The 70,214-nt window shown below is 47.4% G+C and overlaps 2 protein-coding genes across 5 annotated transcripts; both read left to right on the top strand.

Annotated features, from left to right (window-relative positions):
* The first annotated feature begins 10,147 nt into the window (after nt 1-10,147).
* Nucleotides 10,148-39,046, top strand: KHDRBS1 (KH RNA binding domain containing, signal transduction associated 1). 2 transcript variants are annotated; one of them, XR_004643593.1, is made up of 11 exons: nt 10,148-10,800; nt 18,577-18,701; nt 19,306-19,422; nt 23,685-23,831; nt 25,744-25,877; nt 26,850-27,054; nt 28,126-28,193; nt 28,609-28,667; nt 31,404-31,593; nt 34,162-34,221; nt 38,544-39,046. XR_004643593.1 is itself a non-coding variant. In XM_034754062.1 (9 exons), the coding sequence occupies exons 1-9, from the start codon at nt 10,491-10,493 to the stop codon at nt 31,499-31,501; spliced, it is 1,263 nt and encodes a 420-aa protein (XP_034609953.1). In that variant the 5' UTR covers nt 10,148-10,490; the 3' UTR covers nt 31,502-32,693. The 2 variants fall into 2 exon arrangements, 1 of the variants encoding a protein (XP_034609953.1); XM_034754062.1 differs by lacking the exons at nt 34,162-34,221; nt 38,544-39,046 and having other exon boundaries at nt 31,404-32,693.
* Nucleotides 39,047-43,888: 4,842 nt separating this feature from the next.
* On the top strand, nt 43,889-57,992 carry TMEM39B (transmembrane protein 39B). Of its 3 annotated transcripts, none has more exons than XM_034754136.1 (9): nt 43,889-44,011; nt 45,874-46,077; nt 49,130-49,349; nt 50,427-50,510; nt 51,591-51,745; nt 53,531-53,867; nt 56,266-56,453; nt 56,970-57,090; nt 57,603-57,992. In XM_034754136.1, exons 2-9 carry the CDS (start codon nt 45,950-45,952, stop codon nt 57,837-57,839), a joined length of 1,470 nt encoding a protein of 489 aa, XP_034610027.1. In that variant the 5' UTR covers nt 43,889-44,011; nt 45,874-45,949; the 3' UTR covers nt 57,840-57,992. The 3 variants fall into 3 exon arrangements, with proteins under 3 accessions (XP_034610027.1, XP_034610028.1, XP_034610029.1); XM_034754137.1 differs by having other exon boundaries at nt 43,896-44,011; nt 45,957-46,077; XM_034754138.1 differs by lacking the exons at nt 43,889-44,011; nt 45,874-46,077; nt 49,130-49,349; nt 50,427-50,510 and adding an exon at nt 51,216-51,328.
* The last annotated feature ends 12,222 nt before the right edge of the window (nt 57,993-70,214 follow it).

The raw sequence follows: 70,214 nt of genomic DNA on the forward strand, positions 1-70,214 counted from the left end.
CCCCTGTAAAGCACCATACATGGCACTATGTAAAATAATAAAAGAGGCAGGATGGATGTAGCCAAGGTTGAAGGTTGCCACTGTCCACGGATACAGTTGTTAAGACATTCCCTGCAGGTGATGTTATCAGTATAAAAGGTGGGTCACTTGGGAAGAATTGCTCCACCTCAGATGCCACAAACCCTGAAATCTTTACCATCGAATGCAGGTAACTCGCCAGATGAGAACTGCTGCATTCCTACCCATGAGAACAAACTAACAGGCAGAAAATGGGGCTTCTCAGGTGAAGTGTAAACGCGGAGAATGACATGATTAAGCCTCGCCCATGCCAAGGAAGATACCGAGCAGGGTGAAGAGAATGTCATGACTCAGCAGCCACTGCTGAAACTCTGCCATTGGCACTGGCCACAGATGAGAGGGGAATGATTTCAGGTTCAGGTGCCAGAAGCGGGTCACCCTAACCCTCTGTCTATAATACCGTGTGCAGGGGTGACAGAGAGCTGGGAGTCAGCCCAAGGACTCTGTTCTGTTGGGAGAGGACAAGAAGCAAGACAAGAACGGGGCGTACAGGGAGCTAGTGTTTGACTAGAAGTGATTCTCAAACTTTTGTACTGGTGACCCCTTTCACATAGCAAGCCTCTGAGTGCGACCCCCCCCCCTTATAAATTTAAAACACTTTTTTATATATCTACTACCATTTATATATGCTGGAGGCAAGCGGGATTTGTGGTGGAGGCTGACAGTTCACGACCCCCCATGTAATAACCTTGCGACCCCCTGTGGGGTCCCGACCCCCAGTTTGAGAACCCCTGGACTAGAGCAATATGCAAGGAAGCAAGCCCTTTTGGAGGGGGTATTTTCAGGAAAGATAAAGCTCTTGTAACAAGCTGTATGGTTAGTTAGAGAGGAGAAAGGGCCTTTGTAGGAGGAGAGGGACTATCCTTCCCTGGGAAAAGCACTGAGTGAGGCCGGGAAATCCCCACCCTCGGCAACCTGAGTACAGTAGAGAGATTTCTGGCTCTCTAGCTCCCTTCTCCTCTATAATGAAATCACATTCATCACACACTAACTCATCCGACTGTGTGCCACCCCGTTTCTCCTTCATAGCTCAGAGACAGTTATGTCTCTCCATCAAGGTGGCATTTCATGGGTAGCCCTAGGGATGTATTTGGGCTATTATGAACAACAGGCAAAGGGCAAGCATTTTAGTACGTAAGTTTAGTGGTGCTGGAGTAAGGCATCAGGATGACTGTCCCCGGGAACAAAGTCCCCTGTTTATTATCTACACAACAGGAATAGCACGGGTAGCAGCAAGACAATTTAAGTGATTCCGCAGTTTTCTAATAACTCACTTACTTTCACTGTTGACTGTAGAGAGTTCAGGACCTCTGGTTCTGAAAACACAGGGTCCAAGTTCCTGGCCAAATTCCAATTTAAGTAATTACATTCTGCCTCTCTAAATCCTCCTTGCAGTTCCAATTGAAGATGCTGCTCTTCCTCACTTCCTGTCCTAAACTATTGGGTGATGTTACTGTGCAATTTTACCCAGCAGCCACGTTCTACCCAGGAAGTGGCCACATTTAAGAGTCATGCTTTGGCATATCATGAAAAGCAGCAGAGATCATGCACTTTCTTACAATACAAGTTGTGTATTTAATTCCATTCTGCTCAGTGCTTAGGGATCTTGGCAGATCTTACTAGATAAGAGGAAGTTATGTTCTTGATGGATGGTTTACATATTAAGTCAATTCTTAAAGGCCTAGTGCCAATACCTTAAAGACTGTTTAGAACACTACATCCTTCAGTATTGATTCAAGTTATCTCATTCCTGGCCCATCTCACAGCAGGTGTCCTACATAATGTTCTCTAAGATCCCATGTGCATTTCAGAGGAGATTTCATAGGGCAGGCAGGCTATGCATTCCCTACTCTGTTTTGAATCAAATATATATTGATCTTTACCCCCTGCTCTAAATTATTTCTAAGAGGCATCTGTACCTGTCAGAGTTGCATCTGACATGTAGGTCAGGTCAGGAAGAGACTGTCAGTTCCGTATCTTTTGATAAAAACATGAAACCACATGTTGGCCAACACAAAACAACTGCAAGACAGAAACCAAAGACAACATCGTGGTCACTGCTCTGAGGAACTTGTGCCAGGAAGAAGGAAAAACAAATGACCATAAACCTGGAGAAAAGCATAGTTGTGTTGTTCACCGAGCAGAGAAGTTTGATTTGTGACAGAAGTCAGCAGCTAGTTATTAGGGGAGGTGGAGAGCACTGGAAAGAGCAGGATACAAAGAGGGCAAATAGACTTGTCATGCACTTGTTTTGCTTCATGAAAAGAACTGCAGAGATACATTAGAGGGGATACATGATTTTGGGTGGCACAAGGGGTCCTAACACTGGCCCTCATGTATCCCAGAGCTGTGGCGTTTGCCATGGAAATCCACCTCTTATGCACAATTGTGCTCCTGAATCCATCTTCATTTTTCAAAAATGTGTCTAGTCCTTATGGTGGCAAAGGAAACCTTGAAGACGTGACAAATGTAACCAAGCATGAGTCTATAGGCAGCCTGAAATAATAACTCTGAGAAAGCCGAACAGTCTCGCTGCTTCCCTGGGCATTTACCAAAGCACTGATCCAGAGAGACAGCTTGGATGGCTGGAGTAAGGGGGTAAGATCGGGGGAGTGAGGCCTGATCCAAAGCCCACTGACGTCAATGACTCCAGCTGACGACACTGGGCTTTGGATAAGGCCCCAGATCCTGATCTCCGTTATTCGAGTGTCTCTCGTTGGACTTCCCCAGGGGGTTAATCCAGTGAGATGAGTGGCGCCAGACCTGGGGTGTTTACATACCTTACGGCCATTATTTAATATGATGTCAGTTCCCAATGTCAGACAAATACCCAACAGAAACAACGGATTATGTATTCTGGGAATGGAAATAGTTCTCAAGCTTCATCCTGACAAGCTGAGAGCAGGGAGGTAGAAGGGAATTGGGAGAAGGCCTGGGAGCATGGGTAGAGGTGAGCAACAGGCACACAAAAAGGAGAACAGATAGAGTAGACTGATTCATCTGGCCGGGCTCCAGGTAGCTCCAGGGAAGGTGAAGTGAAAGGTATGAATGACCCATTGATCTGCTTCCTTGTAGAAGGGGTGGAACACCGGATACAGCTGACTCAGAGCCTGGGCTCCGCAAGACCTTGCCCCTTCTATGACTCCACTTCTGGCTGGACTCCATCTAGAACAAGGAAGAGAAAGATGAGAGTTTCAGTCCTGGCCCCGTGGCTGTAACTGACCAACACCGCCCCCCCCCCCCCGTCACACACACACACACTCACACTCCTGTAAAACAGTGCTGCCTTATAGCATGCCACATGCTTTCCTTTTCTGGTGTCATGTGGGATTATTGTCCTGGGCACAACATCAAGCAGGCATACTGTCTGGGTGTGACATTTATATAATGGGAGGGTGTTACAGGGCTGCAATCGTGTTCGTAAAGCGCTCCAGAGGTCAGGCAGGAGGCCTATGCACCACTTAAGACCCATGTATGTCCTAATTTGGGGGATTCAGTGGTGTATAGACCTTGTGCCGAGCCCCTGCACAGGGGTATATTTCACTCTATGAAGGCCTTGGACGGAAGGCACTGTAGACACGGAAAGTTCTGAAGAAAGAAGAACGGGAGTACTTGTGGCACCTTAGAGACTAACAAATTTATTAGTTCTGAAGAGGGCTTATGCGCCGTATGAGCTGGTATTTTGATGTGCTTGGTTTGATTCTGAAACTTGGATTATTTTTCCTCTCCAAAGTTCCTATTGCCTCATCTTTGCCTATTCGGTTATGTTTACACTGCAATTAGGCACCACAGCTGTCCCGTGCCAGGTGACTCGGGCTCGGGTTAAGGGGATTTTTAATTGTGGCGTACATGTTCAGGCTTGGGCTGCACCTCCCATCTTGCAGGGTCCTAGAGCCCGGGCTCCAGCCAAGCCCGAACGTCTACACCACAATTAAACAGTCCCTTAACCCGAGGATCCCAAGTCAGCCGGCACAGGCAGGCACCAATTTTGAATTGCAGTGTAGACATACCCATTGTGTGCAGAGTGCACGCCATGTGTTGGTCTATTTCAAATACCCCACACTCACCACCAGAGGGCAGCAGAGCACAGCATTCAATAGATAAGGTGGGGTCTCTGAGACCAAAGGGGCTACAGACATAGAAGCTGATATTAACCTGTAATACTAATGAACGATGATGATCTCTTTGATCTGAGCCCGTGCACCAAAACTTCCTTTTTTTAGCATAAGAGATTAAGAGAGGGTTGCAAAGGAGAGAAAGACTCAGGACTCCCCTTCCAGGCCCCCTCTCAAGAGGAGCCCCCTAGAACCGCCGCTGCTGCTTAGCTAAACCGGGCAGCTGCAGGAGGAATGACACGGACAAACGCTGGAACAAGAGTTCCTCTATTCTCCAATCCAGCACGAAAACCCTCCCCGTCCCAAGCTGCCGATGGGCCTCTCTGTGGCACACGTCCATGTGCGAAGTACGCAATACCTAGTGCCTAAAAGCCTTCAAGGCTTCCTTCTCTCTGAAGCCAAACATAGGCAGCCTTGTAGAGAGCTGTCATCCCAATTTCAGGGGATAACTGTGATAGCATAGAAGCCAGCACATCCACCCAGGCAGTCCTCTGCTTCCTTATTACACCCCTGTAGAACGGGGCAGAGGGCAGGAAGTGCAGGGAGGACCACACACTCGGCACTGGAATCAATCGACTTCCCAATTCCATCCAGAGGAAAAGAATATCCACCCTGTAGCTTTGCCTCGGGGATGGACCGATGCTGCAGCCAGTTAAACAACCAACAAACAACTATTATTAATTTGTATTTCAGTAAACACAGAGGCCCCAACTAAGACTGGGACCCTATTGTGCTAGGCGCTGTACATAAGAGAGCATCTCATCCCCAAAGAGCAAACTCAAAAGACAAGACAAAGGGTGAGAGATGGGAAGTATTATCCCCATTTTACAGATGGAGAACTGAGGTGATTAAGTGACTTGCCCAGAGTGTGTGGCAGAGCCAGGAACTGAAGCCAGATCTCCTGAGTCCCAGCACAGAGCCTTAACCAGACAACCTTCCCTCCCCTGAAAATGACAGCAAACTTTAAACTAGCTACATGCATCTTTTCTCTGAAGTCCTTGAATTCATGGGTCAAATGCAAATGGCGAATGGCAACTATTGTGTGCTATCCACACGGCAGGTCTCAGCATTGTCCTAGCACAACGGCATCAGCTGTGATTTTATTGCCAAGACATGTATGAAACTACACCTCTACCTCGATATAACGCTGTCCTTGGGAGCCAAAAAATCTTACCGCGTTATCGGTGAAACCGTGTTATATCGAACTTGCTTTGATCCGCCGGAGTGCGCCACCTCCCCCCCCAGAGCGCACCTTTACAGCGTTATATCTGAATTTGTGTTATATCAGGTCGTGTTATATCGAGGTCGAGGTGTATATTGATACTCCCCATCGACATTTACATTAGCCCTACCCTTCTACAGCATGTGTAGCAGGGATTGGGGTTACACATGGAGCGACATTCTTTTCTTCTCTGTGGCTACTCAAGAAGCACGTAGAACGCTGATTTAACAGAAGAGATGGAGTGTTAAGATCAAGTTGGAGTTTGGCAGCCATTAGTGGGCAGTTGGGCAGAAAAAAAGAAAAATAACAAAAAAATTAAGTGAGACCAACAGGATCCCAATGAAGAGAGAGACAGAGGCAGGAAACAAGCAGGAAGGAAAGCTAATAGGAAACTAGGTAACATGTGAGATGTACAGGGTCAGGGATGTGATAGACATGCTCTTGGAGCCCCCGGCAGACACGCTGAACCAAAGGCATCCCTGGTGTCAGTGGATGCACACCAGCATGAGCTGTTCCCAAGTGAACTAAGTTGTACAGGAATTTTCTGGGAAATATTCTGCTAGACGTGTGCTGAGACCTTTATATTTCATTTCTGAAGTCGCTCTGAGGCGCTGCGGTGATGGGCAGCAGGATCAGACCTGGAGAGATGTGCACTTATACATAAGAGTTTTGGCAAAACTGATCTCTCATTTGTGGTGTTTTGTAAGGAAAAGATCTAAGGGGTGGGGGGAAATGCAGATTCTCAGCTGTGTTCAAGTCTACAAGTAGCGTGGACGAGGGAACCGCCCAGAAGTTGGTTGTGGTTCCCTAATCTTAAACAGCCCAGCCCCGGTGCAAACTAAAGCTAGCACCTCAAGGCCTTTAGCCAGTAGAGGTTTTAGGCATACGTGGAGCTCTGCTGTGCTATCTCCCTCCCTGACCTAGCCCTAGAAAACTCCTGATGCACTTATGCCAGGAGCAGGAACAGGTGAAGAATTCTCCCCTGGCCCTCTCTAGAAATTGTAGTGAACAGGAGAATCTAGCCTGGAAAGGGAAACGTAGAGAGACAGAGAAATGAATCAGGGCCCTTGTTTTGAAGACGGCCCCACATAGGCAGACCGGCTCAGGCTGTCTGAGGGTATTTCTATGCTACAGCAGCACCACTATGGCTGTGCCGCTGTAGCACTGTAGTGTAAAACTTTGCTGATTGCTCCTCCCACACCCACTATATTGACAGAAGAGGTTTTTCCATCAGGGAGGGTAATCTAGCCCTCCGAGAGGCGGTAGCTAGGTCGACAGACGAATCCTTGTAGCAGAAGGGCTGATTCTGGACAGCAGAGACAGTGTGCATGGGGAGAGCGTCTAATCTTGTGTGTTGCTATCGAAAGAGCTGGCGAAATGACTGGGGAAGTGGCGGCCCATTCGCAGGGGCAGGGATGGAATGTTTGGACCAGAAGGATCTGGGAAGGTGCCGTGGCAGTTGGGACGGCACGGGAACCATGTGGTCCGGGAAGGACGGGCAGGGAGAGAAGGTTAATAGGTTGCTGGGTGAAGCATGTGAGAACTGTGTCAGGGGTGTGGTACTGAGCTGGACAGACGGAAAGGGAGAGCAGAGAAGAGGGCAGAGAAAGAAGCCAGATGGTGAGACACTCTGAAAAGATAGCAGGCTCTCATTGCACTGAGAGCTGGTAAGGTCCTTTCACTAGGACCAGGGACTCGGCATTCATAGCTCCCCCTTGGAGTTCCTTTCCTAGGGAGCGCGCTAATCAGCTCCTCTGAGAAGTCTCTCTCCCTTCTAGGGCCTCCTGAGTGAACCCTCATGTGACGGACACCCACTATCAGGCACAGCAGGATTTTCTAGAGTAGCCACAGCTTTTATGAACTGTTGGTCTATTCCACTCTTGCACTGTGTTCCTGAACTATGAACCAACCAATCCATTAATCACAGGACAGTCACTGCTCACAATGGCTTGAAGGTCTGTAGCTTCCAGGAACGGGGTCCTGTCAACCAGTAAAGGAATGCTGCCTTCACTAGCAGAGATCCCTACAACCAGTGATCCTCAAAGTTTTCCTATTGAAAACTCCCTTGGTGCAACTGTGGTGCTGGCAGACCAGGTGCCAGCTCATGCCAAGGCCCTGAGGCCTCAACTGAAAACTGACAAATGCATAGCTGGAAACTGTCTGTTTCACCTGCATGTTAGTATTGTTAAAATAGGTATCAGATTTATAGAAATGTGTTTGGTCTTTATTAAATGCTTATGAGTTGCTGCGTGCATTAATCTCACTCTATATTCTGTGTTATAAATTAGTATTTAAGTGTTTGCTCTGAAACTGTAAACTCCCAGTCAGGAGAGAAGCATTACGAAGTGTGAAATACGAGTTTTCCAGAAGGGGTGTCATCTCCTGCCCAAGACAAGACACATATACACCAGATAAGCCACTGTGGAACCCCAGAGGACAAAAAACTTTGCTGATTGCTCCTCCCACACCCACGAAGAGATGTGCAGGTGAACTCATCCCATCAGCTTGAACTCTGGGAGGAAGAAGGAACTGTATCTAGCTATGCTCTTGGACTCTGAGGGGCAGAGATTTCTAAGCATAAGCAAGGGATCCCCAGCTGCTTAGCCTGGGTTAGCTATAAAGGACTTATAGAGGTTGCATATCACAGTAGCTTTGGAACCTAAGATTCATTTGTGTATGTTTACTTGCTTTAACCTTGTAAATAACTCTCTGATTTCTTTTTCTTAGTTAATCAATCTTTAGTTGGTTTATTATAGGATTGGCTAGCATTGTCTTTGGTGAAGGTCTAAAAGAGCTGGAGTAAGTGACTGGTCCTTTGAGACTGGGAGTAACCTGAATATTGTTGTGATGTTTGGTGTAAGGGACCATCTATCACAAAGGCAAGCGTACGAGGGTGGTGAGATAGATTGGAGTACCCCATGGGACTGTCTGTGACTCCATGTTAAGGCTACTGTAGTGCCTGTGGAGTTCACACTTGCTACTTAGTTGGTGAAATCTAAGTTTAGAACTCACAACCAATTTGAGATGTGTGCCCTGCTTCTTCCCCTGAGGTTGGTACTGACGCTCCTGAGGCACTCCAGACTCAAGCTGTCAAACTCAGCAACGTTACTGGATTTCATGAGGATTTGCAGGGAGAGAGTTCTTTCCGCGTTAGCTCAGCCTTGGGCCTCCCGTCACCACCACCTTATGTGTGGGATTTATAAACTCCCAACAGAGTCAGCTGCTTCCTGTAGTATCTCTTCTTCCTCCCTTGCATTCAAAATCAGCTCATCTCCAACAGCTCACTATGATGCTCTGCAAAGCCTTTGTAGCTGGACCCTATTGGAACTGGATCAACCTCTAACATCCCCTCTTCCAAGAATCTTAGATCTGCTTCCAAAACTACATTACTCCACCACCTGGAATCTACGAGAACACAAGGCACTGTAGTGCCTTCTGGCAAGAGTGCCAAGGGGTCATGTTTGTATCTACCATAGTGTCCCTAGAAGGCAACATCCGGCTCAATACGTGTTGCAAGTGCTTAGGCAGGACAGCACGAGTTCAGGACTAGACCACCAACCCTCCAGCTGTGGTTTTCTTTTCTTTGGTTGGTTTGCTGTAAATGTCATCGCCTGTGTGTGTGTTGTTTAGCCTTCCCACTCCTGTCCCATCCTATACTCTGCCCGCTGTGTCTCCAGAACACCTCCCACACCCACAACCCCAAAATCCACAGAACACCCTCCATAACTGCAACCCATGTCCCCATAACACCCCTCAGACCTGCCACCCCAGTATCCCCATAACACCCTGATACCCACCACCCCAATGTTCCCATAACACCCTCCATACCCGCAATCCCTGTGCCCCTACAACACCCCCATACCTGCCACCCCAATGTCCCCATAACACCTTTCATACCTGCCACCCCAGTATCCCCATAACATCCCCCATACCCACAATCCCTGTGCCCCAACACCCCCAACCCCAGTATCTCCACAACACCCCCATACCCGCAATCTGTGCCCCCATAACACCGCCATACCTGCCACCCCAGTATTCCCATAACACCCCCATACCTGCCACCCCAATGTCCCCATAACACCCCCCATACCCGCAATCCCTGTGCCCCTACAACACCCCCATACCTGCCACCCCAGTATCTCCATAACACTCCCCACCCCCGCCACCCCAGTATCCCCACAACCCCCCCATACCCACAACCCCAGTCCCCGGGGTCTAGGCCACTCCCCCCCCCTCTCCATCCCATGCCCCAGGGCTCCAGCAGTGTCTGCGGGGCTGTTTGTTTCCCATTGGCTCATCTCATGCCTTGTCCCCGCCCCGCACCCCAGTCCCCGCCCTGGCTCCCCTTCTCCCGACCACGTGCCGCCATCAGCCCCAGGACTCGGGACATGCGCACGGCAGCATGTTCGGAGATCGCGCGAGGACTCGCGAGCACACGCCACAGGGCCGGGGGGGGAAGGGGAAGGAAGGTGCACATGCGCAGTAAGGCCACTACGCTACGCCTTGAGTTTTCGGCCGGGGAGGCGGAAAGAGAATACAATACGCATGCGCCCTGAGGTGTGGCCGACGCTTTGTTCTCGACTCAAGGCGTTGGTTGCGCACGCGCAATGTCCCTCGCCTGATTGTGAGCGTGCTGCGCAGGCGCATTGAGTTCCCTTGGTACTTTGTTGTCGGCGGAGCTGTGACTTAATAAGGCGCCGCTACGCGCGACGCGTGCGCAACGAGGGTCTCGCGCGCTTGTCTTCGCGGGCTGAAGGTTGCGCGTGCGCACGGGCGACGGTTGGGCATGCGCATCAGTTCCCTTCGGCGCTTTGTTCTCGACGGAGGCGGCAGCGCATGCTTAGTGCTTGAGCCTTCTGTGACGGGGGTGGTGTGCGAACGTCCACGCCGCACGGGAGCGGGCGGCGGCGGGAGCGCAGGCGCAGTGGGCGAGGAGCTGTTGGCGGCGGCGGCGGTGGTGTTTCCGGCCCTTCACTTCCTGTCTTGGGAGTCCCGGCGGTCGGTGCGCGGCAACCCTGTTCGCCCTCTCGGTCCCCCCGCTCGTTCGGCCGCCCCCCCGCCCCCTCTTTCCGCGGATGCAGCGCCGCGAGGACCCCGCCGCCCGGCTGGGCCGGACCCCGGGCCCCGCCGCCAGACAAGGGGCGCCCGGGCCTCGCCGGACGCCCCGAGGCGGAGCCCGAGGGGCCGGGGCCCAGCCGCCGCCGCTTCTCCCGCCCGCCGCTACGGCCGCCGCCGCCTCCCAGACCCCCACCGCCGCGCCCACCCCGCTCCTGCCCGGGGCCACCGTCAAGATGGAGCCCGAGAACAAGTACCTGCCGGAGCTCATGGCCGAGAAGGACAGTCTGGACCCGTCCTTCACCCACGCCATGCAGCTGCTGACGGCAGGTAGCGCCGGGAGGGGAAATAGGCCCGGGAGGCGGGGGGAGCGATAGGGACCGGGGAGGGGGACCCGGCCCAGACGGGGGGGGGGAGCCTGGGAGGGGGGGGGGGACCAGCCACCCACCCACCCACGCTGCGCCAGGCCCGGCTGGGCAGCCCGGTCCTTCTCCCCCCGCTGGCATGGGGCAAAGGGGCTGGGAGCGGGCGCTCCCCGAGAGGCGCAGACCCGCCTTTCTCCCCCGAGGCCCCCGCAGGACAAGCCGCGGGAGGGGCTGTGGCGTCTCGGTCCCGGCCCCGGCCTTTGTTCGACGCTCAGAGCTGCTCCCCGATGGGGCTGAGCGCAGACGCCCCGCTCCTCGCACTGCGTCCCCGGGAGGTGACTGGCTTTCCTCGGTAGGTCGGAGCCTCGTGGAGCAGGGAAGCCCGGAGCCTGGCTGCCATGAGGCCGGCCTGCCAGGCGCTTCCCTCCCTTCGGGCCCTTCTCCTTCTCGCAATCGATTGGTCTTCGTGCGGGGAGGAGGGGCAGAGGCCCGGGTCTGGGGAAGTTGTGGAGAGAGGCTGAGCTGGGGGGGGCGGTCGCCTTTTGATTCTGGCCTTGGAACTGTTTGCCGTGTAAACGGCCTCGTCTGCAGGGTTTAAGCAGTGCAGGGGGAAGTTAAATCGCCAAGGCGGAAGGGGGCAGTTTTATAGTTCAGCTGGCTCCTGCTGTGATGTACTTTGGACGGACTGGTAGTTTTAAGATACACACCTCTATAATTGTTTAGACAGGCTCCAGTCCCAATGGTTAATTCGTGGATTGAGAGGGATTAAACACGAGCCTAGAACTTTCTTCTTTAAGAAAATGTGATTATCTTGGCCCTTTCCATCCTTGGGGGAGAGGAGACTAAAGAGAATGGTAGTAAACTGTTTTTTATGTAGTCTCTATTCGGATTCCTTTAAAACATGGGATTGTGGTTTTTTTAATTCACCACTGTGAAAATCTGTATTAGAGCTTGTGTCATGCCTCTGATGAAACTAAATGGAAATGGCATGGCAGTCTTTGTTCTGTGACTAGGCTAGCACTCTTTTCCCTGATCATCACTGTCCAATCGCCTGCTGGCTTGGATTTCTCCACATCACTACAGCGCAGCTGCACTGTAGTCACATTCAGTATCTGTATCAAGTAGACAGGGCTGTGTTGAAACACAGTTGGTTTAAAAATTAGAACAAGTTAAAACGCTAACAGCTTCCTGTGTGTAACAAGGTGGAGAGGCCGTGTAAACTAACATGTAAAGGATGTCATATTTATTTTAGACAAGAAGAGTAGAATTTACCCTCTTGTTAGGTCTATTGCGTTTAAAATTATATGTTTGATACTAATGCAATTCTTCATAAACTGCATTATTAGAAAGCAGTTATAATATGGTATTGCCAATATTAATGTAGTAGATATATTACATCACTCCTTTCATCTCTTCATGTAAAACTAGGAAACTGTTATTTAAAGCTAAAACAAGGAGGAGTCCTTGTGTCACCTTAGAGACTAAGGTGCCACAAGGACTGTTTTGGCTGATACACACTAACACAGCTACCACTCTGAAACCTGCTATTTAAAGCTGTAATCTTCCTTGTACAAGTGATTTAATGTGGCTCAGTTCTGAATTTGTATCTTGGTGCCACTGGTATACCTCTTGGTTTTGATAAATTAGATATGTATTATTCCCAAGATAATTAAGTGGTCTTTTTAAAAAAATCATGTTTTCCTGAAAACAATGTTTAAAGATGAGTCTTATAATATTTTAGCCTATAACAATACTTCCACTAATGTGCCCTTCAACCAACTGGTGTTCTTCAACAGCAAAGGAAATATCTTTGAGTTGTATTAGTGAAGTGAAACCTTCTGGGTGCAGTACAAATTTGCTAATTCTTGTACAGAGAATGGCGTTCTCACCACGCGTAACTTTTTAATTGCTGAGTGGTGTAATGAAATATTTAATATAAATCCTCAGTACATTTACAAAATATCTTTCAGTGTATTACAGCAAAGTGGCAGATCTGCTATGGATTGAGCTTTTCTTTCTGTTTAAAGCTTAATTACTCTAAGTGCTGTAAAATCCTCATGATTCACTCAGTTTGTCTGGACATTTGCTGTGCCTCATGAATGCAGGGTAGTGTTAGTGGTCCAAATTTGGGGTCATTTGAGCAAGGGGCTCTCCTGAGTTAAGGTTGCTCTGTGTAACTTGTGCCCTTCCAGAATGTGGAGAGTGGCTACATTTCTGAAATCGAGGAAGTGAAGAGTTAAAGTACACACTACGCCTGTGACACGCCCTTAACGCTGCCCTCTTTGAGTGGTGCCCCAGTTTGGCTTTGTTTAGGTGACTTTCTCAAAAATATTCACCATACAGCATTTGCAGTTCCTACTCTAAAATTCTGTTCAATTCGTCTATCTGCACAGTCATAAGTGAAATTTAGGTATCCTATCATTCATAGTTTGGTTTGGATTACATGAGCAGATTACTAGATTGGATAATGTATAAAGGGTCTGACATGCCAGTCAGTCAAAGCTCTGAGCATAGAAACTAAATTAAATCTCATCCTGAAGCGTGTCTCTTCTGATAGGGTCTGAAGTCACTGGGAAAATTTAAATACTGCAGCTGTGTTCTTGAAACCTAGTTAGTGAATAAACAAAGGTCTTCAGTTTCAGTGCTGTTTTGAAACTTTCACAAGATTACCCCAGCCCTAAATATATACAGTTGTCATGCTGTTGCCAAGAGACTTTGAAAAAATAGAGCTTGTGTTCAGAGCAGTTTTTATGTTGTGAAAGGATATTTATAGTCTAAGAGTTGTGCTTGTACAATTTCTTCAGCCAATGTAACATCTAAAGACTCATTCTCTTATAAAGTAATTTACTCTCAATGGTTTGTGATGGCAAAGGATCTGAATTCTTCATATGAATCAGGGAAAGCACATTTTACACTTCCAGAGGCTGTGGAAGATGGCTTTGACAGAGATCCTGCTTGGACTCCAGTGTCTTTTATCTTCCTTGGGTCCTAGGAATCCTACAAAGGATAAGACATCTTAGATTTGGGCCATTCAGATCAGTCATTTCCATTGAGGCAGATATTACTCCTTTTGGCAAAGTGCCTACGTAGTATTGGACTTTTGATCAGTCAAATATTGTCAAAAATGATCAAATTTTAAAGCACTAATTTTTAGAACAGTAACAAAAGAAGACGACTTTATGGTCTCCAATTACCTTAGCCTTAAATGCTTATGCGTTACTACGAAAAATGTTAAAATAACTCAGTTAAGTAACTCAGAAAAATGTGGAACAATGAACTGAAGTTCTGTGGCACCATGATGCAATCAAAAAGCTAGGCTGCCACCTACATCAGGGCATTCTTGCTAAAATATTTAACAATATTTGACTGTGGTCAAATAATACGCAGTCGACCGGTCAATTGAAGAGTTCAGAAGACTGAACATCAGGTGCAGATCCCAGATAACCCCCAAATATTCGGTTGGATCAGTTCCTCCATTTCTCCTGATCCTTCAGCACTGTGGGTGAGCGACTTGGTACCATAGGGTCCACAGTTCCTCAGAATCTATGTCCAGTGCCATTTTCTTCTCAGTTTCAAGATAAGTGGGTACTATTGCATTGTAACTTCACCTCAAGGAGCCTGGTTCAGACAGGGTTTGGAGTCTTTAATGTGCCCAACTCCACAGCTCTTATGTCTTACGCAGCATTTACTTGATATGGGTCCTGTGAACTTTGACAAGAGACCATAACTGCTGCTTCCTTTCCATCCTACATGTCTTCAAAGAAAAGCAGATTTTCTCTGGAGATACAGTCGCCTCCATCCAAGTAGCTGAGAATCAATAGTACTACCTGATGTGGAGTCAGTCTCTTTCTCAGGAGCTGGTAGCACAGTGCTTGGAAGTGCCCCTTTTATTTCTCATCTTCAGCTGATGCTGTGTTGATTATTTCATCCTCCCTCCAAGTGATACAAGGGCCTTTCACGACTTGATGGGCAGAATGGCCCATTCTAATGCACACCATATTGCATGCTGATTGGCCTGTGTAGACCCTGCTGGCACACAGTAGGCCAGTTAGTGCATGACGTGTTGGTGTGCCCCTAAGTAAACCCTTTGAGTTGCTATTTCTACCGACAGTGTCCATTTGAAAATAATTACGGTGTTTAACCATCGCCTGATTAAATGTTTCTTTAAAGGATACAAATTTGTATCCTCCCATTTGAAAACCTGCTGATCCTCTGGACTTTAATTTGGTGTTTCCAAAGCTTATGGAAAGACCCATTGAACAGTGAGTTCTGTTTTGTTAAGTTCTTGTACTGGGCCCATCACAGTGGTATGAGGGCCTTCCAGAATGAGTTGTTAATCTTTTGTTTAGTTTCCTATTGCATGTGATTCCCCCCTTCTTTGGGCACGCTCTCTCTCTCTGTGACACCTTTCACTGAAAGTGTCAGCTCTGTCCACAGTTAGGAGGATGTCAGGGTTTTAGACCTGGGGTTTCAAACATGCGGCCAGCCATAGCTCCCCTCACCCCACGCCCTTCCGGATGCGCCTCATCCCCGCTCCTTTGCCCATCTCCCAGCGCTTAGGACTTTGCAGAAGTGAGGGGGGAGTAGCGGGGATGTGGCATGCTCAGGGGATGGGGGGCAGGGCGGGGATTTGGGGAAGGGGTTGGAATAGGGGCAGGGAGGGGGCAGAGTTGGGACAGGGACTTTGGGGAAAGAGTGGGAAGAGGCAGGGGTGGGGCCTCATGGAAAGGGGGGCGGCTTTTGTATCTTTGTATGAAAAGGTGTCAGTGATGCGGCCCTCGGGCCAATGTACTAGTCCTCATGTGGCCCTCGTGTTTTGGGTTTGAGATCCCTGTTTTTGACCCTGATGATCGACTTACTTATACGGTATTTCACAAAGGTGCTTCGGCTTCTAGCCAAATTTCTGACCAAGACTGTACTGTGCTTTCATCTCATTCTGTTGCTCTATCTTTCTTTCCCCACCACACTATAATTGGCTAGCTATAAAAGCTACAAATTAAGACTAAAAGCTAGGGTCATGTGTTGAAAGCCAAAAAAGTTTTTCCGGTTGTGATGACTTGACATGATTGAAAAGCCCTGTTGACTCTTGAGGTGCAGGTTAACATGTTTGAAGATTGTTAGATGGCCATGTTGTAGCTCAGGCTTCCCTCCAGGGTACAACACAGTCAGTTAATGTGCCTCCAAACGTAATGGTCTGCATTTTAACAAGTGTTAAATTGGCTTTTCAGTCTCGTTAAGACAACTCGATTGAGCTAATACAATTGAAAGCCACATATTTAGGGCTTCTGAAAGTTGCACTGGTTTAATTAAAGATGTAATTGGAAACCAATTTAATTAAACCGGTACAAACTCCTTTGTGGACACATTAATTTTGGTTTATTTTAAATTTATTAAGGATTAGTTTAGGATAGACTGAAATAAGCAACTATTAAACCAAAATAAGTTTAGCTAAATTGGATTAAAATGGTGCAACTTTCATGTACAGACAAGGCCTTAAACAGACTTGACCTAATTCCCAGGGGGTTGCCTTCTTGAAATGGGAGCATTCTAAGAATTAGTAAGTTTTGGGACTGGTTCCTCTGGGGCAGTAGGAGGTTGCAGGTGGGTGCTTTGTTTGACTCAGATGAAGTTTGTATTATGGCAGAGCGGTAGCCCTGCTATGGTTAAGATTAAGATGAGGTTTCTGTTTAAATCTCTGCTCTTCGAAGGCAATGTCTAAACTTAAAACACTGCAACAGCCCAGAAACAGTTGCACCTCTGTAGCGCTTTAGTGTAGACACTCATTACAGAAACGGGGGTTTTCCCATTGCTGTGGTTAATCCACCTCCCCAAGAGGCAGTAGCTAGATGGATGGAAGAATTCTTCCATTGGCCTGGTGCTTTCTACACTGGGGGTTAGGTTGGCTTAACTGTATCGCTCAGGGGTGTCGATTTTTCACACTCCCGCACAGTGTAACTTGGTCGACCTAACTTTTCATTGTAGAACAGCCTTTAGTCTTCTAAAGTTTGATTGCTCAGATTGCCTTGAGATTTGGGGTGCTTCGTGAGGGTGCAGGAGTTCTGTTAGGGGTCCAAACGTAGGGCTATGTGACCAAAGGGTTCACAAGAACTTTTTTTGGAAAAGATTTTGCTTCTCTAGTTTAGCATGGTACAAGCCTCTTGGTCTAAACTGCTCTAGCCAGTCACTCGTGAATTATATTGCAGAGGGACACCAGCAAATTCCTGGGCTTGTCCCCACAAATGTGCATCTTGTACTGTCCATCACTTTCCTGGACACAATACAAGCTCATATACATAAAGTACATAATTTATTAATAGACAAGTATATGCACAATCTAAAAGGCATTACACTGAGCATGCATGTTACAGAGGAATTACAGGATTGTTAACCTTCTAAGTTTCACACCAGCTTGATAGCTCATGGGTATAAGCAGTTGTCCTTTGAATCTGACTCACCTAGCCAGTCAGTTCAGATCCCGCCAGAAAATTGGAAAAGGTTGGAAGGCATATTGATCATATGTCAGGTTTTTTTTTATTTTGAGAGAATATTATCACAATTTTTTTTTTTAAGGATGCAAATATTTACTGGTGGGGGAGAGGGGTATTTTAGGAGATGGGGTGGTCTGAGCTCCTCTGCCTACCCCACCTCATGTGAGTTGAGTTCAGGGGTTCCAGCCCCCCATCCCACTTCTTGCCTTCATGTGTATATGTTTGTATGTATCAGGTTGGGTGGGGGCTTGCCCATCTATGAGAGTCTGACTGCTTCCACATATCTGCACTTGTGCTTTGCTCAAACACTAAGCCTGCTCCCCGGACAGAATACTACACTTGTCAAGTTTAACAACCACTTCATTCCCTTTTACAGCCCCTTCATACCATTTAAACCTATATTTTCCCCCGCCCTTCATTTAAATCCACAAACTGCTTTCATATCCCACCTCACTACTGACAGTACCCATGGCAAGAAGACCCCACTTCTCTGCTACTGATATAACTTATGCGATTCTGTATTGAAATAATGCAGACTGGAACCTCAAGGTACATAGTCACCTCTTTCCTTTGATCACACACGGGGACTCAGACCCTAATTTCCTCATAGTAGTCAGAGCTCTTTTAAACTACTCTAGTTTAGTTCTACACCATTTAATACAGCTACATGTAACACAGTGAAAGCTGCTGGAATCCATGCAGATAATTCCCAGTGGCTATTGCCAGCTCCAGGGGGGCAGAGTTAAGGTTGTGTGTGCGTTAACCGTAACTCTGTATTTCCTGGTTTTCAGAGGTTTGTTTTTGTGAAACTCAGCATTCTGGAAGGGCACAAACTATCATCAGGCAACCTTAACACTTCACTGACTAAGTTCTTTACCATATTAATTCATGAGGTTTGGAAGAAAGGTAGGCAACAGCACAGATGACGTATTGTATTTTATGGGTTCATGTTCACTGTCAATTGAGGTGACTCGTGTTGTAGTCCACCATTCCATTTGCTTATTATGCACCAACAATGTCCTTGGTCTTTCTAGAGTCCTAGATTTTGTGTAGAGACACAGGCAGGCAAGACTAGATGGGCTGCCCTTTTTTTTAAAAAAAAAAAACACATCCAAATTTTGTTGCCACATAGTTATAAATGTACATATATTTACAGAGAATTTAGGGCGCTATGGCCTGTCATGATGCAACTGAATCTAAAGTGTCATTTCCATTTTGAGGAACGTAAATTATACTATTTTTATCTTGTCTAGAAATTGAAAAAATTCAGAAGGGTGAAACAAAGAAGGATGAGGAAGAGAACTACTTGGATTTGTTTTCCCACAAGAACATGAAACTGAAGGAACGTGTTCTGATACCTGTCAAACAGTATCCCAAGGTGAGGGCCAGAAAATAACTGACCAAATCTCTCTGATCTTCCTGTAAACATAAGATCTTACATGCTATGCTTACGGAGTAGTGTCTTTCTCTAAATGTCATTCTGAGTTATGCTAGAGTGGTGCTCTGTTGCAGTGGAATTTCTTCTATGCAAATTTGCAGTATCTTATTTCTGACGTTTTGGATTTCTAGAATGTCAGGATAAAAATGCAAGTGTCGATGAGTAATTCTGCTCTTTCATTACCAGGGTAGAGTTTCTTCTTTAGCTCTCTTTTCATGCTTAAAAATTAAGACTCCCTCTAACTCTTAAGAATTGGTGTCCATAAAATGGTTGGAATCTAGTAATTAGAATTAAATAGGCTAGGTGAGTTAATTTAGCATGAATTGCTGGCAAAATAAAACCTCTAAAAAGAGCATGCCAGACAGTTGCTAATTTTTTCTACAAATATTATTTAAAGTATATCTCCATGAGACTTTGTGAGGTGAGGCCGTGGATGACTTTGGTTAAACTTCCAGTGTTACCGGGTCTACCAGTGCAGTTTTAACAGCAATCGTTATTAACTTCATTCAGCTTCAGGACTAAATCTGTTTATTTCCCTTATCAGTTTAATTTTGTTGGGAAGATTTTGGGACCCCAAGGCAACACCATTAAAAGACTGCAGGAAGAAACTGGGGCCAAGATCTCTGTGCTTGGAAAAGGTTCAATGAGAGACAAAGCGAAGGTAAGAGCTTGAAAATCCATATATGCAGATGGCCTTTCACTTGAGGATCTCAAAGCATTTTACAAAGATGAAAATCACTAGAACTCGGGGGTGCTGACTTCTTTCTTGCTCTAACAATATCTACCTCCATGTATGTTACCTTGTGAAAAATTATTATGGTAGAGCTAAACTCTTTGCAGAAAATATGGCCTACGGTAATGCGTCCTCTTTTAAACGTTCTGTGCATTTGGATGCAAAGGCTAACTTTTTTTTTCCTTTTCTTTTGAAAGCTTAACTGCAAAATTAAAGAACTGAGTGCAATTCCAGCTTTCTTTACTCAGGCCCGGTCTACACTACATGGTTAGGTTGACATAAACTGCCTTGCGTTGATCTAGCTGTGGAAGCATCTTCACTTATATTTGGCTCCTGCTGACATAAGTGCTTCTCTACACTGATTTAGTAACACCGCCTCTCTGAGCAGCGCAGAGTCACAGCCAATGTAATTTGGACAACACAGTGTCAGTGTACACACTGCATTGCTTACTTCGACTGTTACTGGCTTTCTGGAGCCATCCCACAGTGCCCCACACTGACAATACAATCCAGACAAGCACTGCTGATGAGGATGCACACGCTGACACAAGGAGCCAAGTGTGTGCACACAAGTGATTTGCATAATTGGTGGCCGGATCCTGACGTAAGGTCGACATAATTTTGAAATGTGGGCATGGCCTTAGTGCCTTCCTTAACCAGGCTATGGGAGGCATTCAGATAAGGAATAAATTCTTTTTTTTTTTAAATAATCTTTCCCCTGCATTAAATCCTCTAGGCACTTACAGGTTCACTGGCAGTGTCAACCTAGAATGTACCAGTCTTTATCTTCAGCGAATAGCAAAGTGCCAGGAGGATTTCTGAATGGAGAAACTACAGAAATTGATTTCTGTACTGAATGCTCCCCTCCTCCTTGCCCCTAAAGCTTGGTTAAATGGTGGTAGTCAGTGCAGAGCTAGGATTTCACTCAGTTTTTACTTTAACTTTCCAAGTCACCTTTACATTTTTAGTTTTTTTCCAATTTAGTAAGAATCTGTTGAATTAATGTAGACACTTAACATTAAAGCTGAACTGGCACTGTCTAAGGTGCCACCACAATTTTTCATTGCAAAGCAGTGCCTGGAGGGAGAGTGTGCCCTTGAAAGGGAATGATGTTACTTGTATCTGCCAAAAATCTTCTGAAGAAGCAGTTACAACAGTGCATTAATACAAGCACCAACACCTCTTTCATGCTGATATAAAAAGGTGGAAGCTGTAGGGGAATAGACTAACTGCTCTTGGTAAATCATTGGATAAGAATGTTGCTGCTGACATGTGACTTGAGTCCAGCTGTGCATCTGAGAGCAGGAAGCAGTTACAAGGGAAGTGATAAAAAGCACTTGCATAGAAGAAATATGACTAGCTGTTAATGGCAAACCAGTTTAGTATCACTGACTTGTATACCAAGCATGACAAAGTATATACTACTGAAAGCTGCAGTAAAGTTCACCCAGGCCAAATCACAATGAAATCATTAATAGCCTCTTAAAACTTTATGGTCTGACTTTTCAGAGGTGTTGAGCACACTCACAATTTCCACTGAAGTTAATGGGAGCTGCAGGTGTTCAGCAATCAGTCCATTGCTGTCTTTGGAGACCACTTCTTTTATATGTCCATCTGTGACATTCCTCAAGGTACAATCTGGACTGCTGTTCCCTGAATGCTCTTTTTACATTACTTCGCTGTGAGCCATCATTCCTGATCTGATCTCATATAGCTTCCAGCATGCAAATTATTCCCAGTTGTGTTATGAATGCTCTAGCCCAGTGGTCTCCAATCTTTTTACGCACCAGATCACTTTTTGAATTTTAGTGCAACCCAGGATCTGCCCTGCCCCACTCACTCCATCCCTCCCCCTTCTCTCCATCACTTGCTCTCCTTCACCCTCACTCACTTTCACCAGGCTCAGGCAGGGGGTTAGGATTCGGGGGGCGGAGGGAGGTTGCAGGCTCTGGGGTGGGGGAGAGGAGTTTGGAGTGTGGAAGGGGGCTCCGGGCTGAGCCTGGGGCAGGGGGTTGGGGTGCAGAAGGGAGTGGGGGGTGCAAGCTCTGGGAGGGAGTTTGGGTGTAGGAGGAGGCTCCAGGCTGAGGCAGTATTGGGGTGCAGGAGGGGGTTATGAGGTGCTGGCTCCGGGAGGGGGTTGGGGTGCAGGAGAGATACGGGCTCCCATCGGGCAGCACTTACCTTGGGCAGCTCCCAGTCAGCATTGCAGCGGGGCTAAGGCAGGCTCCCTGTCTGCCCTGGCCCCACCCTGCTCCCAGAAGGGGCCAACATGTGTATGTGGGAGGGGGGTGCGGCACGTGGCTCCACATGCTGCCCTTCTTTGCAGGCATCGGTCCTGCAGCTACCTTTTGCCACAGTTCCCTGTTCCCAGCCAATGGGAGCTGCGGGGGTGGTGCTTGCAGGCAGGAGCAGCGTGTGGAGACCCCTTCCCACCGCGGGGGCGTGCTGGCTGCTTCCGGGAATGGCGTGGGGCCAGGGCAGGCAGGGAGCCTGCCTTATTGACAGCCCCGCTGCACCACCAGACTTTTAGCGGCCAGAGATCGCGATCAACTGCGAGAGTTTCCAGCATCGACCAGTCGATGGCGATCAACTGGTTGGTGACCACTGTTCTAGTCAGTCACTCCTGAATTATATTGCAGAGGGACACGAGCAAATTCCCAGTCCCGGACTTGTCCCCAGAAATGTGCATCTTTTACTGCCAATCACTTTCCTGGGCAATACAAGCTCATATAAATAAAGTACATCATTTCTTAATAGAAAAGCTTATGCACAATCCTGTTGTTCAAATACTTCAATCCAAACACACTGGTTTAGATAAAATAGTAAAACAAATTTATTAACTACAGAAAGATGGATTTTAAATTATTACAAGTAATGAGGCACAAAAGTCAGAATCAGTTACAAAGAAACAAAAGGTAAAATACAGCTAATATCTAATTTAACAAGCTAAGTGAATTCAAAGAAAGGGCTCACCATAAGTTCCATAATTTTTCCGCCTGAATCTTTCAATAAGGATCTCCCCCAGGGCCTGTCTACACTCACTGGAGGATCAATGCTGCGGCGATCGAAGCATCAGCGGTCAATTTGGCAGGTCTAGTGAAGACCTGCTAAATCGACTACTGAGTGCTCTCCCTCGGCTCCTGTACTCCAGCTGATCGAGAAGAGTAAGGGGAGTTGACGGGAGAGCATCTCCCATCAGCGTTGCGTAGTGTGGACCCCGCAGTAAGTAGATCTAAGCTACATTGATTTGAATTGCGCTATTCACGTAATTCAAATTGCGTAGTTTAAATCGACTTTTCCCTTTAGTGTAGACAAGGCCTCAGTCTAGTGCAGCTTGCTTTCTTCATCCAGTGTTGTTGACGTCACTGGTAGAGAGAAGAGAGCGATGATTTGTGCTGATTGCTTTCTCCTCTTAAAGCCCTCTCTTGTGCAAAAGTCATCTCAGCTGCTAAGGGAGGAAGGAACTCTCAGCTGTTTCTTTGTCAAGCTGTAGCTTTTTGCCAACACTCTCTTTCCTGCCAAAGAATGGCCACTTAACTAGTCGGTGGCCCATTTGACTTTGATGACACCTAGCTTTTTATCTGTGGGGAACTGGTTTGTCCTTGCCCCCCGAGACTTTGAACCTGTCTTAGCAATATCATACAATAGAACTGTACATCTTTACATACAATGTTGCCGCACATATTTCACCAGGACAATAATGATCAGCAAATTATGAGTTTACAAATTTTACTTCACAAGGCATACTTTGTACAAAACTTACCATAATTCTGAAAGCGATGACCATAGGAGTAGAAACTGTCACATCATCCTTACTAAATTACAGATATTTTCTGGTGGAAAATTGGCCTGTTCGTGTTCAAAGAAGTCTCTTGTTCTTACCTTACGGTACTGTCACCTGTTTCCTTTTTTCTTTCCATTTACTCTTGGTACTGCAGACTCTGCTTCTTTCCTGTGGCACAACTTAATTTTTCTATAGCCCCATTCACAAGACAAGCATTACTTATGCCAGAAACCTGTTTTGAAGTCTCGAGAGGGTTACTGTTTGACCTCCATGGTCAAACGTGGCTGAACATTTTAGGGTAGATAGCCTTGTCCTGCAAATCAATGCTTAGAAACATGATTAAGGAAGAAAATGATTTCTTTGCACCTTGTTTGGCTTTAGGAAGTTGAATCATGCTTTATTTCAGGAGGAAGAGCTGCGCAAAGGAGGAGATCCCAAATATGCTCATTTAAATATGGATCTGCATGTCTTCATTGAAGTCTTTGGACCACCTTGCGAGGCCTATGCTCTCATGGCTCATGCCATGGAAGAAGTCAAGAAGTTCCTTGTTCCGGTATGCAAATTTGTTTCTTGATGCTTTTTAGAATAGAGCCTTGGCTTTGGTACCCTTCGCTGGGGAATATACAGTAGTTTATTAGTTAACTTGTGCCCTGAAAGAAGAGATTTTAAACCACTAACTGCTCAAGCTTAGGAAGTGTTGGTCACAGGATATTAGAGAGACAAAGTGGGTGAAGTAATGCCTTTTATTGGATCCACATGCTTTCGAGCTTTCAGAGCTCTTTTTCAGGGCTGGGTACTTGGTGTCACAGTTAAATACAAGATGGAACAAACTGATTAGCATACATAGTTAACATATTAGTTAACTGGCTGCTTCACCTTGAATGGCCTCTGACAATGTGTTAGATACTTATACTAAACAATCTGTTCCATCTTGTATTTAGCTCTGATGCTGGAGCTCTGTATAAGCTTGAAAGCTTGTCTCTTTCATCAGCAGAAGTTGGTCCAATAACAAATGTTACCTCGCTCACCTTGTCAAGCTTAGGAAGAAGCTTCTTCTAGAGGCACATTACTTCATAATTGCCACTTTGGGGTTTCCTGTACCAACTAGGAAACATCTGTTACTGGCTGATCTGACAGGGTATTGGACTAGGCAGATGAAACTGGTCTGAGTTTGTATGGCAACTCTTCTGTCGGGAGCAATCTTAGCTATGCCCTGTGGGGTAATAGATTTCTTGAATGGGTTCCATTCATCACTTGAAATTGCCTTGTAGAGACCTAGCAGGAAAAAGTCCTGGTAGCTCACTTTTAATGGGTTTCGCTTGAAGCAGCCTATTTCAGCTGATAACCGGGCATGGTATATGAACACTTAATGCCTTTTTTTTAATTTGGAGATGGTTTTCATTGACTGAGCTTACAAGGCCCTTGCATGCAACTTTATGGCATTGCTTTGTTTGGATGTAAAACAGTTTTGAATGCCATGTCTGATCAATTCCAAAATTTCAGGGAATGTGTTGGGTGTCAGTAAGCAGAACCCTGTGGATTTTGGTGAAAACCAGAAAAATAAAAAAGGGAGAAATGGGAGACGTGCGGAGCCCATGGCTTTTGGTTAGCAGAACCACAGCTTCAGCCACCTCTGTAATTCTCTATAGATAAAAGAATTGATTGAGGGAGGAAAATAACACATTCCAGCATAACAATACCCCTTATTTGAGTTCTTCCTTTGTCCCAGTTGAGTTTAAAATGTTACCACCCCAAAGGAGAGAGAAGAAAAGAGAATAAGAGTGGTGTGGCTGGGGGTGGGGCAGAGTGGTGGGCACCCAGGGCTCCTGGCATTGGGGGTCTGGGGTTTGCAACATGTATCTGAAATAGAGGATGGAAGGGAGTGGCACTCGGGGAGCTTGGGGAGGAGAATGGAGGAATGCCAGGAGCCCCTGATGTGTGCAATAAGCTCAGTTTACAGAAGCAGTGTTGCTGTGGCAGCTCTGGAATCCCGACAGGCAGGCTGGTATTGGTAACCTGATCTGTGTGCGTGTCTGGGGAGGAAGTGGGTTGGAATGGCTTCTTCTGAGTTACCAGAATCTTCTGCTGATTCCCTAAGCTACATCCCCTGGGGAGATAAAGCGTGGAGCAGAGAGATGTGCTGTGTTCATGGGAATGTGAAAAGACGGCTTGGGTTTGCAAATGGGCATTTACTCTTCAGCAGGCTGCATCCAGCTCCTGCTTTTGTGTGGGTGCAGTGATCAGTTTCCAGTGTGCCTTTGGAGGAGAGCATGGCATTTTCTGTCAAAAGCATTTGGCTGGCAGTGAACCCACATGTTTCAAAAGGGGACTATAGATGCTTTGTGACAGCTGCTGTAGCTTGAGGGGTGACTCATGCAGTTTTCAGCAACTGATGCTCTAACACGTTAATCTCTGACACCTCAGAGCACGGGGTGGCTAGCTACTAGTGTCCCTTTTCTTCTCAGGATATGATGGATGACATCTGCCAGGAGCAGTTTTTGGAGCTGTCCTATCTGAATGGGGTACCAGAACCAGCACGTGGCCGAGGGGTCCCTGTGCGAGGAAGAGGAGCAGCTCCCCCTCCTCCACCTGTTCCTAGGTAACTTTCAAAAGTATTGAGCTGGAAATGGAAATTCTTGTTGTTTATGTAGCAAACTGGTTAAATTATTATTTTTGTGTGTGTGTGTCTGAACTCCAAATATTGGAACTTCCAATATTGCAGGGCTGCTTTTATTAAATTGGGAGTTATGGTCTTGTATGCTCTAGCAGTGAGTGTGCTAGAAAAGGGGTAATAAGACTTTTAATTGGGGGTTGGTGAATCTTTTGTAATCTGAATTGCATTAGCTTTAGAAAACCACCTTGCTGAAATCGCATCTGATTTCTAGAACTACTTAAAGTTGAAACCTATAACTCATTGGTTCATCATCCCCAGTCAATGGGTCCTCTGGGGCACTGAGAATCTGCAGCTTGTGCGTAACTCCCATGGAAGCTTGATGTTGCTACTATCCTGACACTGATGCTTTGCTCGATGCATTGGACTAAATCAGTGATGAACCTATGCTACACAGTGCCAGTATAGCTAGCATTTATCCCAAATGAAGGATAAAAAGAGAAGTCTCTTGCTGGTGTCTAAACGTGTTTAGTACTCAAGGGTGGTTAGTCATCTCCTCATTGGACTTTGTAAGACCCCAGGGTTCCCTTTCTCCTTAGCAAACCTACTCACCTGATCAGCTATGATAAATGTGAAGAAAAGGTCTGGACTACTTTTGTAGTAACCAGACAACCTCTGCAGAGACACACTTTTTTAAGATGTTTAGAAGTGGTGACTACTTGGGTATTCAGCTGTTGTCTCTGCATTTTCCTTTGGTAATGTTCCATATTGGTAGTTTTTATGCAGCATTAATCTCTTACCAGAGTTGCATTATAATCCTATTTATGCATCCAGTTATCCGTTTTATAGCACCCGTAACAAATAACTGTTGATCTGTCAGTAAATTCTTAGATATTTTGAACATCGTTGTGGCTTTTGCAGAGTACATATATGGCTATTTCTAATCCTTTTTCTTCCTAGGGGGCGTGGTGTGGTGGGCCCTCCTCGTGGGGCCCTGGTGCGAGGAGCACCAGTGAGAGGTGCCATAGCTAGAGGAGCTACTGTGGCCCGTGGTGTACCCCCTCCTCCAGCAGTAAGGGGCGCTCCCGTACCAAGAGCTCGTGCAGCAGGCATTCAGAGAATACCACTTCCTCCTCCACCCGCACCGGAAACTTACGAAGATTATGTAAGAAACTTTAATACATACTCTTTCCAAGTAGCTAGAAGCCAATTACTTACGGATCCTAAGGGCATATCTACACTGAAATTAAAAACCTGTGACTGGCCCATGCCAGCTGGCTCAGGCCAAGGGGCTGTTTAATTAGGTGCTCTGGCTGGAGCCCAAGCCCAAACATCTACACTGCAATTAAACATTCCTGCAAGCCCGGATCAGCTGGCACGGGCCAGCCATGGGTGTCTCATTGCAGCGTTGGCATACCCTAAATGTTGGGTATTAACAAAGCAATTGCACTAAGGGCCCTTGCTTAGTAGCAAACGCTAGCACTAGCCTGAATGGTTGAACTGAGAGGTGAGGTTATTGTTTTCTGTTAATAAGTTTCCGTGTGCGCCATAATGAAACACTTTTTTTGGAGGGGAATAATTACAATGCAAAAGTGTGGCCAAGATTATATTTTAAGTACTGGTGCCCAGCAAAAAAACAATCAAAACACTTCTGTGGAAAGCTGCTTGTAGAAGCAGGGAGCACTGGAGTCTTCAGACCATGTAACTACGGTAAGAACTTACTTTAACATGTGAATAAACTTGGTTAAAATGTTGTTGTCACTACAGACATACCCCTGAGTGTTTTCTTTGCTAAGCTAAGAATATTTGCTCTTGCCATTTTAAAGAGATAGAAACAGCACAATGACTTGGTTTAGATGGGCACCAGAGTAAATATTTGAGGACCCATCACAGTGAGATTTGTCTTCTCTCTCTCTCTCCTGTTTTCCATTGGCTCTGGTTAAAACTAGTGGGTTCTGTCTACCTGTAAATCCTATGTTGGAGAACCCAGTTATGAGACTTCTGACATAGCGTGGACATAATGCAGCCTTGGACACTTTAGAGGACTCTGGCATGCCTTGTGAACATGATTAACGTTCTCACCTTCACTGCAAGATAAAGGTTCCCCTGGGACATGCTAGGATTGCTAAGTTCATCTGAAAAGGACTGCAGAGTAAATTCAGTTTGGCTCTTTCCCTTAGTCAGAATGAATGACACCCTCCACATGTATCCATCCTTATGTCATTATCTGTTTCAGGGTTATGATGATACATATGCGGAGCAGAGTTATGAGGGATATGAAGGCTACTACAGCCAGGGCCAAGGGTAAGTTTGTCATTTTTCAGTCCCCTTTAATCCCATTCCTGAGAGAGAATTCTGCATGACTTTTTTTACAGAATTTTCAGGTAAAATTAAACATGTTTCCATTATTTTAATAACATTTTGAGACCAGTTGTGCCTTGTTCTGTTGGCTTCTATTGTGCTTGAAACAAGCAGCATGTGCGGAAAGGTACATTTCAGAAAGTTCCCACTAGCCTTTAGCTCTGCCTTTAAAAGGAGTGGTCATACTTACCCAAAGTGGTAGGGAGGTTTTAGGTGTCCTAATTCAAGCACTACAAAGCAAGTCTTGAATTATTCTTGACGGTCTTATGAATTTGAATGCTCCAGTTCTTGGGGTTTGTGAATAAATGTTTTCACCTCTACGCAACCAACTTAAACGCATCCTGTCTTCCTCTTTCAGGGACACAGAATATTATGATTATGGACATGGGGAGGCACAAGAATCCTATGAAGCTTATGGTATGTCTGGACACACTGCTTATGTGACAGGGAGAGAAGGGGGTATAAGTCAGTTGGGAATTGCTTGAAGTTTATCGGATCTCTTTTTGCTTTAAAATTTCTGTCTTAAAGTAAGAAAATGCTGATGGTATAGTTCCAAAAAGTGATGGAGGGGCCTTCATGGGGAAAAATGTTTACATTCCACAGATAACACAGGTCTATGTGACAGTCAAACTAAGGTCATACATCATGGCTTTGTTAGGCTCATATCTAGTTTGACTCTTGCAAAGGTGGCCTTACCTAAAGACCTGCAGTAGAATGCCATGTTGGAGTTCTTGCCACTGTGTGCCCCCCACTTTTTTTCTTCAGAAGTGGGGTGTTTCTAAGCATTGGTCAGTTTTGTGCATGGAATACTCCACAGCTGGAGGTCTGAATTCCCACCTACAGCATTGCTTTTACAGTAGTTTGGCTTGCAGAGATTATATTTTGTTGACTTGGATGAATGCACAACTCCAGCTGCTTCCTTATAATCCTCAAAACTCTTTCAGCTGAGACTGACTCTGCAATAAATACGTGCTTGAAAGATCGATTTTAATCTAGCATTAAATTTTCTCTTTAACTCGTAGAGCTCTGTAGCGACTGTATATATGGCCTATGTTTGGCTAATGAAAATACTCCATTTGTAATTTCCCAAAATCTGCGCTGGTCATATAGAACAAGAAGTCTGATCTAACTAATACTGTTGTTTAAATCATATATAGGAGACAACACTTTGAGAAGCCGTAGTAAAATATTGATTTATTACTGTTGCATTGCATCATGAAGAATTTAGGAGGATTGAGTAAACTGAGGCAGTTTGGCTTGCTAGTTATGAATTGCACTGCCATGTATCAAAGAGCGAGATTTCTGGTTGTCTTTTGAAAGTGTTGCAAAAGCACTTGATGTATTAGAATCAAGAATCAGCCACTTGATGTATTAGAAGCACATTTTCAGCAGCCTCTACAGTCAGTTCAGGTACAGAATTAGTTCTTGTGGGAATCCCATTAAGTACTCCTGCTGGGGCTTGGGACTCAAGTATTTTGAAGGGGAGAAAGGTGGCTAGCATTGGGTATATGAGATTTTCGGGGCTCAGAGAAGCAGAGGGAGGCCTCTAGCTGTCCCATGATTAAGCGCATGAAATGTTAAGATGGCATTATACTTCCTGCTTCGGGAGCAAGCAGAAAGTGAGGCTTAACTTTGTGGTGGCATACTGGTCCATACTTGCATTGTATGGAGTTTAAATTCAACTGCCTAACCAAAGATTTTCTCATCAGTCTGAGTTAAATATGAATAGACACTTGCTGTCAGTAATACTGGATATCTTCCTTGCTTCCATTTAGAATAGCTGTTAAATGCCTTGTTTTGTTTCTTGTGTTGGTTATGCAACACAAAGAAGCTTTTGTGTTTCTATTTGGTAAGAGAGCAGTGCTGTTGTCTGAGACTTGAAGGCCAAACTGCTCGTACACTCGGCATGAAGTTGCCACAGTTAATCTGTTTATTCGCAGTAATTTCCTTTGGCCTCTGCTTTTATGAAAACAAAATTAGAAAAATAAATTGTGCAGCCAGTGTGGAGGCCACTTTGAGGAAAATCAAAATGCATTTCACGGTGGTGGAATAGAATGTTACACTTGCCTCTCAGTGCCTGGTGTATATTTATTCCTCTGAAACCAGTGACGTGTGCAGAGAGTGGCAGATGTGCAAAATAAGAATATTGCAAGCGCAAGGCTTAATAAAAGCTGATCTTGGATATTTGGGACTTGAGCTAGCTCTAGGAGAATGGGATTTGAACTTTGCTTGTTTCAATAGTTATTTATATGGCAAAAGGATTTTGAGAGAATTCAGCTGTCCTACTGAAAGCTTTTTACCATAATCAGTTATACATGTTGGTGCAGGTACCATGATTAGCGAGTAGTGAAATCCTGATCTCAAGAGACAGGCATTGAATGTTGAGGTATCTTCTAGAATGTAATCCCTAAGTAGTCACTGTCTCACCCTTCTGCTACTAACTGGCAGAAAACACTGTTCTATCTCTGGGTTCAGTACGAGACTGCCATCCCAGAGCAGTGGTAGTGATTTAGTCATTTTGGCAGGTTTGTGCAAGGAGACTTCTTTGCTTTTATTTTTAAAAAGGAGAAAAACGCTTCTTGTAGCAGTATCCTGCACAGCTGAATCAGAGTTTATGGATTATAAAATGCTGCTTGCTTACAGACTGAAAGAGCTTTAATGGCTGTGACCTTAGCTGAGGCTGACTGCCAAAGCTGCTTCAGGAATTGGAGTCCGTTTCAGATCTACTAAAATTAATTGGTTGTTATTCATAGATGAAAGGTATCAGGTTTGTTCAAGTGTGAGCCTAGTGGGGGTATCATATCTGCAGACTTCCAAAGGGGTTCCCATACAAGTTAACTTTGTTAAATGCTTGCAAAGTTAAAGGTTCTTGGTAGAGATTTAATATTTGTGGAACTTGAAGCTATGTGACACTGGGATCTTGTAGATAAACAGTAGTCTTATAAAAGCTTAAAGGATGACCTATAAAGGCCTGTGAGCCAACAGAGTTGTAAGAATATTAATGTCACTGGTCTTCACAAAGTCGTGATATTGAAACTGGAGGCAGGTGTTCTGACTGCTACACTGTGCAGTTATGCTGCTGCCCTTGTATGCATGCATCTCATCATGTTAGTGTGCTGTGCACTTTGACGTTTATTGCTCTCTATTTTGCAGGCCAAGATGACTGGAATGGAACAAGGCCCTCCCTGAAGGCCCCACCAGCTAGGCCAGTGAAGGGGGCCTACAGAGAGCACCCTTACGGACGCTATTAAAAACATGAGGGAAAAATATCAGTTACTAGCAAACAGTTGTTACTGATTCTTGTATCTCCCAGGATTCCTGTTGCTTTACCCACATCAGACAAGTAATTGTCTAACTGTTTTTCTTCGTGGCCCCCTTTTCTCCCACTCCATCCTCACCTTGCATTCTGGCTTCTGTACGTAGTATTTTAAAATGAGTTAAATAGATTTAGAAGACCAACTTTAAATTTTTTTTTAAGTGTGTAGATTGCTTTTCTTTGTTGTTTAGATATAAACACAACTGTACTTTTTTTAATAAAAGTTGAGTTTAAAAAAAAATTAGTTTCAAAAGTGACATGCTTGCTTAACAGTTATGAAATTAAGGTTTTGTTAACCTTTAAGTTTGGTTTTTAAGATACCCGTAAAAGTTGTAGTTGCAGAATCCCAAAAGTAGGCTACATTTCAAAATTCAGGGCTGTTTTTAAGAATTAAAATCATAATGTAACGGTAGTGGCTGCCACCGTTTAAAAGTAAGCTCAGTTGTCAAACTTTCCTTAAAAGCAGATTGCTGGTGAATCTTAAGTTTAAATTTTAATACAAAGATCCTCCTAACAAATTAAATAGTTTTTTTTTTTTTTAAGTTAATTGATTTAAAAAAAAATTAGGTTTGTAAAATTGACTTTTATGTGGGTTTTGAAATCTAGCCCCGAACACGCGGTGTTGAGAGATGCTTGGGAAGCAGATTTTTCCAGTGTAAAGGGGTTCTTAGCTTGGTTCTGTGCGGAGAACTTTTAAGACGAGAACAAATTTAAATCACTGCACTGCTCTGTCTAATTGCCCAGGGTTTGAAATTCGAAACTATTAAATGGATAGTAGGTTTGCATTCTGTAAAACTACAGATTTCTCATTTTAGGATATTTGGGGCAGATAATACAGTGCGAGTTGAAAATTGGCAAAGGTGTCAATATTTAGCAATCCCAGTGACTTGTTCAAGTGTGTCTCAACACTAGCTTTATATAAAAAGGGACACTGCAGCTGAAAAAATGAGAAATTTCACTTTGTACATAGGTTAAAGTCCTAATTGGATTTGTACGCTGTCCTCCCACTTTGTTCTTGAAGATTAAATGCTACGTGTGTAAAGTCTGCCTAAATAGGTAGCTAAAACTTGTCAAAATGTCTGCAGCAGTTTGTCAATAAAGTTTAGTCCTTTTTTAATCAAAGTAAATGTGATGAATTGTCATTTTTTTTGTTGAACAATAAAATAGCTTTTCTCTTTCAAATAAACTTAAATTAATGCTAAAGTTAATGGTCTTTTTAAAATATGGAGACATATCTAAAAATGGTGTTTTTCTGTAACCTTTACAAAAAGCTATCAAGCTGGTGAGTAGCTTAATTTTAAAAAGGAGGAAAAAAAAACTTTTTTTTTTTTTTCACCCCCTGGAAGTTGTTGAAAGCAGTTTGAACCAGTACTAGAGTAGAAATCTGACTTCTGCAAAACGGCAAGTGGAAGGAGTGTTTATGGGCTGGACGGAATTAGTTTAATGATTCAGATTTCAGATAGCCTCAGCGTTCTGCAGACTCCAGATGGAGTCTGAAATGGCTGGTTTAAAAGTAGAATGACAAAATGAAGATTGACAAACCCAAGACCTAGCTACCAACAGGAGGAAAAAAGAAGCTTTATTTTGTTTTTGAACACAACTAACCCTTGTCTAAAGGTGATGCCTACCTGCTTTAAGGTAGTCTGCATTTGGGGAGCCCAGTTACAAACCCACAATTGTTTTGAGAAGGGGGCAGGTGATTGCTTTTAATATCCTTCTGGGAAAGCATAATAGGTTAAAGTAAAATGCTGCTTAGAGAAACTTGAGATGGTTTGTTGTATTACCCTTCTCTGCAAAATATAAATCTGACATCGTAGGGGGGAGAAATAAACTGCTCGGGGGTGAAAAATGCACTAGAACATTAGGAACCAAACTGCCTGTAGCAGTGCATGATTGAGGGGAATACTTTAAAACAAAAAGTTGTATTTGTAGATTGTTATTAAAATGTAAATAACAATTTTCAACAATGGTTTGGAGTCAGCTTTCAGGGCATAATGTCTTGCTTGATGAAAAGATCACCCTATACCCCCCTTTTAAAGGAAAATTATCGCAGGAGAATAAGGATGTGTAAAGCTAACATGCATCGCAAAAAACAAAAGGTAACCTAAATGTCTGCTTTTAATAGCACATTTCTCTTTTACATAAACTGTGACGGCAACTTGCATAAACTTTATTGAAACAATTCTTCAAATGTTAATGTAAAATTTGAAAAAAAAAATGTTTAAAAGTAGATGTTTTTAAAAAAAGACCACATGTTTTTGCATAAATTAGCAATAATTTCAATAATCGTGCACTTTGTAAATGCACTGTAATGTAACCTGGGCAAAAAAAAGGAATCTGAAAGCTTAAATTTCAAACATGTAAAATGACACCGAATATAGATAGTCCTGCTACTGCCAAAAAAATTCTGCTCAGTTATTTAAAATGTAAAATGATGACCCTTATAGACCCCAACATTGATATTCACTATGAAATGTTCAGAGCTCAGCTTAAGTTGCATGTTTTCCTTCCTGTATAATTTGCATGCAGGATCTTTTTTTCTTTAAATCTCTGTTTTTCCATTAAGGAAACTCACAATCTTTTCTCAATTTGCAGGAGTCAAGAACGTCGCTGCAAATCATCTGGGTGAAGATGTTTTTGCCAAACAAACACTGGGTAGGTTATTATTCAGTTTTGCATCACATGGCTAGTTGTTAACATCTTCTGTGTGGGAGGTGGAGGCGTTGCCATCTGATGTGCTAAACAGAAGCAGCTCTTCATATGCACACAGATAAATTAGATTGTTCTAAAGGCTAATTATGTGACTGGCTTTTGTAGTGGTCACTGAAGGAGGCGGGGGTTGTGTGGGTGAATGTGCATCTGTTAAGAGCTCTCCCACAGATCCTCCTGCAGAATGAGGCTGAGTGATGGATCTGGGGAGAGGTGGAAGTGTGGCAAAGCAAGAGCAAGACGATCTTTTGAGCTGACGCTTGGCTGTGATGCGGAGAGAGGATTCACTTCAAAGCCAACATAAGGCAGTGTTGGAGGCGCTACCCCCACCTTCCAGCAATGGAGCAGTTATATCTAGTAACATTCTTCACATGTCCTCTGTGTATTCCCACTCTTAAGGAGCACTGGCTGGTACAGCTTGTATGGAGGCACCTTCTAGTAACAGTGCCTCTTAGTGGTCGCATGCCTCTGCCCTCTCCATAGCTAGCATTTGAACACATTCTGAAGGAGGCATAGCACCGGCTGCAGCCTCAGTTCCTTCCAACCACAGCAGTGAAAGGATGCGTCAAGAAGCATGGATTTTAAAGGTGTCGCCCAACAGTCTTCCTGGCTTCCAGCCTTCGAGTTTGGTGCCTGAAATGCTTAGGAGAGAAGAATTCTCCTTCATGCTGTGCTATGTTTAGCACCCTTACTACTTGGGCCTGTAAAGAGTAGCCTTTTGTTACATCAGCACTTGTCAGCCAAGCCTGAGAGATTTGATGCAGCTAGAAGGTCCTAGTGAAAGGATAGGAGACCTGAATCAGCTCCGAGGACTTTTGGATCCAGGAAGGCTTCAATAGTGAAGGCTCAGGCTTTGGCAGAGAGCTCCAGGTCCAAGTTGACTCAGCTTGTGGTTGCCAGATCCTCTGATCCAACACCACAGATATTCCCTCCATCAGAACTGGTTCCAGATAAGGAACATAAAGCTCAAGAGAGACTACTGGAAACAAGCACTTTGATTATGAGGGAAAGGAAGGGCAAATTGAAGCATATCTTAAACAGTTCTGAGTTCAGTGTCTTCAAGATTTAAAGATAATGCCAGATCAATTGGGGGAGGGAGGGTGGATCCAAAAGAGACCAGTGGAACCCAGTATGTCGACTACTAAGGTTCCTACTTCTACAGTTACAGTGTAGATTCATGTGGTTCCACAAGAGAGGACAGGTTGACTGCATCTCTTTTTCCCAGAACCAGAAACCAAGCTGGGAGCTTGACTGGGATAGATCTCCAGAGACAGTTCCCTACCACCTAAGACTCCAGCTGGCTCTCTGAGAGAGACACCATTTTCTAGATCCCAGCTTCGTTATATATCCTATGGCTTCACTATCGGATATGCATTTGGGAGGAGCCAATTCTGATAATGGCATCCAAGGATCAACAGTTTTCCCTGAAATAGGTCTTTCTTCTGGAGTGGACACCCTGAGACATTCTATACAGGAAGCATATGATTTGATACCAGAATGGGGTAATTAGCAAGACTAGCATATGCCATCATGGATGCTTTGGCCCTATTGGCCAGCCCCTACTTATCCATGCTATCCAAGGAAGATCTGACTCTCTGGTTCCAGAGCAGTTTCCACCTAAATCTATGGTCCAAGATATTCTGATCAGAGATTCTCAGAACCAACCGCTAGAGAATGTCCTTCTGCCTTGGTACAAGATGTGCTTCCTGAGGAGGGAGAAGAAACATCCCCTCTAGTTGATTTTCAACAACAGAACATTACACCCGAAGGTGATACATTTCCATCTGAAGAGGAATCTTCAGCATCCTCTCCTTTGGAAGATGCAATTCAGTTCCACAGATGAGTGGCTATGGATGGTGTTGACTTTAAAATTGCCATCAGTACCTTTGGAAGAAGCTACCCACTCAGTGTTCAACATTTTGTGTTTGACTACAAAAATAACGCATCTTCGCCAATAGTGTAGGAACTTTGTCAACCAGCAAAAGCTAGAAGGACCAATCCTTCCTCTTAACCAATTTCAAAAAAGGCTGACAAGTTGTGCCAGATCCCATATGAGGGGTTCTCTTGTTTTCTTATTCGCTCTCTGACTAACTCACTCGACATGGCAACATATAAAGATCCTTTGTTATGTTGGTATTTAATAATAGTGTTGATCCATTTTTCACGTTCTATTCAAAACCCATTTTAGATTATTATACCTAAAAGGTTATGGGTTTGTCCATCTCCGTTAAAGTTCATTTAGCAGCAATAGCAGCTATCTACGTGCAGATTGATGGCAAATCTGTGTTTTCAAACACATTAGTTAAAAAAATTGTTTTAAAGGGTTTATTGAACTTTATAGCCACCATTATAAGACCCAGTTCCTCCAGGAATTTAAACATAGTTCTAACATAACTTATGTCTCCATTTTAACCTCTTGTGAGCTTATGCTATTTTCTATAAGGACAAATAGTTCTTGGGCTGCACCCCAAAGTACTTCCTACAGAAATTTCAGATTTCCATGTAAATCATTGTATTAATTTACCAGCATTCTTTCCAAAATTTCTTGTACGTGAGGGAGAATCTAGATTCTGTAGATGCAAAAAGAACACTTCCTTATGTGAATGGAGCTATGAGGTTTAGGTCCTCTCCTTAATCATTTCCTACTCTGGTCATTCTGAGGGTCAATCTATTTCTGCTCAGTTTGTATCTAGGTGAGTGAGGCCTTGTCTAAACTATCTGGGTAAGTCGACCTAAGTTACGCTACTCCAGCTACATAAATAACGTAGCTGGAGTGGACATAGCTTAGGTCAACCTTACTCTTCTTGTTCTGGTGGAGTACCAGAGTCAACTGGAGTGCACTCTGCAGTTGATTTAGCGGGTCTTCACTAGACCCACTAAATCGACCCCTGTTACATTGATAGCAGCAGCCTTGATTCCTGGTAAGGGAAGACATGACCTTAGACAATGTATAGAAGAGTTATAGAAATTCTTCTCTCCCCTCTTGTTCTTGTACCCCATTACACTAGGGTGGCTGCTGTGTCTGTAGTGTGCGCTAGACACGTCTCCGTTATTGAATTAGGTAGACCTGCCACATGGAGTTCAGTTCACACATTCATGAAACACTGTATTAGATTTTGGCAGCCAGATCTGACACTCAGTTTGGCAGGGCAGTTTTTCAATTGTTTCATTAGGGCTCCATTTCCCTCCCTCCCATCTTTAGTGTTCTGCTTGCCAAACTGTCCGAAGAGTGGGAATGTGCAGAAGACTAAGGAGAAACGAAGGTTGTTTGTATGTAAACAGACCACCAAACCTTGGTGGGTTTCTGAGGTTTAAGTAGCTACTGGCTGTTTTTTTTTTTGTTGTTGTTTTTTGTTTTGTTTCATTTTGTTAAAGATACAGGCACAGGCTTCTCACTCTTAAGTTTTCAAGCCTGACCACAGCTTGCTTAGCTAAGAGTTTTGAAGGGCTACACATCCCCCACATCAGCTGATGGAACAACTTGAGCCTGTTGGGTTAGAGAGAGAGTCTCATGATTCCTTTGGCTGTCATTTACTTTCACCACTGACAGCTGACGTGCTCCCTCTGGTGGATACTGTGATTATCATTCATTTGCTTATCCTGTGGAAGCATTTTATTGTCTCCACCCACCTGCCCTCCTTGCAAACCTAGCAATACATTGGACACCAGCCCAACCTTCACTCAAAAGGAATTGACTGTTGAAGGCATCAGTGGACTGAACTGCTTACAAGCTGGGGTCGGAAGAGTCCACTGAGGCCCAAAGGCAGCCCTCTAAAGCTTGTTGTTTTCAGGCTTCTGATCCATTTCTCACTGGATCTTTGAGACCCAGGAGTGAGAAACTTGAGACTTCCAAAAGAATAGAATTGCACAGTAACAGTCCCTTCTTAATTACATTGCCCATAAAGCACTACAGCTTTGCAAGACAAACAAAAGCCCTGATATGTAGGGACTACATAAGTACATAGAAGGAGATCTATCTTACATGGAACTGTAAGAACGCAAGCATCTGTAATCCTACTCCTCTGCAATAGGAAAGGAAGGTTGGGAATGACCGTGGTGTTGAAATGTTACATTACACGTCACTCTCTTCAGAAGTCTCTTTGCTATCTAAAAATATTAGTCCATTGGTGTAAATAGATTAGGGAAACAGTTTATATATGGGTGATTTCCATGGTCCATTTATTCAATACATTTTTTTTGCAATGTAATTAGCTATAGTATCCATTTCCATTGTTGTACCAATTCTTTTCCTATTTCTTTCCTACTAGGCACAACCTTTATATCCTGTGGAAAAGATGTGATAAAGATCATCCATTATGGTGCCGATTTTTATCCAGTAGAAGTGAATCTTGTGGCACTGCCATTTGGAATGTATACAGCTTGCCTCTGCATTACACTTCCTGCATATGTTGGGTGTTTATATAAAAGATGCTAGTGTTATGGAGGAATGTAAATCTTATTGTAAATAATTGTATTTGCCAAAACTGGTTTGAGAACATGCTGCTTGAAGCATTTTCCTCTATTCATCTTATAGTGTTGGAATAATCTGATTGTTTTTGATCTAGTGTATGTACTGATTATAGAATTAGAACATGAAAATCAGATTATGATGATTTTCTGAAAGATGCTCTAGTTTAGACAAATTATGGGTTTGACTTGGGACTGAGTCAAATTTTCTGGCTTGTGTTATGCCGAAGATCAGACTAAATAATCATAATGGTTTCTTCTGGTCTTTATCTTTTGAATCTATTAAAAGTAAATTTTCCCTTTATACCGTCACACTTTTCCATTGGGTGTGGTTCGGATCAAACAAATGCCTCTGTTTTACCTGTAAGTAATAATCCTTGAGGTCCAAAAGTCAACTGTACCAAAGGGAGCTTCTCTGAGGGGATTACAGTTTTGATATTACAATACCATCTAGCGGTCCCAGTCAAGATCAGGACCCCATTATGACATAATAAAAGTCAGCCCCCACTTCAAAGTTTGCTGTCGTTGTCAACGTGTAATAGATGTGGGAAACTGAGGTGGGAGGAGGAAGTGGTAACAGTAGTTAAGAGCATGTTTTTACAAAGACTAGCAGTCTGCCTCTCTTTTTCCTATCTGTTGGGATTACTAAAGTGAATATCTATCTTATTTTACAACTTCACTGTGATAGCTTTTCATATTTGTGAACGCATAAGAGGGGATCTAATCTTCAGTAGTGTATGTTCAGTAGGACAAAAGACTAAGTTACCTAGATAGCTAATTGTGACACAGTATTGCTTCCTGGATTCAGATATAACAGGGGACCATAATTCTAATATATGCATGCAAGATTTTGAGGCCAGCTTGGTTTTTAAGAGTAAAGTTGGTCTCTTATTTGACCACAAAAGCAAATGAAGTTTCTATTTAATACAGGATGTGTGCCATCTGTTTTACAGCAGAGCTGCCGACAGTCGATAATTATAAGGGCAACTCTTCCCTTCCTTACCCCTTCCCTTCTTGAAAAGTAATACACTAAGCCACACCCTTGCCTTCCAAAAGAACAAATGGGCATTTAGATGACTTGTAAGGTGTCCAAGCAGGAATCTGAGAGTGACGCTGGGACATCTTCCTCCCTGGGCCTCTGAACACTGAGTGCCTATTAAGGATTGAAATACCTTGGTTGGGGGATGCAAGCAAGAAGAGGAAGTACTAATAACGAAAGACGTCTGTAGGCTGGTTGGAGAAGGGAAACAGTCGTCGTTTAATACTCTACTCTGTCTTGAGGGGAGAACATTCAATTTCATTAATTAACCTAGCCTGTCTTTCAGAAGGGGTCTCTTTGTATGTAAAGAGGACACTGAAGTCTGCTTCTTCACTCACTTCAGAACCTGGAAGGGAAGTGGTAACTGTCAGCATTGAAATGGAAAGTATGCCTCTTTCCCAGTTAAGCCGCTATTTCCATTTCTGGCTTTACAAGCCAACCCAGTAGGAGGTTTGCTCTAATAATGCACAGGTTGCTACCTTAAAACTCAATGTTTGATGTGCAGTCAGGAATTGTGACCCACAATCTTTGCAATTACATATAGAACAGAACATTTTAATGAGTTAAGAAATGTGCTCTTGTGGATGTCTGAATTTTCATTTTCTGTGCATAGCCATCATAAAGGAACACTGTAGGCTGGAAAAGCAGATCCCTTTCACCATCTGGTATTGTCTTGTTTAAGGAGTTCACTAATTGTATAAACTGCGTTGCCTCCAGCCAGGACATAGCTGATCCTCTGTCGGATTGTGTAGTATTCCATCATCTGCACTCTAGAATTAGAAACACTCACAAATTAGGCGCTGAAATTTTTTTTAAATAAAAAGTGTGGGGGGGGTATTATTGGTGAAGACAGTCAACATGGATCAAGGCAAATCTTAGTTTTATTATTGCATAGGTAGGAGCTAGGTTACTTAGCAAGCCCGCTCGGGCTAATATTTAGCAATACATTAACCATATTATTAACGTAAGTTTATAGTTATTCCCTGTAGATAAAAGCCTTGACTGTGAATTTCCTTGCTTTCAAATGTGAGATTTTTAACATAGTTTATCCTCCTGCAATTACTACTCTTGCCTGAAGCCGTAATTCATGAAGTCTCTCTCCAGTCCAGTGCTAGATGTGATGGGGATCCTGGATGTAGAGAACAGAAGCTGTGGTACAGAGAAAAAACTACTGCATTTCCTTCCAGGTGCTATACCTGAACACTTGACACATGGTTGAAATGCCTATAATATAATTCCTGGTGCAATGAAATCTATCACAAGTTGAATGTCAGAAATAGTCACAGACTACAGAGGAATGCAACGTGACAGAGATTTTAAGAGATCAGAAAGCTGAGGGATGAGAGGCCAAAGGGGTGCCGTGGCAGTGAATGGGGTAAGAGCCCTTAAAAATATAGAGAGATTTTAAGTCACTGTATCTGGAAGAGCTTTGCAGAGATTCAGACTGAATGTGTTACGGAGGCAGTTGGTCTTGTTTTAATCTCCTCCTAATAAATTTTTAATTAGATGGGTCGAATGTTAGTCTGTTGGGCATTTCACACAGACAGTTCTGGAGAGGCTCCTCATTCTTCAGAAATCCATGTACCTTTTAAGGCGCAGTTTGGACAGGAGCTAGTCAAATCTACATTGTCCTTTCCTGTTCCATAAGAATAGAAACAGTCAAATCTTTACCGCATTTCTGTCCATTAGACAGACTTAATCAGCTGAGTAACTTTTTGTTTTTTTATGAGCATGCTTTTATTTTAATAATTAACTCCAGATTAGTGTTAGAGAGAAGTATACTGGGGCGTTTCAAGTTACTTGGATAGTCTAATACCACAGGGCAGAGCAGGCTTAGGTCTCCCCCACCATGTTTGTCACAGCATCAACATTTTCTGTTCTCCCTCTACAGTAAGTCTGAGTCCTGGATCACAGACAGCTCACTGGTAGTGTCATGAGTTACGCTCAACTATGGGGATTAATCTATGTCCCATAGATTTGAGCACAGGGAAGAGTGCATGCTTAGAAGAGCAGGAACTGAGACAGATCTCAGCTTTGGATCACAGATACTTGAAAGACCAAACTGCTATTATTGGGAGGCAGCTGACCCTGCAGTGGCACCATTGGAAGGATGAGCCGTTGAGGGACATCTAAGCGTAAGAGTGTTGGGGATTAGTAATGAGGAAAAAGTAAGGTAATGAGAGGGTTCTGTTGAGAATTTGTCCCAAAATTCTCTACTTTTCTGTTTATTTACACTTAAAGTGCAGTTTTGCCTGTTACAAATGGCACTAAATGTACCTTATCTCCCCAATCATATGGATGTTGCTTTAGTCTGGAGCTCCTTGGCCACCACTTACAGATGAAAGGTTGCAGCCAGCGTTCCATTATAAGTCCCATTTTCAGATTAGAGAAATAAGTTAATACTTTTTTCTAGGCAAACATTGGAATTCTTTCTAGCCCTAGTGGACTCTTGTTCCCAGCCTGGATTGAAATTGCAGTAATTTTAGAGTTAAAGGACCATTAAACTACACCTTTTTTGTCATTTTGACATGGGCTGTTGGGTTCCCCATTGCTTTGAAATGGCCTGTTTTTATTACTTGTAACTTTACAAAAAAAAGGCTACTGCCTAGCTTGCGCTCTCTCTCTCTCTCTCTCTCTCTCTCACACACACCCACACCCACACACACCTACAGTACTTATTAACCTTTTACAACCCCTATTCCATCAATTTAGTCATCTTACATATAGCTGATATAGCTTGTACACCACTTGGAAGAATGAAACAGTTTAATATAAATCCTCCCGCTTATGGAGTTCTTCAAGCCCGGTAGGGACTTATGCACCGAGTCGGACCACAACTGGTGAAGGCTCTATGACTGAGTTCCAGGGTGTAGTTTGTAATAAAGTTTTTAGGGGGTTGCAGGAGCCCAGTACATGCTAATGTATGTAGCTGATATCTAGCATGTACTTTACTATATATGCTTTGTAGAAGATAAACTAAGGTCTGTATAGTATGTATACCACTTCTCTGGGTTTTTCAGTGAAGATAAAAAAAAAAAAAGTCCTAGTTTAAAAAAAAATTGTAAATACATATATCAAGCTCTAAAGGGGGAAAATGCAGACTTACTGTTTATAAAACTCTATTCACAGTAAAATTATCCCAACATTCATCTTTCTTATGGGTTGGTTTTTTAAAGTGGTATCTGAGCACCTTACAGCAGGAGTTCTCAAACTGGGGGTCATAAGGTTATTTGGGGGGGGGTGAGCTGTCAGCCTCACCCCAAACCCTGCTTTGCATCCAGCATGTATAATAGTGTTAAATATATAAAAGTATTTTTAATTTATAAGGGGGGTTGCACTCAGAGGCTTGCTATGTAAAAGTGTCACCACTACAAAAGTCTGAGTACTACAGTACTGCCTTACGCCATTCCTGGCTGCTTTCCCCTCTTTCCCCTGAAATGAAAGATCCAATGAAGAAAGGGAAAGGGGTACCTTATACCCCATTTCCCCAGCCTCTGTGCTCACCTATGCTGTGGTTATTAATACGAATGACATAGTGCAGTAGAAGACATGCCTGCCAGATCAAAAATTCACAGCCTCAAGGGCAGATACCACCATGGTGTAGCTGGGGGCTGGCGATGCATCATCTGGGTGTCTGACACCTCACGAGTTATTTCAGATGCCACTGACTCGGGTCCACATACAAACTGGGTTAAAATGTACATGCCAATAAGTGTGTGGCCTAGTGGTTACAGCTGAAACGGCTGGTTCTGTTCACAAGCATAGGTAAGGGGGGGGTCTGGTGAGTGTAGCGGGGGGACAGGGAACCTAGGACTGCTGGGGGGGGAGTCGGCTCTAGTGGCTATAGCACGGGGAGTGGGGGACAGAGCCAGGACCGCCTGGGTTCTATCTTTTGCCACTGACGCGTTCTGTGCGCTGAGGAAGCCGCTGCCGTACTCTGCCTCAGTTTCCCCATCCGTGCGGGGAGGGGGGGAGAGGGGAGCGAGGCGATTTGAACACGTGGGGCGGCGCCGCGTTCTGCGTCCCCCGACTCCACCGCCGGGCGACGGCCCACGGGGCGGAGCCAGCGCCTCCGTCCTCCCCGGGGCGCTGCCGCTTTAAGGGGCGGGTCCCGCTCGCGCGCGTGCTGAGGAAGTTTGTCCGCTCCTCGCCACCGTCTCTCCCCTGGCGGCCCCGCCCGCCATATTGTCCCCGCCGCAGGCCGAACTACTGCAGCCGGAGCGGCGATGGGTGAGAGCGGCTCCGGCCGGGCTGCCCCGGGCTCGCGACACCCGCCCCTCGCTGTGATATGGGGGGTCGGGGGCGGTTCGCACCGGGGGCGGGCTGCAGATCCGGAGCCCCAGAGACCCGCCCCCCATGGACCCCCCCCCCCGGCCCCGCCCGAACCCCCCGTGCCCCCCCCCCCCCCCCCCTCTGCCCCCGGGCAGCCCCCCGGGCACGCGCCGCACCTCGGGCCCAGCCCCTCCGCGCCGCCCCATCGATCTCCCCGGTGCCCCCCCCCGCTGTGCCCGGCCCCCGTACAGCCCCCGGGGCCCGCCCCCCCCNGCTGTGCCCGGCCCCCGTACAGCCCCCGGGGCCCGCCCCCCCCCCAGCCCCGTGGGGTGCGCCCAACTGCAGCCGCCTCGGGCCGGGCTCTTTCCTGCTGCCGGGGGGTGGGGAAGGAAAGCGGGGGGGGGAAAAGCTCTTTTTAATTTGATTTTTCACACCTGGGAGGTGTTTACTGTGTGTCTTGTCGGCTCTGCAGCGTAGCCTTCCCCAGTCTGCCGGAGGGCCGCCTGGAGGGAGTTTATTGGGAGCCCTAACACAGTCATTCATGAACAGGCGGCAGGTGTAAAACAAACCAAAGGAAGCGTTTCTTCACCCAACCCACAGGCAACCTGTGGCCCTCAGAGGATGTTGTGAAGACCAAGACCAGGGTTAAAAAAAACCTGGATAAGCTCCTGGAGGATAGGTCCATCAATGGCTATTAGCCAGGACGGGCAGGGATGCAAAACAATGCTCCGAAGTGCCCCTAGACGTGTTGCCAGTAGCTGGGAATGGGCGACAGGGGATGGATCACTTGGTGATTCCCTGTTCTGTTCATTCCCTCCGGGGCACCTGGCATTAGTCACTGTTGGCAAGCAGGATACTGGCCTAGATGGGCCTTTGGTCTGACCCAGTCTGGCCGTTCTTATGTTCTAATTGAGGGGCATGGCTGTTAAGCCTTAACAAAGTTCTGTTAATTGGGAGGTTAAGGGACAAATAACCCAATAGAGTTTTAAGCAGTCAAGGCACACACACAAAAACCCTCCCCTTTTAATAGCTCAGTTTGTGCTCTTTTACCAAATGTGATGTTGCCATCTTACTACTTCTATAGGCGTTGAATAGTCTTCCAGCCAACACAGGATTTAAATGTCCAGCATAAAAGAACAAGCAGATTTTTGTTGCTGTAAAAAAGATCCAGATTATTATTGTGTATATTGTGGTAGTATGTAGGAGCCCCAGTCATGGACTGTACAGACAGTCCTGCCCCCAAAGAGTTTACAGTCTCTGTCCATGGGAAAGAAGCAAAAATGGCAGAAGCCCAACTTTTTTTCTTTTGCAAGGCCTCTTTAAGAGAGGAAGAATGGATTTGTGGTTAAGGCATAAAACTGTGATTAAGGAGACCTGGATTATATTCCCAGGTTTTGTAACCTTCAAGCAAGTCATTTAACGTCTCTGGCCAGATTCCAGAAGTATTTAGGCTCCTAACTTCCATTTATTTCAATGAAAGTTAGAATCCAAATGCCTTTTGAGGATCTGTTTTTTACAGAATTGTTGTAGTCACATTGGTCCCAAGATATGAGAGAGACAAGGTGGGTGCAGTAATTTCTTTTATTAGACCACCTACTTCTCTTGGTGAAAGAGACAAGCTTTCAAGCAACACGGAGTTCTTCTTCAGGGCTTTGAGGATCTGGGCCCCTGTACCTACATTGCCTCATCTGTAAAATAGGGATAACACCATAGGGGTGCTGTGAAGTTAGGCTTTGATGCTTTGAGGTGCTAGAGGTGTATGAAAGTTACCCACCTACTCTGCTCCAAATCCACGTGTGTTATAAATCTTTCCTTTTCAGTTTTAAGGATTGAAGAAATAGTCAAACAGTGAGCAGCAGCCAACCTCTCAGGGCAGTCTCCATACCCTTTGTTGTTATGGCAGGGGGAAGGCGGGGCCCTAACCGGACATCCTACTGCCGAAATCCTCTTTGTGAAACTGGGGCTACTGGGGGTTCTGGACATTCCACGAGTTCATCGGTCACTGGTGTGCGCTCACGTACCAGGTAAATGTGCATCCCCTTTATTCCCTTATGTGCCGTGACAGTTCCTCCTCTGTGAAACACGTAGTTTGACAATGAGGCTGGTTCATGTTTTTCCATCCCTTACCCTGGCCGTTTTGTCAGTGGTTCGGTGACTTTTTTTTGTTGGTAGGCTGATGTCGGGTTGCAACAGTCTTGCTTATCCATGACAGCTTCCCTGGAGTATGCTTTTGTCATTAAAGCAAAGAGTGGCGATTGGGAAGTGTGGGTTCCGATACACCCCAGGACTGCCAAGTGCTTGGCATGTGATGCTTAGCTACCTGACGGGAGTGTTCGAAAGGACTTGGAGATTGGGGTGCTATAGACAAAGTCTTATTTACAAAATGGCTCCAGAGTCCTGCTTGGTGGATCAGCCATATCCAGTGGTGTATGGCAGCTGATGCATTTCTGGGGCAGCGATTGGTTAGTGGAGATGGATGCAGTCTGCTTTTCTTTCACAAATCCTAAACTGGTTGAATGGTAGCAGCTCAGCTCAGCCTTTCACTTTCAATCTGACTTCTGTGGAGAAAGCACCGAAGCGTAGGGGAGGAGAGGGGAAGTGGTGCCGAGTAAGAAATTGAGGGAAATCAGCACTTGGATACCCACGTGATGAGCATTTCAAAAATACCTTGGATAGAACATCCTTGACACGGCAGGTGAATATCCCTTAACGTACTCCCTGACTGTGGCCCTAGGCTGAGATGTTTCTTTAATATTACTCATTTATATAGCAATTCATCCCAAGGGGTCCAGAGCACCTTATAATCCATATACATACAGCAGCCCTGATGTGCATAAGGCCTCCTTGGAGATGGAGGGCAAACCCCTGTCATGAGCGGGGGAAAGGCTTGGCATGGTGAGAATCTTACTCTATAAAAAGTGCCATTAGATCTCGAGCGTCCACACAGAGCCTGTGAGGCCTCATGTCTCTGTCTTCTGGACACCTGTATTATAAAAGTGTTGTTTCCAGCAGGAGTTCCAAAGGTCGAAGGGTTGAATCAATCCTGTGAGATTTGGGGCTTCTGGGATTTCAGAGCTAATGCTGTGAATGCTAAATTATGCTTTCAGTGACACACCTGAGCCTCTGCATATGTCTACACTGCAATCAGAGGTGTGATTGCAGCCTGTGTAGACATACCTGAGCTAGCTTTGATCTAGCTAGCTCCAGTAACAATAGCAGTAAGGCCACGGCAGAACCGGTTAGCCCTGAGTACCTACCCCAGGTCCTGGATGGCAGAGCACAGCCTGTGCTGCCGCCCATGTTGCTGCAATTGCTTTGCGGTTGTTGGAGCTGGTGAGATCTAAGTTAGTGTATGTAAGACACCGTCACGTAGTCACAGACTCGGTGCTCTGGCATGCTCTGAATGAAGTCAGTCAGGACTCTAGTGCAGTGTGTCTCCCCCCTCAGGGCACACTCTCATCAGGGCAAGTCTCCTTGGCTCCAGCGCCTCCTGGGTCTGACCTTGGAGCATTCAGCACCCCTGTTCACAACATGAGCTCCCCGCGGTGAGTCCACCTGGCTGGGACACCTGGGGAAACCTTACATGCCGCCCCAAAGGAGCCATGCACCCCACCTCTGTAGTCAGCAGTGACTCTCAGCCAGCAAAGTAAAACAGAAGGTTTATTAGTTGTAGGAAACACAGCGTAGAACATATCTTGTTAGCACAGTAAGCAGGAACATTCGGCAAAGTCCCTCGTAGTGGGGTCCAGAGCACATGGCCCCCAGTCCCAAACCAGGGGACTGACCAGCATGCAGCAGGCCAGTCTCAGTCACCCCCAGCTGTCCCGCCTCCATGCTTTGTCTCTTTTCTGAGCAAACAGATCACCTGGTCTTCACCTCTCTTTGTTCTCCAGCACCTTTGGCTGGCTCCTTGCAGAGGACAGGCTCTGGCCATCAGTTGCGGGTGTCAGCCATTCTTTGTGCCCAGGCAGCCAGTCGGCAGTTACACCTGCCCTTTAGTGTGTGTGGGGGGAATACACCTGCCCTATAGGGGTCTCTGCAACAACAACACACTTTTATCCCATCACCTAGATACTTGAGGAATACATAGGGGAAACTGAGGCGCGCACACAGTATTGAGAGAAAACATTAAGACCATTCCCACTTCGTCACAGTCACACCTCTGATTGCACTGTAGACAGACCTTCTGTTTAAGGCTTTCAGCCTTCACAGTCTCTTATTGTTAAAAAGCTTGGATTGAGCCTCTTGTTTCCATTCACTTGACTGAAAGCTTTTCTGCCATCACTCTAGCTGTGACTTCTATGGTTCTAAGCTGGGATTTTTAAGGGAAGTTTGGCATCTAATGCTCTGAAGCCCCTTTGGAAATCCAAGACCTAATTACTGAGTGTCATTGCTTAGGGACCAGTCACTGGATGCACCTTGCTTGACTTGCATTGATACCCTTCTCTTTGAGTAAATGGTTGGTAGCCGGAGTTGCACTTGTACACAGGAATACAAACCTGTGACTAAACCTCATGGTTCCTCTGTGGCTTTAAATAGGCTTTGGGAGAAGAGGAAATCTCATAATTCTTTATTCACTTGGATTTTATGGCATCAAATCTTTCGTGCGTACACTTTACCCAATGTAAATAGTACGAGGCAGAAACACTTGCAATGAGCTTAGAAGGTCGCTCAGTGTCCCTGTTGGGCTGCGTGTGTACAAGCACTGCTCTCAGACCTTGCTCAAAGTGGGGGACTCCGATGTCATGGTGCTGCAGACTGGCCTGATCCCAAATCTAGTTCTTGCTATACAAACCAAATGCCATGCCTATATCAGGCAAAAAGGTATCGGCACATCCTGAGCATGCAACGCTACTTCCGTACGTTGTCTCACATCTACGCGCAACAGGCGTCTTTTAAGCATTGGCTGTCCCAGTTCATTGCAGCCTCTGGGTGTAGTGTTTAGCTTGGGCTCCTCACTTAGCATAGACCCGTCCATCCTCTGCAGTCTGAGTGTATTGGCTGGGGGTGGGCATTGGGTTTTTTTCTCGGCATATCTCAGGGGAGTAACTGATGGGTTTTGGTTTATCTTGGTAGGAGCGGTTCAGGTACAGGCCTCTCCAGCCCTCCTCTGGCAACCCAGACAGTGGTTCCCCTCCGGCACTGTAAGATCCCAGAGCTGCCTGTGGAGAGGAGTGTCTTGTTTGAACTTCAGCTCTTCTTCTGTCATCTCATTGCTCTATTTGTCCACTACATCAATATCTACAAAACTGTGTGGTGGTACCCACCCTCCCACCCTCCATCACACACATCACTGGTAGGTACCTGGCTATGTGCTGCTGTAGTCCTATAGATCCCTGCCTCCAGTTTACCTCCAATCCCACTCCCATGTGCATGGCTGCTCTCTCCAGATTGCCGAGTACCCAAAACCCATTCCCTCCCCAACAGGTATCCCCGTTCCTCCTGCCCTTCGACAGCAACTGGGTAGATGCTCTGTTAGGACAGCACATCAGTCTAAGAGCCAGCACCCAATCTAGCCCAGCTCTTGTGACGGTGACATTTTTATAGTGCTGGGCAAAACAGCCCACCTTCCCAGCACCCTGTCACTGTAGGGAACATAGGGGTATGTGTTGATTCACTGAGCAGTGATATAACAAACATTATGGGGGGAAAAATCTTATTTAAATTGAATGTACAACCCCCCTGGCTCCTACCAGGGGGGTTGTACATTCAATTTAAATACCAGCTCTTATGTTGAATGTATCTGTAATGTTAAGAATCATGAGATTTGGGATTCCATCCCAGCGCTGGCTTTCCTTCTCGGAATAGAGTTGATCCTCTTAAACTGAATCCTTGGCAGAGTGGGACGAAAGCGAGTCACACACAGGAGAGGCGATGAGCAGAGGTGGGGATCCAACATTTTAAGAGAAGCCTCTTTCATGACTGGAACAAGCCGTGGCTCCATCCGGCTGATGTTATTGTTCTGGGCTGAGCTGTAGAGCTCTCCTGTGGCTTCAAATGCATCACACTGGGAATTCTGCACTGTGGCTGCCTTGGGCCAGAATACAAAAGCATGGCTTATTGCGACTCTAGGTCCCAGCAGGCACTGCTCCGTCTTTATTTGAGTAGCCTGGCCCCATTGCATCCTAGGACTGAGTCTCTATAGGCTTCACCTTTTTGTTAAAGACTAACTGGCTATTATCAGCTCCACTTCATGGAAACTAGATGCAGCTCTGAGGCCCCAGGTAAATTGTCAAGTGACTCTAATTTGGGCAAAGTTTGGCCATCCTGGCACAGTGCACACTTGGCGTTCTCCTGATAATCCAGGAGGAGAGAGGGAGAAGTGGCTCTGCTGCCTGGAGCAAAATAAAGTGTTTCCTTTTTGTCATTGCAGAACTTTCATCTCATTGACTTCAACGTGCTGACGGTGACGACAATCGTCTTAGCGCGCAGGCTGATCGGTGCCATTGTGAAGGAGGTAAAGCCGCAGGCCAAACCCAGAACTGTTCTCTCCTTTCCAGCCTTCTCTGACTAGCGTCTGTGTTTGCCTTTCTGTATTGTGGGTGCATTAGGTAAAAGAATGCAGCGAAGTGCATTTCAACTCAATAGAGAGCCTTATCAAGCCAGATCACCAGCCTCATTAATTGTGTGCACTAGCTGTTCTTGCTGAAGAGCCATCAGTAAAACAACAGTTTCTGTAGGACCTGCATAATAGTGACTACAGAGAGATCTGCAGGTACTCTAAGCGCTTAGAGTGCCGTATGTTTTCAAAGGGATGTGCTGACATGAACTGAGTATAGAAGAGTCTTAGAATGGAATGATAAATTTAAAAGCAAAAACTAGATGATAGATAGTACCTGGCAGCTTAAACATAGGGTGAAGTTTGGACGTACTGGAAGCTGAATGTAAAATCAAGTGTCCCTTTTAAACTTCAGCCTTTTTCCTGCCCTGTTCTGAAGGGTTTTGAATTGACTGGAACATAAAACCTCGATGTGATTTCCTACTGGAAAACGGATTTTACAGAGATGTCTCAATCCATTACTCATATGAGTTTTACCGTATTTATGTATATTTGATGGTTACTGAATTCCTAGCGTTTCAAACTATAGTGAGTTTGTTTTATCCTTTACTGAAGAATGATGTGTGGCTCCTTTCACCTTCCCTTCCTCTTTTTTCTTCCCAGTGTGTTCAGGAAAGCAATCTGCTCCTCGCTTGAGCAGCCTTCTAGGCTGCAGCCAGGTGACACACCAGGGCTAGACAAGACACCACAGGAGCTCTTCTCTCCCCAGCGAAATGGGAAGTGTATTTGAAATCTGTGCCCAAGGTTCAGCTTCCTGATCTTGGAGAGTCCAAATGCAGATTCTGATCTAAAGCAGGCCTCTCTCGTCTGGCTGCAGTCACATGGCACCTGGAGGTCACTCCACCGCCATTGCTTTGTGGTGCTGGTTTAGTGGGACCGAGTAGAGCTCATTCACTGGTCACGCTGCTAGTTTTTCCTGTTTGCTTTCCAGAAGGAAATAAGTTGTCTAAGTCCTGCCCTGCTCTATCTCCTCTGCAGGCTTCACAAAGCGGCAAAGTCTCCCTGCCACGCTCCATTTTCCTTGTGATTACTCGGTTTGCGGTCCTCACTGGGACAGGCTGGAGCCTGTGCCGCTCAATAATTCACCTCTTCAGAACCTACTCGTTCCTCAATCTCTTGTTCCTGTGTTACCCGTAAGTACCTCTCTTCTCCCATCTGTGTTTAGATGATGAATTTGGAAGCTGCCTGTCCAATCAAATGCTCTTATTCCAATGCCATATGGGGCAAGATGTGGCTTGAAAGTAAATGATCACTTGACTTCTTTGCAACAGAACTTAACCTTTCACTCTCTTGGTAGATCGTAAAGACTAGATTAGGTTAGATCTCTTGGGGGCTTGGTATGTGTCTTTTCCAGTCTACTTGAATGACCTGCCCGGTGACCAAAGGTTGCAAATTGCCCAGGGTTTCATAAAAGGACTGTCTACTTTGAGACTTCTCATGCTGTATAAATAATCCATTTCTCAAACTTGTCCTTGGCTGTTCAGTTCCCAGAGTTTCCCACTTCCTTGGGTTGGTCCATAAATATCTTATGCAAGATGGATAGAATCAGACACTTTTCCCCTGCACTTGTTGACCAAATCTGAGGAACAAGGTTCTCTTTCTAGGCAGACAGCAGAATTATGCCCCCCTTCTGGGAAAGGTTTCTCTGCCCAAGGGTGAACAGGTAAAGACTCAGGGTACGTCTTCACTACCCGCCGGATCGGTGGGTAGTAATCGATCTATTGGGGATTGATTTATCGCGTCTCGTCTAGAAGCGATAAATCGATCCCCGAACGCACTCCCCGTCGACTCCAGAACTCCACCAGAGCGAGAGGCGGTAGCGGAGTTGACGGGGGAGCCGCGGCTGTCGATCCCGCACCGTGAGGACCCGAGGTAAATCGATCTAAGATACGTCAACTTCAGCTACGCTATTCACATAGCTGAAGTTGCATATCTTAGATCAATCTCCCCCCTAGTGTAAACCAGCCCTCAGTGTTGTAGGCAAATGTTCAGATGTTAGAATCATTCTGTGCCAGTGAACTAAGAAGCATCTCATAAAGGTATGGAGACATGCTCCACCAGTCTTTAAGGTGACCAGGATAAATGAGAGGGGTACGTGGTCTCGGGTCAGCTAGCTGAGTTCCGTGACCCTATAGGTGGGCAGATGTGAGGGTCACCATTGGTGGCGCTCGCTAGTGTGGACAGTGCAGAGATGGTGCGATCTCACATGAATGACTCTGGTACAAGCGATGCTGAATGCTAATGAGGACTGGCCCCTTCCCAGCTGTGATTAACAGAAGGAATCCTTCAAGGAGGAGAACCTAACTGCTGGAACAGTATACAATAAAATCATGAGTAAGGCTATGATTATGTCACAGAGGTCATGGAATCTGTGACTTCCATTGACCTCCATGACATTTTCTGCCCTGGGGCTGGAGCTCCCAGCCAGCCCCATTCTCGCAGCTCCCAGCCCCCAACCTGGTGGGTGGGACCCTGCAGCTGCCCAATCGCGGTGGTGGGGCCGGCGGAACTGCAGCTGCCCAGCTACGGCGGACGGCCAGCAGGACCCCACGCAGCTGTCCATGAGCTTTACTAAAAATATCTGCGACAAAAACTTAGCCTTAATTGTGAGCAAGCCGTATTAATATTAACCGGCCACCTTTGGCAATGCACATCCAAAACCTACAGTGCACATTAGGTGGACCTAATTGTGTTGTCTCTCTAGCTTCCAGTAGATATGTGGGCAATGTCATGTGGCCGTATCCCTCTAGCTGTCCCATTCTAGAGTCTGTGAGGGAAGTGGCTCTCATGATCCTAAACACCATTCACAAGGGGATGTTGGGTGCTAACACTTCTTCACTGTCATGGGAATGGCAGTCAGACTGGGGCGGTACTGGGGACGTTGATGTTACAGCCTTCCTGCCCATGTGCTTTTCCAGGTTCGGCATGTACATTCCTTTTCTCCAGCTGAACTGTGACTTTCGGAAGACAGCCCTCTTCTCCCAAGTGGCTAACATTGGCCCCCGAGAGACAGGGGAAGTGAACTCCAGGGGTAAAGACTATCTAACAGTTTTAAAGGAGACCTGGAAGCAGCATACCAGGCAAATGTATGGCATGGAGGCCATGCCCACCCATGCGTGCTGCCTCTCTCCAGACCTGATCCGCAATGAGGTGGAGTATTTGAAGATGGACTTTAACTGGAGGATGAAAGAGGTGCTGGTGAGCTCCATGCTCAGTGCCTATTATGTGGCCTTTGTGCCTGTGTGGTTTGTGAAGGTGAGTGCCATGCACCCTTATGTGCTCACTGCTCTAGCACGTGTTTCATGTCACTCCTCCCTCTAATGGGTCAAGTGAGGCAGTTTTGTTTGAGTCACTAGCAAAATCGGACGCTTGGCTGGGTATGGCTGCAACATGGTTAGTTCTCATCCGATGTATGGAAAGTGGGTGCAGTAAGTCTGGTCTACACACACGTTACGCAGAGTCCCCTGTGTGGACAAACGTAAATCAATTTACACCTGGCTTGTATGGATTCGCTTAATTCCAAATTGTCCTGTGATGTGGTTAGTTTTGTGGAGTAGAAGGGGTCTGAATGTTGAGATGCTTGAGAGAAATAGAAAAGTTTGAATTTAACTTAGAATACAATACAAAATCCTACTGTGTGTTTCAGCCACTGAACTGTGATTACCGTGAGTTACGCAATACTCTGTATTCCTGTCATCCATGCCAAAGTGTCATGTGCTTGTTCCATCCATTGGGGTGAAACTGTTTTCCCCCATGGACTTACAGAATTTCTTCTTTGGTTATGGCCAAGTCAACTTTTTATGAATTGTAATGTCTTGTTGGGACAGATTCAAGACAAGAATAAAACTGATTTTCTTTTCTATCCTAACTCTCTTTAGGGAGGGGGGTAAACTGTAATAGAGGGGACTCTCCCCCATCTATTTTATTGGATTTTCACAGTAAGTTGTACTGTACAGCAAATGTATTTGGATGAGTATAAAACGAGACCGGAGACTTCAGGGATCTGTCGTAATCTGCCATGCCTCGGGCTTCATGGCTGTCACTTTTGCAAGCCATGGGACTAGAACTCAAAGCCACCTGCTCTAAAAGTGCAGGCCCCCTGCCATTTGAGCTAAAGGAGGATCATTGTTAGTTTCTATTCCTTGACTTTAGCAAAGCTTTTGATACGGTCTCCCACAGTATTCTTGCCAGCAAGTTAAAGTAGTATGGGCTGGATGAATGGACTATAAGGTGGATAGAAAGCTTGCTAGATCGTTGGGCTCAACGGGTAGTGATCAATGGCTCCATGTCTAGTTGGCAGCCGGTATCAAGTGGAGTGCCCCAAGGGTCGGTCCTGGGGCCGGTTTTGTTCAATAACTTCATTAATGATCTGGAGGATGGCGTGGACTGTACCCTCAGCAAGTTTGCAGATGACACTAAACTGGGAGGAGTGGTAGATACGCTGGAGGGTAGGGATAGGATACTGAGGAACCTAGACTAATTAGAGGATTGGGCCAAAAGAAATCTGATGAGGTTCAACAAGGACAAGTGCAGAGTCCTGCACTTAGGACGGAAGAATCCCATGCACTGCTACAGACTAGGGACCAAATGGCTAGGCAGCAGTTCTGGAGAAAAGGACCTAGGGGTTACAGTGGACGAGAAGCTGGATATGAGTCAGATGTGTGCCCTTGTTGCCAAGAAGGTTAACGGCATTTTGGGCTATATAAGTAGGGGCATTGCCAGCAGATCGAGGGACGTGATCATTCCCCTCTATTTGACATTGGTGAGGCCTCATCTGGAGTACTGTGTCCAGTTTTGGGTGCCACGCTACAAGAAGGATGTGGAAAAATTGGAAAGAGTCCAGCAGAGGGCAACAAAAATGATTAGGGGGCTGGAACACATGACTTATGAGGAGAGGCTGAGGGAATTGGGATTGTTTAGTCTGCAGAAGAGAAGAATGAGGGGGGATTTGATAGCTGCTTTCAACTACCTGAAAGGGGTTCCAAAGAGGATGGATCTAGACTGTTCTCAGTGGTACCAGATGATAGAACAAGGAGTAATGGCCTCAAGTTGCAGTGGGGGAGGTTTAGGTTGGATATTAGAAAAAACTTTTTCACTAGGAGGGTGGTGAAGCACTGGAATGGGTTCCCTAGGGAGATGGTGGAATCTCCTTCCTTAGAGGTTTTTAAGGCCCGGCTTGACAAAGCCCTGGCTGGGATGATTTAGTTGGGGATTGGTCCTGCTTTGAGCAGGGGGTTAGACTAGATGACCTCCTGAGTTCCCTTCCAACCCTGACATTCTGTGATTCTAGCAGTATGGGGTCTATGAGCAGTGGTGATTCTCCCAGTGGCATAGGGACAGAGTATTGAAGCACAAGTGTCAGTTGTGGAGTTCACGGTCAGTCACTGTTCCCCTTGTATGCAGAAGAGTGACGGTTGCCCGAATTGGACCCCTTCACCCAGCTGGTCGTAGATCTTGATTCTGAAGTGTTCAGAAGCTTAACCTTTTCTTGGCTGGCCATTACTGCTGAATGCCTCTGCCTCTTGATTTCTCCAGCAGGAATAATTGCTTCCATGAAAAGGCACCGGTTCGCCTGAGTGCCTCGTGTTCTGTCTCTGCTTTGTTGGGTCAGGGTGTCCGGATGCATTTTGACACTGTATTCCTGCCCCCCCAGAACACTCAGTACTACGACAAACGGTGGTCATGTGAGCTGTTCCTGCTGGTGTCCATCAGTACGTCTGTGATTCTGATGCAGCATCTCTTGCCTGCCCGCTACTGCGACCTCCTCCACAAAGCTGCGGCACACCTGGGCTGCTGGCAGAAGGTCGATCCTGCCCTATGCTCCAATGTGCTACAGCATCAGTAAGGACCTCTCCCACTGGCTAGCACTGGTTTGTTCTCTCTTGTCTGCTGGGGTGGGGAGCTAATCTGCCAGGCTGCTGTTCACGCTGGGGAAGAGATCTCTCACTCAGTTCAGCAACAGGAAACATGAAACCAGAGTTGCTCTGTGTGGCTGCTGATCAGCCTAACGCTGTATGGGCATGAGCTATCCCATCCCCTACCAACCGCAGCGAGCAAGCCTCTGGTTTGTGGTAAGCAGTGACAATGGCGATTAAACGCTTAGTTGTACAGCTGGACGAGCCAAATTCTGCCCTTGCAAATAACCGCAACTTGACGTCTTAGCAAATAGTTACAAGAGTCCTTAGTGACAGACTCAAGGATTAGGACTGTCGGTGGTGCATTGGTGCAGCGCCCCCAGCTTATGGGGGAATGCCATTGACTCCCCTGCAGAAGCTCTGTTCAGAGCTGTGGCCAGCTGCCATGTGACTGATCCTGTCATTCTGGAGGCAGGACTAAGGGAGTTGGTTTCTCTTGCAGGTGGACAGAAGAATGCATGTGGCCACAGGGGGTGCTGGTGAAACACAGCAAGAACGTGTACAAAGCCATGGGCCATTACAATGTGGCTGTGCCATCTGATGTCTCACACTTCCGCTTTCATGTAAGCCGGCGTTGTTCCTCCTTTATTATTAGAATTATTTATAGTAGTGCCAGACAGGATCAGGGCCCCATTGTCTGGGGCACTGCACAGACATACAGATAGTCCCTGCCCCAAAGAACTTAGTCTAAATAGACAAGAGAGAGACAAAGTTGGAAGGCCAGCAGGCACCGAGAGGTGAAGTGATTTCCTCACGATCACACAGCAGGGCAGTGACAGAGCCGGAAATACCCCAAGTCTGAGTCTTACTCCCGTGCTTTCTCTCTCGCTATCCCATGCCTCCTGCGCCCTAACAATGGGGGAACTTTCTGAAAAGGTCCTCGGTGCACTTGTTCTGGGGATGAGAGCACCAAAGTTCTTTTCGTTTGTGAGTGAGAAGGGAACGTGTTGCTAGGTCTCCGGAAGTGAAATCTTAGTGCGTTAGCTCATGGAGCATTCATTCCTCGTGTGTTCCGTATTTTCTGTGGAACGTCTGACTCCCATCCAGCACCTTACCCTGGGCTCTTTATCTCCAGTTCTTTTTCAGCAAACCGCTGAGGATCTTGAACATTTTAATTCTGCTGGAAGGAGCTGTCATCTTCTACCAGCTCTACTCACTGATCTCGTCAGAGAAGTGGCACCAGACCATCTCGCTGGCGCTCATCCTCTTCAGCAATTATTACGCCTTCTTCAAGCTGCTGCGTGACCGGCTGGTACTGGGAAAAGCTTACGCATACTCTGCCAGCAGAGACTCAGAGCAGAAGTTCAATTAAATCGCACTGCTGCTCAGCTTGTATTACGGGAAAAAAACCTTTAAAAAAAAAAAAAACACAAACAACCTCAGAGCTTTGTATTTTTGTTACCACTGCTTTTTTCTTTGATAACTGATGTAATTAAAAGGAAAAAACATATTTTTGTACTCCCAACAGCTGTTTGTGTGTTTGTTATTTAGCCGCATCAAACAATAAGCCTTCCCCATCCTCTCTTTACTTAGAGGGCATCTCCGCATTAACAAATGACTGAACCTCCGTTCTTGACAGGTGCAAATGTTGTTTATCTGTGGGGGAGGAGGCTGTTGGGAGGGCTCTGCCTGTGGAGTTGGGGAGGAATGAATAGATCAGTGTGATCATGTTTAAAAGCTGCTTGTTGGTTGGGAGCAGTTGAGTCAAAGGCCTTGTCTACAGGAGGAGGTTGTCTGACTCGGTGAAAGTGGCGTGGCCCTTTTGTGTGGACACGGAGTTTGAATGCCTTCCTGTGATTTAGCTTAAATCAAAATAAACGCCCAGAGAAGGGGGTCGTGCCACCTTAACTTCATCTATTCAGAACCAGACGATTCGGATCAGTGACATTTCTTCGCTCTTAGGCCTTGACTACTCCATCTGGTTTAAAAATCGTATTTTAAAAACCAACAAAACCTGCTTTCCCTCCCTCTAACTGGCACTCCCTGAGATGATTGGAGTAAGGCTGTGTTTACCCTATAGACGTCTTCTGGCGGAGCTGTGATGGTCAGGAGCGTGAAGAGAAGTGATCTCTGACTGACAGAACTGTGCTGGCAGGAGCCCCTAGTGTAGACACAGCTATACTGCCGAAATGGCTGTTACATATATGGCTTGTTTTGCTTGGGGGTATGTGGTTTTATTACCGCGGTACAAAGTGCAGTTTTGCTGATATTGCTGCCGTCACACTGGGAGTGCTTTGCTACTGTAGCATACCAGTAAAGCAATCCTGGCGTAGACATGGCCTTATGGGGAATTAACCCTCTACTTTTCCTGTCTCCCTTTGGGGCTGGGTTTACCCTGTAATTCAAATAGCCTGGCCCGATTTATTCTGTGGGGCTCACTCGGGGAGTTTCTGGGGCCACAGGCTTTGCAGGGGGAAGGTTGCAGAGACTGCATTCTAAACCCAAAACCCTGGTATTTTACCAAATGGAAATATTTGGGGTTGTCTTTTTTTTTTATCCTGTTTTATACTAAACGCCCTGACGTGGCCCTCTGAAAGGAGAGTTGCTGGGTGGGAGGAAAAGGTTCTGTAACGGTCCGAAGGCTTTGAACACACAGAACCAGTGGATTTAGCTCTAGTACCTGCTGGGCTACACGTGTATTTCTAACTGGCTCATTGCTGTGAGTTTATATTGTGCGATTCACACTTCTCAATTTCCTATGTTTGCCCTGGAGCAAGGACAGCTGGTGGGGACGTTGCTGTCAATTAATGCCTAACTATGTTTTTGCAGCAGGTTGTTATTGATTAAAGACATTTTGTAAGTACCCATGATCTGGGGTAATCGGTCATTCAAGCAACTCTCCTACGGTTTGGCAATTTCTAAAAAATAAATCTCAAACAGCTGCCTTTAAAGTATTCTTTGCAAGGCAAACCGTGTGGACGTTACAACTGGGGTAAACTAAGCTTTGAAACAGCTTCCCACCCAGCTCCAGTCATTTCATAGTGACCTGCGCTGGAAAAATAAATTGCACTTGCGTCCTTTCTTTGTTTTTGGTTTTAAACCAACTGTCCCCCTCTCCCTCCAGCTTCCTTCATTTATTTTATTCCTCTGCACTAGAAGTTCAGGCCTTTCCTAGGCTGGAGTCTTCTGTGGTGTTGGAGAACTAGTGCAACAAAGGACATTACAAAAGTACAATTGGAGTAAGGAGGCAGGGGACAGATGGTTGCTGGTAGCTGCTATTTGTTTAGCTGTAGTGGGCAGTACTTTAGTGAAGGGAAAACAACCCTGCCCTTTCAAGGAAGGGATTCACAAACCTTGGGAGCTAGACGCCTTCGTGAGAAGAGCAGCCTTGACCTTCCTGCTTTGAAAATGAAAAGCAAGCAGCTGTTTTTTTAAATCCAAGCCTGATCCAGCATCAAGAAGCAAAAAAGGGTACAAATCTCCGCTTTATCATACTCTTAGCCTCTTACCGTTAAAAAAACAGGCCTGAGGCCTGTCCCAAATGACCAGAACCAAATGCCTTTCCCCAGCTGGGTGCAGCCATGACAGGCAAAACTTGCCTAAGTGGCACAACCACCTCCACAGCAGCTGTCTCTGGATGGTGCAGGCAGGGGCCATCTGCAATACACCCCTTAGGGCTCATGAATCTTCAGTGGGCACACTATGCATGAGGAAGCGAAGCAGGCTGTCCATCCTGCAGAGTTCAGCCCCTTCTGATTCGGGGTGGGGGAGAAGCTGGAATTCTGGCGGTTTAGCTCTGCAGATGTGTGAAAGGGGCACTCTTCAACCCAAATCCCAGCTGGGGGGCGTGCCAGCTGTTGGCACTAGTGGGCAGCAGAGAGCTGCTCCGCCCTTAGTCTTTCATCACTGAGTGATGATGGCAGGCTGGGGTCATTCTGCCAAACCCAGCCTGCTCTTCGGCTCCAGGGTTCAGCTGGCTGCAGTCAGGAGCAGGGAAAAGTGATTGGGGCCATGCGAACGGCCTGGAACAAAGTGACCAGGGAGAACTGGTGTGGAAGGGGGAGGGGAGACCTCCAGAAAGTCAAACCCGCCAGTGGTGCAGTCTGGAGGAAGGATGGGACCGGGGCTGGAACAGCCCAAGACAAGGCAGGTCCAGTTCAGGCACTTTCCTGGAATGGCCGCAGCAGGAGCGGTTACCCTGACACGTAGGGAGGGCGCCACTGCTGACCCAAGTAACGGCAGCGATCGCTGCAACTGAAGGCCACGACATCTACCCAGTAATGAGGGCAGGCCCCCATCCCACATCCCCCGCCAACTGCACCTCAGCAACACTTAGTAATGAGAGTACCGAAAACAAAAGCGAAGAAGAAGGAAACATGTCTGCTGCCCAGCATGAAGGCGGATGCATCGGCTTGGCAGAGGGGAAGGAGGTGGCGCTGCAAGGTGGCATGTCAAATGCACGGTGACCCTGGGTTCCTCCCAGTGCTCCACCTGCCTGAGCAGCATTGGACGGACATGCATCCCGTCAGGCTGGGTGCATGGCAGCTGTCCCAGAACTTTTCCAGGCTAATGGCCTGGTGCCCTGCCTTGTCCCTCATCTGGGGAGGAAACTCCACCTCAGCAGGTGGGCCAGGCAGACTCACTGCTGAGACAACACCAGCCCAGCTCCAGGTGGGTGCCTGGATTGCAAAGGGGGGGAGCAGAGGCTGACATGTTCTCAGTTGGAAAGAAGAGGTAATATACTGGCTGAAAGCCCACACACACACACACCAACCACCTTGGAGCCCATCACTCACCTCTATCCAGCCAGGAGTTAGAGGACCAAGCGGTGCCACCGTGTCCAATGGGCAGGGAAGAGCAGCCAGCAACCAGGGACAGAAAATGAGCTAATCAGAAAACACAGGGCTCCACTGGCTGGAGGATGGCTGGATCGCTTCAGCATGTGCAAAGCCGCCATGTTATCTAAGAGATGCTCAAAATGAGCGAGCGCGCAACTGAAAGCCCCTTGGGGCCGGGTCTGGCTTTGGGGGCTATGTCTGTATAGATCCTAGCACAGCACAGGCCTTGTCCCTGGCCGGGGCCCTCCCTAGGTGCTACAGGCCTGCAAATAAACCATTACACGGCCTGTCCTCATCCCCAGGAACAAGCAGGGACGTGACACCCGTGAGCCCGCGCTCATGAGTGGGACATGCATGTCATTGTGTGCAGCTGCAAGTTCTGTCCCCTGCAGTCCCGCCAAGTGCCCAGCTGCTGGCATAACGGGGGGACTTATTCTAGTGGCACTTGTTTAGTCTACGCCGCTTGCTTTTTTACCTGTAGGCGCTGCTGGCACACCCGACCACCAGGTGGCCCTCCTGCCATGCACGGGTCTCAGTCGCTGCAACAGATGGCATTTTGTTTTTCCAGCCGCTAGCTGCAGGGGCGACAAGAACCCGAAGGCTGCCCACCCCCCCCCCCCCCCACCTCCAACCCCAGCCTGCATTTGCTTTACTTTGTCTGCACTGCCAAGCGCGTTCTGCAGCACCAGGGCCCCGCCTGGCCTAGGGCAGAGCGGTGTGTCAGCGCTTTGGGGGTGGGGGGGTGTACAACTTTAACTTGGGTCACACGTGCAGCGAGCCAGGCGGGCTCAGCCCTCATACCGAGCGCCGCGTTTCCTACACGGGGCTGTGCAGCGCAGCCTGGGCGCACGGTGCTGGGTGGCCACCCGCTTCCAGTTGCTCCACTGAGAAGACACTAACTACACCATCAGTGAAGTAGGTCCCTGCAGGCTTTTCTTCACAGCAGCAATGGCTGGTGCTGCCACGGGGAGACAGCGGTGTCCCTGTCCGTCCGTCCATCCCCCCAATGCCAATGTTTGTGGCTCCCTGCGACAGTGCATGTTTAGCCTCAGCACATGAGTTGGGAAGCCCCTCTAGGAGCAAGCAGCCTCTGCCGCCCGGGAGGGCCTGGCCCCTGGACCGCAGCTGCATGAGCTCCAGCACATCCAGTTCAAGGCCTCCAGGGGGGGAGCGGGGGTCAGTGTGCCCCTTTGTACCCGCAGAAGGCACCAGGCTCAGCACCAATGCATGGCTGAATGACTCCCTGAAGCACTGCGCCAGTGCCATCCTGCTAGTTAGTACCAGCCAAGCCCAGCGCATGCCCTGCTGGTGTCCCTGCGGGCTCTGATGCCAGAAAAAGGGCCGCGGTAGGGAGCCGCCTCGTGCAGATGTGGAAGGACCGCACCCCGGCCATGAGGCTTGAGCAGCTGCCAGCAATTTGCTCACCATTGCCCCAAGGGCATCTGCCCCAGGTGGGCGGGAAGGGCCTGGCTGCTTTACCACCGTTCCTCCCCTGCCCAGGGCCAGGTAAACCCTGTGGCCCCCCCGGACATGCCTGCTCCCCTTTGTGCTCCTAGAGGAGTTTGAGCAGTAAGCAAACACCCAAGGCAGGTGAGACCACAGAGCCCAGCTGGGCTCTGCAGCCACTGGCCTGGTGTGATTCCTGCCTGGCTGCTGGAACGCGACGGGGCGGGGAGGTGACACTTTGGGCAGCCAGTGACCCGGGGGGGGGGGGGGTTGCAGGCGCTCCAGCCACTGGCCCCAGCATGCTTCACTCTTGCTGCAGCTCCGAAGGCTCCCGCTGGCTATCTAGGCCACCCGAGCACCATCTGTGCCAGCAAGATTATTGCAAATGAAATAAGAAAGGTCTTAGCCCAGAGATTAAATATTTAATAGCCGTGTTTATTCCACGGAGAAGAACATTCCTCCGTGGCGGGAGCCAGCCGGGAAGGGCAGGGCAGGCACCTGCAGAACTGGCTTTTCACAGCTCCCCTCAGTTCCCTCTGCAAACCCAGGGAGGCTGACAGGGTGTATCTCCAGCCCTGACCCTTCGCCGTCACTGCACTCACACTCACGGGCGCGAGCAGGTCTCGCCCTAGACGGCTACCCCGGGCCTCATTGCGCTGGCCAGGCCTGTGCATGGAGCACTTTGCTAGTACTAGCCTGGCGAAGCAGTCCCAGCGTGGCCACAGCTTGTGCTGGCAAAACTGCCCCTCCCCACCAGCAAACCAAGCGCGAACATACCCGTGTAACTGCGTCTGCCCGTGGGGCTCCTGCCAGCACAGCTCTGTCCCACAGGGTCCCCCCGCGTCACACCCTAGACCAAGCCCCTGCCTCGCCCGAGGGTTATACAGAGGTTCCACCGCTTGTCCGGCCTGCCGAGGGCTAGCCCAGGGGCAGGCCCAGCCGGCGCTATGCAGAGGCGGCCATTCGGTCTCCATGGTCATCATGGAGCCTGGCCCCCCCCCCCCCCAAAACCCCACCCCATAGGGGAGCCTCCCCCCGCCCCATAGCTGCGCTCACATGCCCTCTGCTCGCCCAAGAGCTGCCTGTGGCGTCTGGGAGGTTAATGAAATAGAGCGGCTGAGGGATGCTGCAAAGCCAAGCCATTGGCTGTTTCCACAGCAACCGCTGAGCTCTGATTTATTTCCAGGGTAATTAAAAATGCCTAGAGCAAAGCAGCAGTGCCCCCCCCCCCCCCGCCACCCCCGCATTGGGCCAGCTCCCCCACAGACCCTTCAGCCCTCGGACGCACCACCCCAGGCCATGCAGGCTTGCCAGAGCAGGCCTTGGCAGACGGGGGCCCAAAGGGAGGGGAAATGAAGGGAGCGTGTCCCCCCACATCCCACCCTGAGAGGAGGGGGGGCTCTCTCCAGTCCTTCCCCCCCACTCAGCACCTTGTCGTCCCCTTGTCTCAAGAGCTGCCTGCCATTTGCATTGGGCTGCAGGTCAGGGAACATCCAGCTGGGGTGTGACCCCCACCTCCCTCCAACCCTCGTCCCACCAGAATGGCCCCCGGGGCCCAGGAGCTGCACTAAGCCAAGTGCTGCTGCAAAGGGTTCTGGTCCTGGCGTCGCCCCCTCCTGCAGACAGGCCTCGAATTCAACTCAGTGCCGCTTAGGAGCCAGCCCCCCTGCTGGCCCCCAACCTGTCTGTGTGACGGGCAGCTGCCAATCAGGGCCCAGTAGGGACAGTGTGGAATTAAGGCTGGTTTGAGGCTGCAGCCGCTGAGGGAGAGTGGAGGGCATGTGAGTGCGGCCATGGGGCTGGGGGGGAGACCCAGATGGAGGGCGAGAGACACAGGCAGGGGGCCAGCCGGGCTCCACTGGCGAAACAAATGGGCCAGTGGGCAGAGACACCCAGCAACTACCAGCACGCATGCTCCTCGGCAGCAGGGAGGTAAGATCACATCATCAACCCCCATGGCATGGAACATGCAGATGCTTACCAGTGTCCGGCAACCTCCCCCTCTCCCCACCCGCAGCTGCAAAGGGCCCCGCAGCCATTGGGGAAAGCAGAGGAAAGTGCGGGAGGCAGAGGGGCTCAGGCCAGGGCAGACCCCATTGTGTGTGTGAGAAGCGCTATGGGATCTGGCATGGCGACAAGTAGCCGGGCCCTCGGCTTTCCATCATCTCACAGGCCAGGCCAGATGGCTGCTCTGAGAGACGGAAATAAATGTCCCGTCCCCAGCCGCGTGGTCCCGTCACCAAGTACGGATGCAGCCAGATCGGCTCGACGACAGGAAGGGCTTTCGGATGCAGGCACCACGGTAACATCCATCGCAGCTGCTCCTGGAACGGGGCTAGTGTGACTCCCCCAGAGTCCCACTGGGGATCCTTGCGATGCTGCGTGCCCGGAGCTTTCAGGATGAGCTCCCAGGATCCCCTCACCCCGAAGGAGTTAGCTCCTGGCGATCCTTTTGGGGTGTGTGTGAGGAAAGGCTGCCCTGCAGATGTGTGAAAGGACTTGCTGCAACCCAAAACCCTGCCAGCTGGGAGTTCCAGCTGCTGGCACTAGTGGGCAGCAAAGAGCTGCTCCTCTCCCAGTGCCAGCTCAAGGATGGGGCTCCCTGGAGTCAGGAGCAGAGGACAGTGATTGGGGTGTAAGGGGGAGGGGAGAAAGGTGGGGGATGGGGCGGGGACAACAAACCTGCAGAAAGTCCAACCCGCCAGCGCTGCAGCCTGGAGGAAGGCTGGGACAGGGGCTGGCAGAGCCCAAGACAAGGCAGGTCCAAGTTAGACATTTCTCTGGACCCGCCTCGGGGGAGCGGTTACACAGGGAAAGGGTCACCGTGGACAGGCCAGGACACCTACGACCCAGAGACAATTATTAAGGAGCACCCAGAAAACAAAAGCAAAGGAGAAGGAAACTCTCGGTCTGTTTCCCAGAATGAAGGCGGACGTGCGTGTAGGGCTGCCAAGCTCTGAAGTCCTGCGATCCGTGTCCCCACCTGACCATGGCAGGATGTAAACAGACATTGTGCAAAGCAGCGTCTTCAAACAAGAGAGGGGAGAAGAGCAGGGCTGTGGCTTCTTCCTCACCCCTCTAGTGCATCCAGCAGTGACAGGCCTGTGTTATCCCCTTCTGCGCCCCAAATCCGGGACTGTCGGCTCTAGGCGGATGACCTAATTGTGTTGTTACCCACTGAGCATGGCGCCTCCTGCTGGAGATGAGCTGCAGCACACGGCCCCCAGGAGACAACATGGAAAAGAACAGCAACAAGTCAAGCCCCCAAACAAACAAAAAACAAAGGACCCTTCACAGGAGCAGAGCTAAGCCCCAAAGTGACTCTTCATCCCTCCCCCTCACAGCTTCAGAGTGGCTGTGAGAACAGTCCAAGAGCAAAGCACTGGTTTTTCTACACCATGACAGCAACAACCTGGGATTATACTTTGGTGGAGGTTTATAACATAATCTAACCCAAGATCAGACACTCAAGTCTCTTCAGCAGGCTATCCTGAACAGGACAAACCTGCAGTCTAGGCAGACTTCAGGATTCTGCAAACCACGGGAGAACTCGGTTGAGACCCCGGGATTAGCAATGTACAGTGCAAAAAAACTGGTGGTGCCAACTCCAGCCCAGTAGCACAAAGCACTAGAGGATCAAAAATTAATGCTAGACAAATGCACTCCCTGTTCATACTAAACTGTCCTCCTAGGCTTTCCTAGTGTCAACCTCCAGGCCAGCAGAGCAAACAGCCCCACCCAACAAGCGAACAAAGACAGAAGTCTAGAGAGACAAAACAGTCACCAGATAAAACAATCAGCCTGGAAAAAAAAATCTAATCATGAGATCCAGGTTCTGTTTACAGACCTGCAAACTACCTCGCTACAGTAAAGTATGCAAAATAGAGACAGGCCCTTGTCAAACATAGACTCCCTGATCGCCAACTGGGAAACAGGAGATGCAAAGCACAGTGGCGGAACTCAGACTTTAAGGCCAGATGGGACCATCAAACTCTCAGGAGGAAAGACCAATGTGACACAAGGCATCAGAACCAAAAGGAGTTTTTTTACTCCATCGTCCAAGAGCCCAAGGAGTGGGAGATGGTAGCTCTGAGACTAAGAGACTTTCCATTACAAAGTGAGGTGGAAAAAGAGCTGATGGCCCTAGGAGAATGGCACGAGACAGCCGGAACAGTGCCTCTCAGCCCATTGTCCTGCCCTCCATCCGGAAGGCTACAAAAAGATACAAAGACTGCAACGTTGTTTAGTCCAATAGGAAGCCCTGGCCTGGCTTGACATGAGCGGTGTCCAAGCAGACTGTCCTTGGCGGAGCCAAGAATATAGGGGGTTTTGATTTGATTTCTGGAAGAAGGAAGGGGGAGGAGAAAGGGGTTGGCAAGGGAGGGGAGGAGCAGAAAGTTGGATTGGAAGGAAGGAAGTCGGGGGGGGGGAGTGCTGTGCTTTGGCTGTATTTAGTGTCAGTCTGTAGCAGGAGAGCAGATTCCATTCAAGCAGATTCAAAGCCCGCCAGTCACCCCAGTTTTTATTCCTCGCTGCTCTTTCCAATCCCCGCAAGCTCCCTCCAGTGCTCCCGAGTGTGTGCTGGGCGTTCTCACTTTGCTCTTGTGAAGAACACCAGAAGGGACTGACTTGGACCTTTGTGACAATGCCCAAAAGGTACCTGGCCATGCTCTGGTCCCCGGGTGCTGTTCCCTTCTGCAGCTAAGAGCCTGGGTAAGAAATGCCACAGCATGAATGAGGAGAGGCCCCGCTGTTTAGGACAACCAGCAATGGACCCAGGAGTGGCAGAAGATCCCTAAAAGTGTGTGGGGGGCCCACTGATGCCCAAACCATGGCCCCACCCTCCCATGCCATCCCTTCCCCCAAGGCCCCGCTCCCGCACTGCCTCCTCCCCCCCAAGACCCCACCCCCCAATCGCTCACTCTTATGGCTGGTGGAAAGTGGGAGGGCATGGTCTCCTGCCCTCCCCGGTTCTGGTGCCCCAATGGGCCCCATAGACCTGTGGACTCTAGAAGTCCCACAGCTCTCGTTGGTAGCAGCCGTCCGACTGGAGTCGGCGGGAGAGCTCCTGAGTTCCTCTCAAGCCCAGGGGCATGGTTAATACCCCCTGGTTTAAATGGGGCTGGTCTTTGCACCCTAACACCAACGCTGTGACATGGGGAGATGATGCCGCACCATTGTGACCCGGTAGGTTTTGGACTGAGGACTCCAAACCACTCACAGTTCAGTGCGCCGTGGCTTTTGCCCAGGAAGAGCTCAGGATGGGGGAGAAGCAGGTTGAGAGCTGTATTGCAACAGAGACACTAGGAGGGGGGCCTCAGGGCTGGAATAGCCAGGGAAGCTGCAGATCAGGATTGAGGTGCAAAGCAATTGTGGTTCAATGCGTTCGAAGTCAGAGGAGCTTCTCCATCTGTGATAGTGGAACCATCTCTCAATAATGCTCTCTGCAGTGGTGCTGACAGCAGGTTCTTCTGACCTTCACCAGACATTCAGCTGTTTCCTGCACAGGTAGCAGACAAATGAGCAGCATTGAGAGAGTTTGCTAGAGTTTGCTGGGGCTCCAGGTGTCCCTGGAGAGCAATCCAGCATCCCAGGCCATCCATGACTTTCCCGTCTAATCCAGCACGCAATGCAGCCCACAGAGGTGCTGTGGGAACGAACGGGCTGTGCTTTGCCACGGACGGCTGGAATGGTCTTTTGATCATGGTGGTTGTACAGTCTCACCCATCCTTGGCAGTGCACGAGCCCTTGCTCTGACACACTCCCGACAACAGGGAAAACCACAGGTGATCAAAGACGCTGCCGAGTTCTTCCAGGGCTTTCACCTCTCGCGCTCAGCCGCCTTTCCCAGACGCCGGTCTCTGGATTTATAATGAAAGTTTGACCAGAATTCCTGGCACCACGCCAGCAAAAAGGGGCTGTCTCCTGCCAACTGAGAAAGCCGACCTGTTCTTCCACTCCCCTCCAGCTCACCTTGTGTGTGTGATCCTGCTCCAGTACACACACACACAAACACAGAGAGGAGTGGAATTCCCCCATCAGTGGGCTGTAATGTCAACCATTAAGGACAGGGAGAGACACACACACACACACACAGAGCAGTGACACACACACACACACACGGAATTCCCCCATCAGTGGGCTGTAATGTCAACCATTAAGTACAGGGAAGGGGATATACACACACACACACACACACACACACACACACACGAGTGGAATTCCCCCATCACTGGGCTATAATGTCTACCATTAAGGACAGGGAGGGGGATACACACACACACAGACACACACACACACACAGAGGAGTGGAATTCCCCCATCACTGGGCTGCAAATTGCACATTGCAAATACATGCAAATACATTAGCCCAGAGACACAACCTCCAATGAGCGATTCCCGCCCCCTCCCCTCCCCGTTTCCTTGGCAGACACGATGCTGGCCCCTGAACTGCAGCCAAGGATGCTCTGGGAGCCTGTTCTCAGGAAGCAGAAGTGTCAGCGTAACACAGACGCCTCCTCCCCCAGCCCTGTCTGGCCTGCCCCTGCACTGAGCCAGGCGGCTGCCTCTAGATCAAAAGACCTAGGACCCCACGCAATTAGCCGAGCGTGGGGGTCCAATGTTAATTTTGCTCTTTAGCTGCCTGGCGAGTGAAAATCCAGGGCCACAAAGTCAGCGGCAGGCTCTGGCCCAGAGGCAGAAAAGGGGTGGGAGGTGTGGGGAGGGGTCAGGCCCATTTGACCATTGTATGCCTGGCTGGCCGATGAGCCCTGAGGGCATCTCTCTGCAGCCCATGTATTGAAGGGGGTGGTTCTCTGGGTCCAGCCCCATCAGCTCCCCTCAGGAGCCGGCGATGGCGGTGGTTAGAGGAAGCTGATTAGCCAGCTAGGCCCAATGTCTCTCCAGACTTTGCTTTCTCTTTTCCTTCTGTTTCCAAGTGATCGACCAGGCCGGGGTTTATGGTGGGGCAAGGGAGAGGCCCATCCCTGCGTGCTGCTGCAACAGCTCTGGCTGGGAGCATCCAGAACTGGGTTTGCTGCTCGTCTGCAATGGGCTGCTCCTCCGGGTTTATTAGGTCTTCCTGGCTGCTTAGCAGGGGCAAAGGGGTGGGTAGGTCGTTGGGACTGGCCATGGTGCCAGGCTCCTGGAATCCAGCCACTCGGGAGGTTGCCGCCTGACAGGAGCAGGGGAGGCAGGATCACATATCCAGGGAGGGGGTGCATAGAAACAAACCTTGTGGCTTTTGCCGTGAGCGTCCTCAAAAACAGTGCCAGCTACATCTTCCATCCCCACAGCGGTGCCCTGGGACTGCAGCCTTCTTCACAGCAGTGTCCTGACACTGCGGGCAGGGACCCCTAGTCCTGTGAGCTTCCTCACAGCGGTGCCCTCTGTACATTCTCTCCGTACCCTGCTGTAAGGAGCTCGCTTAGGAACAGAACGTGACAGGTTAGTGACTTAGGCCA

This window comes from Trachemys scripta, chromosome 20 (genome assembly GCF_013100865.1).
Source record: "Trachemys scripta elegans isolate TJP31775 chromosome 20, CAS_Tse_1.0, whole genome shotgun sequence".
Taxonomy (NCBI): domain Eukaryota; kingdom Metazoa; phylum Chordata; order Testudines; family Emydidae; genus Trachemys; species Trachemys scripta.

What these genes read in the sequence shown, in the direction of transcription:
- KHDRBS1 (XM_034754062.1), top strand. Translation starts at nt 10,491, where the DNA reads ATGCAGCGCCGCGAGGACCCCGCCGCCCGGCTGGGCCGGACCCCGGGC. An exon ending in CATGCAGCTGCTGACGGCAG is followed by an intron (nt 10,801 to 18,576) that starts GTAGCGCCGGGA and finishes TATCTTGTCTAG; the next exon opens with AAATTGAAAAAATTCAGAAG. An exon ending in AGAATCCTATGAAGCTTATG is followed by an intron (nt 28,668 to 31,403) that starts GTATGTCTGGAC and finishes TCTATTTTGCAG; the next exon opens with GCCAAGATGACTGGAATGGA.
- TMEM39B (XM_034754136.1), top strand. Translation starts at nt 45,950, where the DNA reads ATGGCAGGGGGAAGGCGGGGCCCTAACCGGACATCCTACTGCCGAAAT. An exon ending in CTCTTGTTCCTGTGTTACCC is followed by an intron (nt 51,746 to 53,530) that starts GTAAGTACCTCT and finishes GTGCTTTTCCAG; the next exon opens with GTTCGGCATGTACATTCCTT. An exon ending in TGCCTGTGTGGTTTGTGAAG is followed by an intron (nt 53,868 to 56,265) that starts GTGAGTGCCATG and finishes CTGCCCCCCCAG; the next exon opens with AACACTCAGTACTACGACAA.